Here is a 55,339-nt window from a genome sequence, read left to right as displayed (position 1 = left end):
TCCTACAAGGACGATCACTGTGAGTCCTTAAATGGACGGACATAAAATAAAGTCCACAAGGCCGACGGGCCATCCCACAGGGATGATGACATCCTACAGGGATGATAACTCAAGTCCACAAGGTGGACGGAAATAATGGAAGAACATGCAAGCGAAGTGGACGGACCACTGACTACGTTAAAAATTTTTTACAAGTCAATTTAATAGGCATTACATTTAAAAAAGTGATGTACAACGTCACAAAGTGGACGGTTCCTCATAATGAACCTCTAAAAATAGACGGAGAAGGAAAATCCTCACGGATGTAAATGCTCAATCAACACAAGATAACAAGTCTGCAATGTGGACGGAGTATCACAGATAAACAAAAATTCTCACAAAAATCCTTCCTCAAGAAGGAGGACAGACCTTTAAACAAAGCACCAAACAATGATAAAAAGCATATATGAACATTAAGCCAAAAGCCCCAAAGGCAAGTGTTTAATACAATTAAAGAGGACGGATTGTCCTGAAATGTCAATAAAAAAAAAAAAAAAAAAAAAGAGAAAGGACGGATTGTTCTCAAAATAAATTACATAGACATTAATCTTTCTTTTGTTCAGCGACTTGGACATCCTTCGACGGGACGGACTCTCCATCTCCTTGAGCAGCGCCTTCGCCAAAGAGGTCCTTCGTATTTTCTGAGGCGACGGGGAGGGCAGAAGTCTGGGCTTGGTCCTCAAGTTTGACCATTGACAAATCCAGCTCTGGATAGGCATTCTTGACTTGACGGAGAGAATCATCGAAGCCTTGAAGGAAAGAATCTGACAGCTCGCCCAAGCAGGACTCTGAGCATCGGTACTCCTCGACGGCTACCTCTTTCACATGACGGATCTCTTCCTTGAGTTCTTTGATCTCCGCCTCCTTTTTCTCTATGACCGTCAGCGCAGAGGCCGTCTTCTCCTCCAGCTCCTTCCTTGCCTTCTCAGAAAGCTCCAGCTTCTTCTCCATCTTGGACCTCCATTTATGGAGTTGTCCGAGCTCTTCCTCCGTCTGCTCCGCCTTCGCGCGCACCCGGTCCAAGGTACTCTCACGGTTGAGACACCGGTCCAGTAGTCCCTTCATCATGACCAAGGACTGCGAATAGAAAAGAGACCGTCACATAATGTAAATAACAACGAAAGAGAAAAATAAACTTATTTGACGGACATAACCAACCTGAGCGACGGCAAAGAGGCCCGTCTCCCCCATGGCCTCCGTCGAATGGTTTCCAAGATCTTCATAGTCTTCCGCCGTGATGATGGACGACAGCTTCTCTAATGCATACTTGGAGTCGTCGCGGAGAAGGGAAGGAGGTCTCTCTTGCTTACCTTCTGGGGCCGTCATCAATCCTTTACCCGTCCCCTGCTTAGCTGGGGTGACGGTCTTGTTACCCTCAGCCATTAAACCGACCACAGGTTCAAGAGAGACCTTTGGTTGCTTAAATGGACGGTCGGATTTTGATGTCGGTTTCCTCTTAGGGGCTGAAGCCGACACCTTAGGTACCACCTCGCCGGATTCCCTCTTCTTGACGGCTTGGGATTTGATCAAAGCTCTCCTTTTTGCGTCTTCCATCTCTGCAAATAATGACGGATGAAATTAAAACTAAGTAAGGTCAGTTAAATGGCAAAGTAAAGTTGACGGGCTTACGTCTATGAACTCGTTCGTCGTATCTAATTGCCTCTTGGGTGGGCTCAGGACCGTCGCAGTACCAATGTATGGTCCTCGGGTTCACCAACTTAGCCCAAGTCCTTTCCTCCGGCGTAGTTTTCCTGCAAATCTTTTCAAGGAAACTAAACTCCTTAAGGCTGACTTGTGGGCGCCGTCTACCTGCAGAGAGAGACGATCAAGATATACACATAAAAATGGACGGATATGAAAAGCTTTACAAAATTAAGACTGATGCATACACGATTGATTTATCACTGCCCAAGTTGTGTCGACGGGCATGTACTCCGTCTCCCCTGGATGGCTCATCCATCTGTCACCCTCCAGGAAGAAGTAGCGACTCTTCCAGTCTCTATTTGAGTCCGGGGTCTCAAAGATCACCTTCAACAAGGGGCTCCGACTAGTAAAACTATACATCCCCCTTGATCCAGAAATCTCGTCTGGACGGTAACAGTGAAGAAATTCACGGACCGTCAGTTTCCTTTCCCCATCTGACATTGTACCGTAAAGAATCTCCATGGCTATGAAGACCCTCCAGGCGTTAGGGGATATCTGGGTGACGGACAACCCCAGATACTGTAAAAGTTCCCTATGAAGTGTAGAAAGCGGGAATCGAAGTCCTGCCTTCAACGCCTGCTCGTACACTCCGACACCGTCTACCCCTTCATAGTAACACTTCTCCGACGCGTATGGTAGACGGATGGAAACATAGTCAGGGATTTGGAAGTTGGTTCTGAAGGTGCTAAAGTGTTTCTCCCTGATGACGGATGTAAACCTATGCACCGTCCACTCTGGCAACATGATGAACTGCCTTAGTCCATCAGCACCTACAACGGACTCCAGTGCTTGATCCCCGTCGTCATCAGAACCCTCTATTTCAACTATCTCCACATCCTCATTTGTTGAGGATGAAGAGGAGGCAGACGGACTCCTATCTTCGCCGGGGCTCTCTTGGTCTTTATGACCGGACGGGTATACATCCTCGTATTCCGTCCCATCACGAACCACCGACTGGTTACTTGACGCACTAGACATTTCCTACAATTGACAATGAAACCTAAGACCGACGGGTTTGAAAGTGTTGACGGGTATGGAAAGCCTAACAACAATGCATGGACGGAAATGTAACTTGACTATAGTATATTAGAAGCACTTACCAAACTTAGCAGAGGAGAGGTGACGGTTGGTGTAATCAGTAGATGCTCGTCCTTGACGGATTACTCTGACAAGGTTGACGGCTTCGCTCTGACAAATGATTTCTGAGTGAAAATTGAAAAATGAGAGAGTGAGGCGCCTTATATATATGGGAGGTGCACGGAAGACGAAGCGACGCTTCGATCCTATACAACGACCATTCAGAGAGTGACACGTGGCATGCTTAATAAATGCTGACAACCTGTCAGTACGTACCAACAGATTTGTACCCGTCATGTAACCGTCAACTTGAGGAATCTTCCTATGACGGGTTGATCCATCTGGAACCGTCGTCCTATCTTGCATGAATCCGTCATAAAATGACCGTCATACCCATACGTAAGGATCGTCACCCCATTGATCCTTTGACCTAAAAGGTGACGGACCATTGGGGTGAAGGGGGCAACTGAAGATGGTAAAATATAGAGTTGATGGGCCTACCTTAATGGGCCTGACGGATCGGAACTGGTGGGCCTGTATAAAGATGATCCCCTGCACTTTGAAGGCCCATTGCTGACAGACGTAGTAAGGGCCCATGATCCGAGGTCCATATCGCCTAGAAAAGCCTTAAGAGCCAAAAATGGAAATCCTTGCTCACCACGCTCAGAGGAATTTGTATTAGAGTCCCACATTGAAAAGATTTGGAAACCAAGAAGAAAAGTCAACCCTTTGCCACTATAAAAAGCCTGCCACCCTCAGAAATCGAGGTACGCTTTAATGGACTCTGTCTAACGCTCTAAGTAAACAGAAGAAATCTAACTTGACCGTCGGAGAGCTTTTGGCCGGCACCACACCGGTGCTCTCTGAAGGACTTCTTTCGATTGCTTCTGTCGTGCAGGTTCGCTTCGAGTCGCGAGTACGGTGTGACCCACTGGTGACAATTTTCGACGCCATCAAACCTGATAAAATAAATTACCGTCAATTCATGTATAATTTAGGTGACGTGGTTGAGGGACAGATCAGGTCACTATCTTGAGACAATATGCGTTATCTATGAATTTATCTTATCTAATAAATAAATAATTTCTACACGTTGTCTCCAAGATACAACAGTCTAGTCACCTTACTGATTATCCTAACAAACTCACATCACTTGTGTAATATGAAGCACTCAAAAAAGTATTTTCTTTACCCAAAATATAGCATATAAAAAAATATAGTAATACGTACCTGAAAGATAAGAATTAACTTTCAAAAACGTTCCTTCTCATCAAAAAAAAAAAAAAAAAAAAAAAAAAAAAAAAAAAAAAAAAAAAAACCGTTAAAGGCTCCATATAAAAATGAATTAGTCTTTCCATGGATTTATATATATATATATATATATATATATATATATAACTCACGGGTAGTCTTTCCATTTGATACCAGATAAGGTGAATTTCAAAACTTAATTACATGAACTGTAAAAATGGCATGGCTATCATAATGTGCATTTATTAAAACATTTGACCAAAAGACAATTATGTATGGTCATTGACTCATTGCATAGCACATAAAATCCATTAAGTTGCTAGCCGTTTGTACAATATATACTCACTAGAATTGAGCAGCTTCTAATATAATTTCACACAAGAAAGACCTGTATCTATCCTATAACAACATTTATAGTCATTCAAATGCTAACATTATTCTTTCTAAAAAATAAGATGCTAACATTATATACAAAATAACTAAAAACAAAAAAAAAAACTCACTAATGAATACAAACATAAAGGCTTTAAATTTGTTAAAAAAGTAAATTGATTTCATCAATTCACTTAAATAAGCATTTAAACAATATTTAAAATAAATGATTAAATACAAATTACCCACATGTGGTTTGACTTGAATTTAAAATGCCTATCTGTGATTTAAAAGTTGTCATTTTGTCCACCTAAGCTTAGTTCCGTTAAGCTTTTGTAACCTGTCTCTAATTTTTCCGTTAAAAAACAATTTTTAACACAAAAATATTACGTAAAAAAGATCAAAAAGTTAAGGTTTGAAATTTTTGCAAAATGGATGAACATTACATAGAGCAAATTCTTCTATCCAATCCGGATTATTGTATATATTTGGAGGTAGTTTAATTAGTAGTAAGCGACCAATGTGAGAGCAAAACCAATTGGAATGCCACACCGAGGACAGTAATAATTAAAAATTCGACATAGTTGATTCTTATAGGTTAGGCTGTATAATATTGGAATATGAATCTCTTGAATTACCTCTGGCAAAAATTTCACCCAAGTATGTTTCCATTGAATCAGATTACCGTTCTTCTTTGTGTTGCCTTTGCAAGGTTTGAACCCTTATGCAATCATCCAAGAAAGAAAATAATATTTAACTTTGCTAAGTCTAGAGGTTTTCAATATATGATAATGCTTTCAGGAATACTGACAAAATTGGTTGGACTGTAATTTAAACTCGTGCAATGAGGAAGAGTAATCAAAATCACAGGGCAAATTCGATCCATCTTTCGTCATCACAAATTCGAAGGTAAATCGATGCTTATTGATTGCCCAAAACCATGTGATAGGAAGTTGGAAACCGTGGGGGCGATGGACATATAGGAAAAATATATTTGTACATTTTGTTTTGGTCATACTCTATCTGTAGAACATAGAAATTTAGGGCAGAGGGAGAGAGAGAGTGTGTTACAAACTCATGAGTAGTATTCACCCTTAAAAACTGGCTTGCAAAGAGAGAATGCCTAAGTGATTATAAATACATGGTTAAACTTATACTTAATTCATATGGGGACACTAGGATCATAACAGAGCGCTCAAAGTCTAATTTCAATGCTTAGCTTTTTGTGCATGGTTTACCTTAATTGTTTATCCATTTTGCAAAAATTCCAAATCCTAGCCTTTTGATGTTAATGTTTTTGTGTTAAAAATTATTTTTTAATGGAAAAGTTAGGGATGGGTTACGAAAGTCTAACAGAACTAAGTTCAGGTGGGCAAAGTAACAGCATTTAAACTATAGATAGATAACTTAAATTTGGGTCATACCACCAATGGGTAATCAATAATTAACCCTAAAATAAATTACAATAATTTATATAAAAATAATCCAACACAAGATATGATGCTCTTGCCAAGTTGACCACACCCCTACAAAGCTACAAAGAGGTTCCATGCCTTATCATCAGGTTTTTTATCTTTAGTTTTGACAAATTTATATTTTTAACTCTAATTTTTTTTTTCTATAGGGCAGAAAAAGATCTAATCACCTACGTACCGTTTACAAGTCACATGGGTTAATCATTAACCCTCAGGACATTTTTGGTAATGAATAGACATATAAGAGTAAGACCCATAAAACAACACAGATCATTGCCCCTAACCTGAAAGGTGAGACTCGCTGTCTTGTTTCCCTTTTCATTTGCCTCTTGCCTGTAGGTACAATTGAGTCAGCATGTTTTTGTTTTTATCACTAACATCTTACAAGTTCTAAATTGATACTTAATATATAAAAAATTGCAATAAAAATACCTAAATGAAATTATTTCGAAATTGACAAATTTAGATCCTTTTTTTCTATCCTCGCTACAACGTTTTCAAACAGATGACATATCATGTTAGATAACTAATATGGGTGATAGTTTGGCAACGTTTTCAGTCTGGCTTCATTTTTTTTCTTTTTTCTTTTTTTTCTTTTCCTCTCTATCTTTCCTGCTGGCTCTTCCTCTTCCTTGCCAGGCTGCCCTTCTATATGTGAATTTCCAATTACCAAATCATACAATATGCAGGCCTCCACTTCCTTCCCATATATATGTCTAATTGGAGTTGGGGTAAGGACTCAACTACATCAACCTTCTACCACGTTTTAAATCATCCTACTTTAAAATGTTTCACTTTAATTCTTATACTTCCAAAATTATTTTAGATAAAAATCCTAATCATAATCTGATAGATGGGTATAAAAATAAAAGGAAAATAGTGAAATAGCAAATAAATTTCATGCAATATCATCATCATCAAAGTGACCTCGGTTTGATAAGGACCTTGCTGAAGCATTTTAAAGTTTTAAGAACGATTTTAAAACAAATGTCAAAGCCCCAATATACAATTTAACTTTAAATAAGGAGCAAATCAGTACTATAATAATTCGGGGGCCATACGTCTGCCATTGTCATTCCGTTTCTTTCACTAGCAACCAAGCAGGTTGGGCACCATGTGGCAATCAAGGAAGCTAGTATGAAATCGACTCCCATGTTTGGTAGGGTGTTTTGAGCAATGGTTTTTCGTATTTAAACAACATTACATGTATTTTTACATTTTTTCCTCCACATATATTTCCAAAAAACACAAACAACATTATTAGAACAATATTACCAAACAGTCCCTAAATTATTAATTTATTGATATTTATATAATATAAAATAACTTAATAAATTAGAGGGTGTGATGCAGTGCAATTTTTATATTATAAAACTGCAAACTACACTGCATCATGCGGTGCAGTGCACTGTTACTTGCAGTGCAGTTTGGTTATAAAATTTTGCGGGCAGTTTTAGTTTTAGTGTTGTTTGGTGAACACCCCTAATACATGGGGTTAACTCTGGACAAGATAACATTCCATTTCACCATGGTACCACCCAATCAATAGAAATCAGATCAAAACTAAATTGTAGCTTACGATGCAAGCAGTTAAATTAAATTTTCAGGTAATCAATTAAGAATAAGACGCAGCCTTTGGTTTTCATAACTTAAATAGATAACAATTCCAGACTGTGCACAAATCAAGAAATTTATATCCCAACAAAAACTGTGTTTATAAAACTAAATACTCTTTCTTGCAGCCCCTCATGCATAATGACCCGCAGCTTACACCAAGTAAATAAATAGTGTAGAAAAAAACCCTAGATAAACTCTGACAATACCCAAACCGCAAAAAAAACACAACCCTCAAATAAGGAACAGGAACAACCGGAGTTCGACCAAATGTTGAAAAAGACTCCAACGACCATAGACCCACACCATCCAACCCATTGAACACAATCCAATGAATTTCAGCTGCGAAAAATACAAGGACATGGGTGGAAAAGCCAGCCACCAACCTCATCATATTTCCAGGGATATTCCATATTAGAAACACACCCTCTTTAAGCTGAAGAAGCAGGCTCCTCATCTTTCTTCTCTGTTTTTTCAGCATCACTCTTAGTTTCCTTCTCTGATCCAACAGGCACCTCTTCTTTTTCCTCAATTTTCTTTTCTTCAACACTCAACTTCTCAAGAATCTCAGCAGTTGCAGATGCATCTTTGTTTTCCTCTTTGTTCTTTTGAGATTCAGCTACTTCTTGAAACGTCTCCATGAAGGTTTTGTTATCTGATAAGGAAACAAAATATTAATAATCTCTATAAGAGAATAATTGCTTCAAAACAGATATATACTTTACTTTTGGTACAATAGCAAAGGACATCAACAATCAGACTACATAAAATCAAATCAAAATAGAGTAGAGCAACTTTAGAGTAACCCATTTTAACACAATAAATTTTAATATGAGAATGTTGCAGGACATTATAATTCAATACATCAAGTGAACCTTACCAGTTGACTCAAGCAGTTTTCTAGCAACAACAAAGTGAACACAAATAAAACACACACCATATTTCATAATCAATCCTCAAGACACATATAACAACACTTTCTGGAAGCTAGTAGCCCTAGGAATCTAAAGAGAAATGACCTCTGTTTTGTCAATTCAATAGAGAATCGAACTCAACATTATTCCCCCTTAAGTCCAAGAGGTATCATTAACATGCAACCAATAAGAACAAAAAAAAAAAGTTCAAAGACGCAAAGAAGCTCAAATTCCCATCATCTTCATTAGGAGATCCATTTTTTTCAAGGATGCTAAGAATTTCAAATTTCCTCATTCATTAGGAGTTTTCTTTTTTTCTTTTTTTGACTGGTAATTTACACAAGCACTTAATGGTTCTTGAGGCCATGACCTCACCCTAGAACTAACAAGGGGAAGAAGTGCCAGTTGAGCTAAAGCTCATTGGCTTCAATAGGCATTTCCAATTGATATTCTGCAATTATAATAGTAAGAGCAGGATTCATTCCTGCACAAATGCACAACATTTAAGTGAATTCAATGAATTCATTGGGTTTCATTGTCTCTTATTTCTTCATATACTCACATGCTTAATGAATTCTCCAATAAAGTGGGACTTTACTTTCATGATTTACAATGAGATTTTAAGTGAATTCAATGAATTCATTGGGTTTCATTGTCTCTTATTTCTTCATATACTCACATGCTTAATGAATTCTCCAATAAAGTGGGACTTTACTTTCATGATTTACAATGAGATTCTCGTTTCACTAATCAGTAGCATAGCTTTACATCATTCAGTCCTTATTTGGTCATGTTTAGCCAATAATATTGCCCTCCAAACTCGCTTTTGCCACTTCACCAGCATTATTTAAGAACACAACTTTCTAAACCCAACAATTATAAGTGCACAACTCGGTAGCAGACTTAAGAAATATATGTTCTATTATTGTAAAAACAAAAGGTAGTTATTCAGGCTGGAATAAAATAAAAGCACTAGAAGTTGATAACAAATTGAAATCTTTTTTTTAAAGATTTTTAAGTTAAAATTTGGGCAATTAAGTTGATAATCCCTAGCTTCTTACTGATTTTCAAGATTATTGCAACAGATATTATAATCCATGCGAAAATTCATCTAGCAGATATATAATAAAGATTAAATAACCCACAATGCCCAAAATTAATAAATGTAGCATCTGAAAGTTCATCTAGAATTCTAGATTTAATAATTAAATTCAAAAACACTAGGAGTAAATTAACAAATCAAAGAGGATATCAATTCCAAATCAGAAGAACACTCACTCTCAATGGAAGCAAATCTAATGCAGAAGAGCTCGTCCTTCAATTCACCATCGGCAAAATCGGTAGCATGCCACACACACGATTTCTCGTTGCCGGCGTGTTCCTGCACCGTCATCGTCGGTAGCACTGCAAAAATTTTCACACAGATCAGATTCCAAAACAACAAAAATAAAAGAAGATGCAATACCAAAAAGTAAGAAAGAAAGAAAGTAACATACAGAGATGGTTGGCGCAGATCTTAAGGGTTTTAGATTGTCTCATAACGAGGCGAACCTTGCCGGACTCTTTGTGCTTGAGAAACCTGACAGAACCAGCGCCTCTCTCTTTCCATTGGTTCCCATCTTTATCGAATCGATAAAGTTTAGCTTTGCTGCAAAATCAAAAAACCCTAGATTCAATCAGATCGCGATGAAAAAGAAAGGAAAACCCTAGGAAGAGAGAGAGGAAAGAGAAACGTACAGATCGAGAATGGAAGTTTCATCCTCCTCACCGGTGGTGACGGCGATCTCCTCGAGCTTAACGATCGGAGCAACCTGAGCTCCGGTGTCCTCGTCGTCGTTGGCTGGGGCTTCCCCTTCTTCTCTGTGCTCGTGCTCGGGTTCGGTGCTGGCCATAGCCTTTGGTTTCTGGCTTTGATGTTGTAGAGAATGATTCAAAAACAGCGAGGATTCACAATAAAGCTAAAGAGATTGGGGAATTGAGCTGCTGCAACGGGAAATGAGGGTTTTATAGTGTGAGAGAGAGACAGAGTGTTTTGTGCGTGTAAAATAGTATTGTGTTAAAATTAAAGCGTGAGGTTTACGCTTATAGTGGAAGCTGAGCTGAGCCGAGCCGATCAGAATATTCTCGTCTAGCTTGTTGAAAATTATAGTATTTTTATGACTTATGAGATTCAGCTTGAATCGGCTCCACTGAACTTAATTTTGGGTTTTTATTTGTTTATTTTAAGTTTTCTTCTTTTTACCATTCAATTAAAAAAAGACAAAACGGTCCAAAATTTGCTGACTCAACTCGACCTAACCTCAAAAATATCCAACTTGAACTGGAATTTTTTTACTTGAAGGAAAAAGGGGTTGACCCATGACTTGACCATTTTTTGGAAGTCAATCCGACCCAACCTGGCTAACCCATGACCTAACATGTTTTATTTATTTATTTTTGGGTAAAAATAAATAAATTAAGACTATGACGGCTGTTTCCCAACAACCCTAAACTAATTTGGCTCAAACTTCCAATTTATTTGTATTCTGGGTTGAGTTTAGTCCATAATGGGAGATCCCTAAAGTGATTTTTCCTTGAGTAAACCACTCTCAGTCTCACTTTTCTATTAAGCTATGTCGAACTAAGCTCAACCAAGAAGGGTTTCAAATAGCCGAGCTCCCCTTGAATGTCCAAGCATGAATTCTGTCCCCAAAACTATGTTCTTGCCTTACTCTCATGTACCACTCTCCCAATTTTTGTTCCAACCCCTTTTTCCTATACTCCTCTATCTATTTATACCCTTTTTTGAATGGGGTAGTCATGATGAAGGAATCTCTCATGTGTCAATGGATCCCTTCACCCACAGGACATGAGTGGCTCCCTCAGTCTGGGCTATTGTTCCCCCGTATCAAGTCTCGTGTCAGAGAGGAGGGACCCTCCCTCTGCAATCGAGGTGACCCTCTAGTAACTTGCACTTGATGCTAGATCCCGTGTTTGGTTGGCGGATTCTCCCAAGGCACTATCCCTTTTCCTCGGCACATTCACTTGTGAATATGTATGCCAAGGCGTTCTATTCTCGGATCCTCCCTTTAACTTTCGATCATCATGGACCATTATCGAGTCGAGGTCATCACGGACAAGGCCTATATTAATCTGGATACGGGCCTATAATTCTCGACACCCTACAATATAGCCCTCACGATCCCAACTTCAAACCTTGGAGGTGGGATCGTGGTCACATCTTCGGCACATTAGAGAACGTGTTCACGTGATGTAACTATCACGTCTCAGGGACACCAAGCGTTAGGCCATAAATGTGCCGGATTTGACAACCCAATTTTCCAACACGTGCTTGGCCAACTGTTGCGATCAAAGGCCCTGGTCCTCTATCCATTAGGCTTCTGAGGCACGCAGAGATCAAGGGGCGACATGGGCAATAATTTTTCCCACCCACGCATTTAATTATCTCCCTATAAATACCTCCCATGGTTCTCAAATTTCATTTCTTCTGCTTTTTCTCAAATTTTAATTTAGAACTCTCCTTTTCCAAGCCTTCCTCTCAAACCTTCCTCTTCCCAACAATGCCCCCTCTTCCTATAAGTATCGTCTCCTTCACTCTAGTTTTTCCTCCACCTCTTACTACAATTTATTTCTCCTTTCCCTTTTTTTCGATGGGGTTCGCCAAGCTAGTAAAAAATGATGCCACCGTAGAGACTTTTAAGATCAAGTACCATATCCCTTAGGACAAACTCATTGAGTACTATACCTAGGGGAATATAGAGGACCAAAGGGTGTCTAGGGTGATCTTCATCCCTTTAATGGCCGTAATAGATGGGGGTGTTAGGTTTCCTTTAGATCCTCCCTTGCTTAGCACTCTTAGGTTCTATGGGCTTAGCCCCGACCAATGTCACCCAATTTTTTATAGGATAATCAATTGTGTCAGTAGGTTGAACATGCTATTCAGCTTAAGGCTTACCCAATATGACGTAAACTTTTTGTATAGTTACTGCGATAGCCTCAGCAAAGGCTATTACTTCAAGGTTAGGAATAGCTGAGTTAGGCTTATTTCTTACCTCCCTGATTCCAACAAGAATTCCCAAGGGGGAGTTATAAAAGTAGGAGGGAACTAGCTTGGTAATGAGCTTACATGTTCGACCTCCTCGAGGAAGGCAGGTCGGTGATCCGAGGAAGCTTTGCCATCTATACACAAGCATCTATTTACATATGTAGTCGTACACTTGTTACATTTAATAACTCTTTCTTCTCAGTTGTAATGCTTCAAATTCTCAGTATGCAAAGCCAAACATTGGCTTAGTCGAGGTTCATGACTTAAACAGACTTCTCCAGTCGGAGATCTTCATCCACTCTGACAGGCAACTCTGAGCATCCCACCTAATCCTCGAATATACTCCCTCCTATTCTGGCTTCTAAGATCCCAGGGACGTACTCCGAGACAAACACCCTTTGCTGACCTACATCAATGTTCGCCTAACGGGATTTTTGTTGAAATCATCACAAAATAAAGCTCGAAAAAAGGTCTCACATAGAAGAAAGGAGACATCTCTAGAACCCTTCTCAGATGGTTCGACTAATCTAGTTTTCTAGGCCAAGCTCTGACACTTAGTCGTGACCCCACAAGGAGAAGGAGAGAGAGAAAAGGAAGGAGAAGAAGAAGAAGCCGAAAAGAGAGGAGAGGAAGAAGAACACGAAGTTGAGATAATAGAGATGGTTCAACAATGCGATCTCTAGCTATCTGAATTTGTTCTTGCACCTCGTGTTCCTGTGGGGCAAACTTAGGTAACCCCTCTTTAACCTCCTATAACCACTGCATCTACCACTCACAGGCAGAAGTGGGCAAGGGTGTCTAAAGACTCAGGTGGCCAGTCAAAGATCTTAGCCTCTAGCCAAGCTCCCTTGGCCACAATTATTGCACCAAAGGCCACTCCCATTCGGCCAGTTTCACCTCATTGTGAGAGACCTCGAAAGTGCCTCTCAAAAAAAAGAGAGATTGATTTTGTGTGCTTTTTAGGGCACCTTTCTTTTTGGGTAAGTGGTGTGGAGTCGCCACTTTTTTTATACAAAAAAAATAAGAAAAACTAAATATAAAAATACATGTCTGAATTTTTCATTGAAAAAAAAATACATTTGATAAATTGAAAATTACATGGCTTTGAGTCCTAGTTACAATCTACCAAATAATTACATGGCTTTGAGTCCTAGATACAAACTACCCAAAATAAAAAGTAAAGACAAGGCTTAGATCTACTTATCCAAAGACCTAAATTCAGAGGTTAGGTTACGGAATGGGAAGGTGTTAGGCACCCATTCTGCTCAGACAGAGTCTGGTCTTCTAGACTCTTATAACCTGTATACTCCTTTTATGCATGAGATGAATGATATGGTATATATGACAAAAACTAAATCAAACAAGTTAATTTATGAATGGATCCTCTTTTTTTTTTTTTAAATGTAGATATTTTGTTGTGAGTAAAAATTTATTTTGATTTATAAAAAAATCAAAACTGTTTTTAAGAAATTAAAAAAAAAAAAATAGTTTTAACTTTGCAAAAGATCAAATTTGTGTTGTGATGATAAAAAAAAAAAAGTTTTTTTGATAACAAAAAAGAGTCAGATCTGTTTTATATGTTCAAAAATATGGAAAAGATTTTTTTATGAAGAGAATTTCATTCATAAATAAATTTATGCAACCTGGACTAAACAAAACAAACAACTAACACAACAATACATGATCTCTTTCTTTATTTCAAAATCTGCATGCATTAAAAAAAAAAATCAAATCTGTATCTAAGGAAGATACAAATCAGTTTTTTTGATAAAAAATGTTCAAATTTGCATCTAATGAAGACGCAAACCAGTTTTGATTAAGGAAAATTTAGATCTACATCTAAGGAAGATGCAGATCTGTTTTATTTTGAAGAAAAATTCATATCTACATTTAAGGAAGATGCAGATATGTTTTATTTTGAAGAAAAATTCAGATCTACCTCTAAGGAAGATGCAGATTTGTTTTATTTTGAAGAAAAATTCAGATCTACATTTAAGGAAGATGCATATCTGTTTTATATTAAAGACAAAGAGTTAATTATATGCAAATCTTTAAAACTAAGAAACATATTATAGCAACAATAAAGGAATCAAGAACATATTTTCATAAACAAAATTAACAAGGTAGAATATGAATATTTGAAACAATTAAACATGCATCATCATGATAAGAGAAGCATAAAAACGAAAGGGTTAGAAAGCAACCTCTTGCATGAGCACTCTTCTACTTGAGAGGATGTTTTACAGTTCAAAGAAATTTATGCAATTATTTTTGAAACCTAAAAACCCTAGCTTCCACAGAAAATCAAAGAGGGGATCAGAAAATATAAGCAATTTGATAGCCTAAAAGAGTGCCCCCCAGAGCGTAAAAGTATCTACTGAATTTTGAGATCCATTCCTTATTTATAGAGGCTAGGAGACTCTAAAAAATAGCTCAAACTATTAGGATACGAATCGGGACTCGTCCTTCTACGAAAAGGTCGAAAAGGATGTGCTTATCGTTACCCGAAGGGAGTTGGGCCTTAGCCCTTAAGGGTGTAATTCGGCCCTTTTAAAGTGCTGTTTGGCACTCCAAAAGTGCTGAATGGTACTCTTGGGCACCAAACATACTTTCGTGTTCCGATGCGTTTTAGACTCCCTTTTTAGGTTTTCTTGAGCCGGTCCTTGCACCTAGACGTGTTTTCACCTGTATTCTAAGATTTTTATCTCTTTTCTGGATAATTCAGGCTTTTTTCAAGAATAATTATCTTGTAGGTAAATACCCTAAAATAAATCTTGATAAGGTTCATATTATCCACAATTTTATTGTTATATAATTATCCCTTTATTCCTATACATGCAATCCTATTTTAAACAATAATTATCAACCAATCACAAAATTATTTAATTAATTTTAATTGTTTAACCAGTCAGAATTAATTTAAATTAATCATGCGTAGTCGAATCTACAGACACAATGCATGTTAACCATGCAAACTTGATCATGCGATATCTTTCGATCTGATGGTCCGATTTGGAAACTGGACACACCATTGTGACCGTTAGATTTGAAGATAATTTTTATGATATGCAATGAATGAATTGATGCATGTAATGCAACCATGATTTTTGGTGTACATGGATGGTCATTTCAGCCATCTTCCTTGATTAAATTATGGGTGCAAAATCGAGTGTCTACACTCATCCCAGCACAGGGGTGGCTTTAACTGGCCAAGGGACAGGGGGTTTCCTCTTCTACCCCTCCACTTCATGAGTACCACCACATCTTTACCCTGTGCGACCTACCCCTTCTAGCCGACAAGTCCGTTCGGCGTTGGAGGAAGAAGCTCAACAATATGCGATTCTGGAAGGAGATGGACGATATGGACATCGTCCTTGCATTGAAGTGGCACTCCATAGTGGTAAATGTCCCCTCGACAGCATTTACATGTTTTTGGTTCGTGATTCTGTAATTAACACATTTTTCTCAGATTTTTAGGCCAATTAGGGGGTCCATGTGTTGGAAGAGAGACTTAACAAAACCACCAAAGAGAATCACAAAGAAAAAACTCTTCGGCAAGTTCTAGAGTCCAACATCCAGGACAAGAACCGTGAACTCCACAGCTCTAAGAAAAGATTGGCTACCACAAAGAAGGAGAGAACTTCGGCTGACAGGAAGGTGGAGTGTTTGGAGAAAAAAACTTGAGGAGTTTGACACTAGTTTGGCCTAGGCTCTAAGTGTCACTTCAGCTAAAACCTAGGAGATAGAGGCCATGAAGAAAGAAAAAGAGCAAGAGAGCCAAAAGGACTATGACCTCAACTTCGGGGATGCTAAAAGCTCATTTGACAATGTGATACGGGAAGCTCGGGCGGCGAGTTTCCTAGATGGGTGGGTTTCTTCTTTGAACATCCCCAACATTCCCCTTGATTCTTCGCATAGGGTTCTAGAGAATGTCTCATTGCCCAAGGATATTTTTCCAAAGGAGCAAGCCCTAAAGGGATAGGTCAGCACGGATCAAAATAGTCTCAACTTCGACAAACTTTTCGCCGAGGTGGATGCCCACATAACTGTAGCGGAGAACTTAGTCGTAGTGGAGGATAACCCTCAACCTCTTCTGGCATCTCAGCCTCTTGCTCCCTCGATCCATTCAACCACTGTTGAGGCCAACCCTGTCGTTATCTCTCCTATAGTTAAAGAGAGGCCTAATGTTTAAGTGGCCCCTCGGGAACATTCTTCCTTTTGTTGTGTACCCCCTCCCCCCTTTTATTTTGCTTATGAAAAAAAACAATTTACTGATTTATTCATCAAGTTTTTTACTCGGCACAATCTATTATTTATTTAGTAATTTCCTTTGCTGGTTTATTTATCAAGTCTTTTTAACAAACAAAAATTCTTAGCCGAACACAAATAATATAAGATGGAAGGAGGGCCAAGTCATGGATACATGGATTTTGGGTAAATGAGTAAAACTTTTACCTTTAACATGGTTGATGATCGAAACTGCATTGAACGACATTCCTATACTTAGGCAGTTATTATTTTAAGGTACCCATCCACAATAAGTTATCAAAACTAGGTTTCCACCCGGTCAGTGATTGAGGTCAGGTCAAGGCTAGATTTCTATCCTTGGATGATTTGTCAAAAGATTTCCACCAAGTTGATGATCGGGGTCAGACCAAGGCTAGGTTTCTATTCTTAGTGATTTGCCATCAGGTTTCCACCTAGTCGGTGACCAGGGTTAGGCCGAGGCTAGGTTTCAGTTCTTAGTAAATTTGTCGTAAGGTTTCCACCTAGTCGGTGACTAGGGTCAGGCTAAGGTTAGGTTTCTGTACTTAGATAATTTTTTGCCCAGAGGTTGGAAAGCCTATCTAATTAAAAGAGATAACAATAACATAAAACAAATCTTTACTACATTCACATGCCCAAGAATTAATTTACATAACTTAATTATACCAAGGCTAATAAAAGTATTTCTTAAGATTATTGACATTCCACGGTTGGGGAAGCGGCCTTTCCTCCAAGTCTTCCAAGTAGTAAGCCTTAGTGCCTGCCATTGAAGTTATTCTGTATGGACCCTCCCAATTCGAGGTGAGTTTTCCCCAGCTTGGATCTTTTGTATTCCCCAGTACATTTTGCAAGACTAGATCGCCGGCAACGAATTCTCGTGGTCTGACATTCCAATTCTATCCTCGTGATAACTTCTGCTGATAATCCGCCAGTCAAATAGACATTATCTCTCTAGTCTCTTCCACAAAATCTAATCACTCAGTCATTAACCATTTATTCTCCTTTGGCAAGAAATTCACGATCATCATGGTCGGCAAACTGACTTCCAAAGGTATTACGGCCTCAGTCCCATAGGCCATGGAAAACGGGATCTCAGTCTGGATCTTCTTGGAGTAGTTCGGTAAGCCCACAATACATTGGCTAGTTCCTCTACCTATCTCCCCTTGGACTTTTCTAACCTCTTCTTCAACCCGCTAACAATGGTCTTGTTAGTTGCTTTGGCCTGCCCATTGCCCTAAGGGTAAGCCGGTATGTAGTATCTAATCTTAAACCCGAGTTAGCTGCAATATTTTCTGAAAGCTTTACTATCGAACTACAAGCCATTATCAGATATAAGTGCTTCCGACACACTAAATCGAGTTACAATGTTCTTCCACACAAACTTCTTTACGTCAACATCTCAGATGTTCACTAATGCTTTAACCTCCACCTATTTGGTAAAACAATCCTTTACAACTATTATAAACCTTCTATTTCCAATGGCTCTCAAGAAGGGACCCACAATATCTAACCTCCACTGCGCAAATGGCCAAGGACTGGATATTGGGTTCAGAACTCCTCCTAGTTGATGGATGTTACTTTTGAAATTGATTGCATCTTTTGACAAACTCTGTGGCATTCCTCTACATGTACAGCCACCAATACCCCCGGGTCATGGCATGGTGAGCCAAGGACCAACCTCTCGTATGACTCCCACAAATCCTTTCATGCAGCTCGCTGAGGAGTTCATCAACGGTCTTTTCGGCCGATAACCAATACCTAGAGTACTTCTTTCTAATATTCTAGGCATCCTTCTTGTCTTCGAGATGAGTTCCATTGGAGATGAATGAAACAATAAGGTCCATCCAATTGGGGGAAACGGCCATGGCCGAGATGCGGCTATCCTCTCGGTGACCAATGCTGGGGAATTCTATGGACTTTACTGAAATGATCAGAGGCATAGACATACTAAAGGATGAAGCCAAGGTTGCCAAAAAGACCGCGTGGCTGTTTTCTCCCCAAGAAATATGGATGACAATCACCAAATCGAATTGGGCTTATGTGGGCACAAGCAGTTTTTGGAGTCACCACCTAGTTTTTGCAATGATCTAGGAATCATATATATAGCGTCCTCTTGAGGAAGGAACATTGATCTTATTACTTGAGATATGGGTTCGGAGTTTAGGTATGCTCTTGGGAAGGTGTTAGGCACCCAAGATCTCCCAATCCTAAGGTTAGCCTCCCATCATTGTGTCTTATGTTTTAACCTCATTAAAAACATTTTCAATATTTATATCTATACTCACACACACTAGCATACATCTAAGCATACAACATGGCATCATCATCCCAAAACGACATATCATATCTATCCATAAAGCAATAAGGAGCCAAACCCACACCCAAATAAATAAACCCTAGCATACATCTAACATGTGAAACCCTATCATACATGTTAAACAAAGTAGCAACCAATCATGGTAGCAAGCAACATCACATTATTAAATAAGAGCATGACATACTCATCAAGAAAAGAGTAAATCAACCAAACGCATGTTCAGATGAATGCATGACTTACCTTGCAGCACCTCAGCACCTATGGCTTCATGAATGGGCATGTGAATGCATGTTCATGGCATCAAAGCAAGAAACAAGCATAAAACTCTAATCTAGGCATGTTAAAGACGAACAAGCATGTGAAAAAAGGCTTAAGCGGCATAAACATGTGAAAAAAGGCTTAAGTGGCACAAACATGTGAAAACAGAAGCAACAAACAAATAAAATTAAGGTTTCTGACAGTGGCTTGCGCACGCAAGAACAAGCCTACGTGCGCATAATCAAGCCTGCATACACAGGAAAGATTATGCGTACACAATCTCTTACCCAGAAAACCTAAAAACAGAGCAGAACTTTAAAATGAAAATCAAACAACCTAACATGCATAAAACATGAAAAGAACTATAAAACTAACCTAAACAGGCATACACAAACATAAGCTACGCAGAAAACAAGATTAAAACACAAAAAGAAAAGTAGAAAAGAAAAAGAAATAAAAAGAAAGGGTTGGCCTCAATACCTCAAATAAGAAACTTTACAAGCTTGATTTTGATCGTTCCCCTCAATCAAATCGATCACAAATCATTAAACAAGCAATTAGAAATCTTAAACTTAAAGGATTGGGGCCAAAAAATGTCTCAATCAAATAAAATTGACTTGAAGGTGTTTTGTGAAAAACTCCCTTTTGATTCACTATATTCTAATGAATCTTTCGTTTTTCCCGTGGAATTTCTGTGTGTTTTGAAAATGTACCATGTAAGGCTTTTTATAGTGGAAAAAATGGGGTTTGGAACAGCTCTCAGACAATGTGAGATTCACTCCAAACCTCAGTCATTATTGCAGAAAACTTGCATTTTTTAGGCTTCTGAAACCCTAGCTGCGTACACATGCTTTGGCTTGCGTAACGGCGCATGCAAGCTACTGCCCACGTACGTGGGCCGAGAGCCACCTTGGTCTTTTTATTTCCAAAAATAGATTTTTGCTCATTTAGAAGTTATATTTTCCATTTTAATACTCCTCAAGTCAATTTGATATCTGATTGGTTCTAAACTGGCCTTGGGCTTTAGAGTTTGAGCATCATTGGGGAACGGGGGCTTAAGTCGTAAGGGGTACAAAATGCGGTGTTTACAGCTTGCATTAATCTGACTAACATCAAATATTCTGACATTCTCAGGTCTTTCACCCCAAAATCCCCTCGGAATTGGTTAACCACCAAATGTGAATCCAAATAAACCTCTACTTCGATGGCTTCCATCTTCATGGCTGCTGAAATCCCACCACTAAGGGTTCGTTGTTTGAGGCTTAGAAAGCCAACCTTAAGGAGTGCTCCACCCTGATGCCTTCAGGTGACTCTAACACTACTTCGACACTAAAGCACCGGACATTCTAAGCTCCATCCACATATATCTTCCATGGCCGAGTCAGTATCTGATGTACACCACATGCACCTCTACTCGCCGGTGTAAACTCAACAACGAAGTCAGCTAGAACCTACCCTTTAATCACGCTTCTCGACCTGTATCTGATACCAAAGGACCCTAAGTTTGTCCCCCACTTAGCTATTCTTCTTGTAAAGTATGATCTTATTAACAGGGCCTTTATAGGGTGTTCAGTCAAAACATACATTGTGTGGGCCTAGAAATAGTGTGGAAGTCCTTGTAGCATGAATCAAGGCTAGAGCTATTTTCTCCAAAGGTAGGTGCCGAGTTTCTGAATCGACCAATGTTTTGTTTATGTAATACATCAACTTTTGCATGCTGTCGTGGACACCGCCAACTACATAAATAGGTCTTCACCAGGCTCGAGGCTGGATAAGATCAAGGGGCTAGCCAGGTAGAGCTTCAAACTTTGGAAAGCATTGTTACATTCCTCGGTCCAATGGAAACCCTTCCACTTTTTCAATATTTGGAAAAAAGGTTGGCATCTATCGACCAACTTGGATACAAACAGGTTTAGAGTTGCAATCATTCCTACAAGTTTTTGCACTTCTTTTGGGTTCCTCGGAAAACTGAGGTGTTGGATTGCACTAATCTGTTCGGGGTTAACTTCTATTTATTGGCAAGTGATCATGTACCCCAAGAATTTCTTGGAACCTACCCCGAACACACCCTTCGACGCGTTAAGGTGTAATCTGTGATGCCTCATAATCTCAAATACCTTAGTTAAGTTCAGGAGATGGTCCTCTGCCTTTTTACTCTTGCTCACCATGTCATCAATGGACACCTCCACCGTTTTTCCAATCTGAAGCCTAAACATCTAGGTAACCATTTGCTGATAGGTAGCCTCGGCGTTTTTCAAGCCAAAAGGCGTGATCGTGTAATGGTAGTTCCCTTCAAGAGAAATGAAAGATGTCTTTTCTTGATCCTCTAGGGCCAAAACAATTTGGTGATATCCCTAGAAGGCATCCAAAAAACTCATTCTCGAATTGCCATATGTGACATCTACCAATTGATCTATCTTGGGGATAGGGAAGAACATGTTGGCCAACCAGTTTGGGAAGAACACTTCTTTTATAGCCCCGACCTGCTTCAATTTCTCCACCTCCTCTTTCATGACTGTGAAAGACTAGGAAAATTAGGCCTCTCAAAAAAGATAGATTTTTGTGTGCTTTTTAGGGTCCCTCTTTTTTTGGGCAAGTGGTGTGGAGTCACCACTTATTTTTTATACCAAAAATAAGAAAACTAAATACAACATGACTAAATAGCATCCTTTCATTGATTGAATAAAAAATTACATAATTTAAAATTTGAAAATTACATGGCTTTGGGTCCTAGTTACAATCTACCAAAAATACATGGCTTTTGGTCCTACTTACATTCTACCCTAAATAAATAAATAAAACAAAGACAAGGCTTAGAGCTACCTATCCAAAAGAACTAGATTCAGAGGCTAGGTTACAAAATGGGAAGGTGTTAGGCACCCATTCCACCCAGACAGAGTCCGGTCTTCTAGACTCTTGTGACCTATGTACCCTTTATGCATGCTATGAATGATATGTTGAACATGTGAAATAAAAATTAAATCACATAAATCTATTTATGAATTCATTCTTTTCTTTGTTTTAAAAAAATTTAGATCTGTTTTAGTGATAAAAAAAATTGATTTTAATTTGTCAAAAGTGCTAGATCTGTTTTGTAATATGTTGAAAAAATGGTTTTTGGAGATAAAAATTCAAATCTATTTTTCATTACATAAAACAAAGTCTTTTGATTTGAAAAATATCAAATCTATTTTTAAGAACTTAGAAAAAATGGTTTTTGATTTATAAAAGATCAGATTTGTTTTTGAGAATTAAAAAGATGGTTTTTTTTTTTTTTATGACAGAAAATCTAGATCTGTTTTTATATGTTTAAAAAATGAAAAATGATTTTTATATGAAGAGAATTTTACTCACAACATAAATTTATGCATTATGAACTATGAAACAACCAAAACAAAAATAACCATAAACACAATCATACATAATCTTTTTCTTTGTTTCAAAATCTACATATGTTTTAAAAAATCAGATCTACATCTATAATAAATATAGATCAGTCTTTGATTTGAGAAAAATTCAAATCTACATCTAAGAAAGATGCAGATCCATTTTTTATTAAGAAAAATTCATATCTACATCTAAGAAAGATGTAGATCTGTTTTTTGATTAAGAAAAATTTAGATCTACATCTAAGAAAGATGCAGATCCGTTTTTATTTTAAGAAAAATTCAAATCTACATCTAGGAAAGATGTAGATCTGTTTTTGATTTCAACATAAAAAAGATAATTGAAATTAAGAAAGAGATTGTAACAATTATATACAAGAAATTCAAGATCATGCTTTAAACAAAACAATAGTTAATCAATCATGTTATGAAAAAAAAACATGCATCATCATAAACAAGAAGCATAAAAAAGAATAGGGTGATTGAAAACAACATCTTGCATGAGCACTCCTTGTTCTTGAGAGGATGTTTTAGGGTTCAAAGAAACTTATTCAATTATCTTTGAAACCTAAAAACCCTAATTTTAGTAGCAAATATCAGAGAAGATCAGCAAATATCAACAATTTGAGAGTCTCAAAATGTATTTCTCTCATAGCGTAACAAAAAAAAAAGGTGCTGAATTATGAGATTCAGTCTTTATTTATAGAGACCAAAAGACTCTAAAAAATAGGCACGGACGATTAGGATGTGAATTCGGACACATCCTTCCGCAAAAAGGTCGAAAAGGGTGTTCCTTATTGTCACCCGAAGGGAGTTGGGCCAAAGCCCAAAAGGGGACCATTCGGCCCTTTTAAAGTGCCGAATGGTGCTCTTGGATGCCGAACGTTCTTCTGTGTTTAGTTGCGTTTTGGGCTCTCTTTTAGGGTTTTTTTATCCGGTCCTTGTACCTAGATGTGTTTTCATGCTTAGTCTATGATTTTTATCTCTTTTCTGGATAATTCAGGCTTTTTCAAGAATAATTATCTTATAGACAAATACCCTAAAATAAATATTGATAAAGTTCAGATTATCCACAATTTTATTGTTAACCAATCATTCCTTTTATTCCTATGCATGCAATCCTATTTTAAACACTAATTATCAACCAATCACAAAATTATTTAATTAATTTTAATTATTTAACCAATTAGAATTAATTTAAATTAATCGTGCGGTCGACTCTACCTAAACACAATGCATGCTGACCGTGCAAACTTGATTATGCGATATCTTTTGATCTGATGGTCCAATTTGAAACCAAACATACCATTGTGATCACTAAAATCTCAAGATCATTTTTATGATATGCCATGAATGAATTGATGCATGTAATGCAAGAACAAATTGATGTATGTAATGCAAGAACAAATCAATGCATGTAATGCGATCATGATTTTTGGGGTACATGAATGATCATTCAAGTCATTCTCCTTGATTAAATCATGGGTACAAAATCGAGTGTCTACACCGACTTCCATGTGGGGTTTGGCCAACTTCCTCGACTTCTATTTCTTGGGCGGATACAACGGATCCATGTTTAACCTGTGTACTATAAAATTTAGGTCTACTCCTGGGACCTTGTATGGACTCCATACAAAAATGTCTAAATTCCGAACCGGTACTAAAAAAAGCTCCACTCTATCTCTTGTTGGAAGGCTCTTACCTACCTAGAAATATCTGTCAAGTTCGAGGAGAATGTGGATTTTATCCAACTCTTCGGCCCTGTCAGCCAGTGTAATGCTTGGGGCCCTGTAATTTCTATAAGGGGGCTAACTCGATCTACTCCCTCTGCTTGCCCTTATGAGTGATCCCGACTACCAAGCATTGCCGAGCTACGTTCTAATCCCTTCTCACCATTATTATCCCCTATTCGGTAAGGAATTTCACTTTCAAGTGCAACGTGGATGGCACAGCCCCCATTGCATGAATCCACAGCTGCGCCAAAATTTCTATGTATGGAGAGAAAACATGGACTACAATGAAGTTTACCATCACCTCCTTTCCTTTTGTGATTATGTGGAGCTTGATCTAACCCGTAAGTATTACCATCTTCTTGTCGAACCCTAGCAAAGGCATATCATACTTGGTGAGGTCTTCACTTTTCAGCCCTAGTCCTTTATACAAGTCGGGATACATGATCTCTGCCCTGCTCCCTTGGTCGATCATAACTCTTTTCAAAAGAAAACCTCCAATCTTGAGGGTTACGACTAATATTTCATCATGCATTTGGATCGTTCCCTCAAGCTCATTGTCATCAAATGCTATTTTTTTCTTACTCATCCTTAGTTTCTTCTCGGGACAGTCGGTCGGTTGGCTCTGACTCATGTCAAGGTGTAATGCTGAGTACCTCCCTTCGTTGGCTAATGTTAACTCCTACGTTCGGGGCAATGTGTATGACCTCAATTATACCAAGGGGAGGAGGCATTACTCCTCCTCGGCTACTTGATGCTTATCCTAATGCTCCAGCCCCTATGCTAACCACATACTCCCTCAACTGGTAGCCTTGACCAACTGTTCTAAATAATCTTTGAATGTTTTACATTGCTCAGTTGTGTGCCCCTTGTCTCGGTGGTAAGTTCAGTACAAACACCGATTCCTCCTAGTTGAATCTCCGTTCATTTTCCCGACCAATGGAAAAAGGATTCTTTCTTAATCTTCTCCAAGATTCTATGCACAAGTTCCTTAAATGCAACATTTACACCCACTGTTCTGCTGATGGGAAGTTTGCCCCCCTGTCTCCCTTATGGGCCTTTGTTAAAAACCTCCCACCTGAGCCTCTCTTTGGTCATGAAATGTGGTTAGAGCTTTCCCTCTATTTTGTAGCCTTTCATCTTCAAACCTCTTATGTTCCTCTATGCGCCTCATTAGCTGGTGCATGTTCTCGGAGGATTGCATGGTCAAAGATTCCCTAAGCTTGAAGTCATAAGGAAGCCCTAATTTAAAAGTGCTTGTGGGCACCTGTTCGTTACTTCCTTCAATTTCATTTTACAGTTTCCAGTACCTATCAAAATAAGATCGGAGAGTTTCCCCACTCCCCATTGTCATGGACAACAACATGTCAATAAGCTGTGGTACTCGACTGTATGTCACGAACCTTGCTCTAAAGGCTTGGATTAGTTCTCCAAAGTTGTGGATGGAGCCCTTCTCTAACCCATTGAACCATCTTATTGCCATGGGGTTGAGATTGCATGGGAACACCTTACATAACAGCCCATCATTTTAGGAATAAAAGGCTATAAGCTAGGTGAAATGACTTACGTGCTCCACCGGATCCGTCTTCCCGCTATAGTTGGTAAACGTGGGAGGAATGAAGTGCCGGGGCAACTCGGTTTATTCAAACTCTTCGAAAAACAGGGATTGGGATATCTTTCGTAGCGCTTGGCTCATCACGTCCAGGGCCGCGTTAGGGTGGCCTTCCCTATCCCTTCTCGGCAATCTTGGGTTTCGGTCCCTTGTTGCAACCGATCTTTCCTGAGATAGCCTAAAAGGGCCTCGGTGTTATGATCTTCCCATATAGCTACTTCCCAAGCTACAGTCGTGAGGAGGCCTTTCATTGGGTCTTCCTTAGCATCTCCTCTTGGCTTCCAATTCTAGTTCTCTGACTTGATAACGTAGATCTTCCAATTCACAGTCCCTATCACTTTAGTACGATTCTTCTGGCATGTACAAGACAACTTGCTCTCCTTTAGACGACATTGCATGTGAGTCATCTCAAACCTCACGACTATCATGACTATGGCATTCCCTTCTACACTCCTGTTACACCAACCTAAGGGCTTAAGACGACTCCCTGGATCGGTTGTCTCTGGTTCCTACAAAACCTTCGCTTGTATGTTGTTCCCCCATGGAGCTGTTACTTTAAACACTCCTAGACCTTCTGCTTGGTAGGCTTTCCCCACAGATGGCACTAATTGTGGCGACTATTTCCCAACAACCCTGGATTGATTGGGCTTAGGCCTCCAATTTATTTGTATTCTGGGTTGGGTATAGCCCACAATGGGAGATACCTGAAGTGATTTTTCCTTGAGTAAACCACCCCTAGTCCCACTTTTATATTAACCTACGTCAAACTAAGCTTAACCAAGAAGGGTTTCAAATAGCCAAGCTCCCCTCGAATGCCCGAGTATAACTTCTATCCCTAAAACTTTGTTCTCGCCTTACTCTCGTGTATCACTCTCCTGATTTTTGTTTCAATCCATTTTTCCTAGACTTTTCTCTCTATTTATACCCTTCTTTAAGTAGGGTAGTCATGATGAAGGAATCTCTCGTGTGTCAGTGGGTCCCTCCACTCATAGGACGTGATGGCTCCTTCAATCTAGGCTACTGCTCTCCTGTATCAAATCTCATGTCAAAGAGGGGGGACCCTCCCTTTGTAGTCAAGGTGACCCTCTAGTAAGTTGCACCTAACACCGGATCCCATGTTCGGTTGGCAGATTCTCCTAAGGCACTATCCCAGTTCCTCGGTACATTCACTTGTGAATACATAGGCCAAGGTGTTCTATTCTTAGTTCCTCCCTTTAACTCTTGGTAGGGATGAGTAGACTGATACCAGAGCCGACCCAGCCAACCCAACCGTACCACCTCTAGCACCGACTGACTGAGCCAAGGCAGGCAATCGGATGGAGAATCCCGCTCTGACATCAATGCGGTGCTGCCATCGGAACAGCAACTCTAAACCGAGACTGTGGCCAAATCGAACCGATACAGGATCTGTCGTTCTTTTATTTTTATTTTTTTATGAAGCTAATAAAATGACGTTGTATGTATGGGTGTTATTAAAAAAAAAAAACAAAAACAAAAACAAAACAAAACAAAAAAACAAAAAACAAAAAAACAAAAAAACAAAACAGTGCGTTTTATGCTAGGTTTTTAGATTCTCAGGGGTATATAAGTTCATATTTTGCTCTCCGTATCTTTTAACTCTCTCTCGCTCTCGCCTCTCGAGTCTCGCCTGACGTAAAACAACAGTAAGCTTCTTCGTGTTTTCAGTTTTGTTTGTCTTCGTGTTCTACTGTTTTTTTCCTTTTCATTTGTTTAGGAAAGCTGAAAGCATGAATGATCGTATTTAAGTTGGTTTGAAACTTTGAATGTTTGATTAAGTTTGGCTGTTTGGGAAAGCATGATTTATATGTTAAGTGTTAACCTCGAGACTCACTGAGTCATTGTACCAAAACTTCCTTTGCCTACACAATTCCCTTTAACTCAAGAAAGTAGAAACCATGGTTATTTGTTTGAGTAAGCTTGTGTGACTGTGTCTGTGTCTTTCTATTTTGTGGGGGGTCCAACTCCGAGTAGCTGCTTACATATATAAATATAATATTATATTAAGGTTGGATGCTTACATATATAATATTAAGTATTAACTATTAAGGTTAGCTGTTTGTAGCTGCTTACATATATAATAATATAATATTAACTATTAAGGTTGGCTGTTTGTATTGTAGCTGCTTACATATATAATATTATATATACACCGATGCTTACATATATAATATTAAGGTTGTGATTTACTGATTTTTATATAAAACTTTAATAGTGGACTGTAAACTGCTGGAAAGACTATTATAGTATATAGTCTAATAAGTATCCGGTTAGCCCCCAAAAAAAATAATATAATATAAAATAACTATGTCATTAGTCTATGTTGTTACTTTAGTAAGTTTATAGTAACAGTGTAAACTATGTCTTAACTATGTCAATAGTCTTAGTTGTTACTTTAGTAAGTTTATAGTAACTATTAGTCTACTAAGTACTAACCTTTTTTTTTACCCTTTCAGCATTTTAATTTTTGAGGGAGACAGAGATTGAGAGAGTTCACGCTTTCAATCATTCACGGAGAGGTAATCACTAATCACTCACTATATTCAGCATTTTGATTTTAAATTTTTAGTACTTAGTAACAACTGCTTTAAGTTTATATATATATAATTAGCTTTTATTTTATATTTATATTGGGAACAATATAATAAATCCCTTGTTAATATTAATGACATGAATTGTTGAGTAATGACTAATGATTGTTAATTTGTTAGTTTGTTATTGTTGTAACTAAACTGATTAATTATATTTTGATATTGTTGTGAAACTTTGTTTTTTTGTTGGTTGAAAATTTTTTTATTAGATGGATGTCGATGCTCCATTTGGATTTGATGCACTTGGGGACCCTAACCCACCTCCTCCTAGTCCTGGTAGTGCTAAACCTAACCCACCTAAACCTGCAGCACCAATTGGACTTGGTGCATCACTTCCCTCACTATCACCTAAACAAGGTGGTAAGGACCCATCTATAGTATGACAACACTTCATTAAGATGGCGGGTTTTGATCCCAATAATCCTAGGTCTCAGTGCAAGTATTGTAAAAATCAATATAAATGTCATGGTAAGAAAAATGGTACTTCGGGCATGTTGCAACACATGAAGGTATGTAAGAAGTGGCCTTTTCCTCGTGATGATAAGCAAAAAACTTTGTCTTTCCAAGCTAATAGAGAAGGGGAAAGTGGTTCAAATGTGTTAGTGGTTGCTAATTATAGTGAAGAGAGGATAAGGTTGGCATTGGCAAGGATGATTGTCATTGATGAATTGCCTTTTAAATTTGTGGAGCATCAAGGCTTTCAAGAATTTATGGAAATAGTTGAGCCTAGGTTTCCTATTCCCCATCGCACTACCATTGCAAGGGCTTGTATGAAGATTTAGTCTAGTGAGGTGGATGTTTTGAGAAGGGCTTTTGTTGGGCAACGGGTTTGTGTGACAATGGATACTTGGACATCCATACAAAACTTGAACTACATGGTAGTCACCGCACACTTCATTGATGGGGATTGGACTTACCAAAAGAAAATCTTGAACTTTTGCCCTATAACTAATCACAAAGGGGACACCATAGGTAGAGCGGTTGAGTCATGTTTGTTGAAGTGGGGTATAGACCGGTTGTTTACAATTACCACGAACAATGCTAATTCTAATGATGTGGCAATTGATTATGTGAAGAAGAATACAAAAGAAAGAGATAGTAGTATATTGGGTGGTGAGTTCATGCATATGCGTTATTGTACGCATATCTTGAATTTGATAGTGCAAAGTGGGTTGAAGTTCATTTATGAATCAATTGCCAAAGTTCGGAATGCGGTGCGATGTGTGAGAGCCTCTCCCGCAAGGTTTGAGAAGTTTCAAGAATGTGTTGAAAATGAGAAAATCAAAGCCTTATGTGCACTCTAATATGCACAATTGCACACTTTGTAATTATTTATTTCTTCTCAATAAAAATAGTATTCCTACCACCAATATAATTCCACCACGTTCAGTATTTGATCTCATCCTCTTAAAATTCCACGTTCAGTATTCCTACCACCAACAAAATTTGAGTATAAATTTATTTACTAGTTATACAATTATTTAATTTGTTTTTAGAGAACTATCAAATGACTCAAATCTAAAATGAAGGAGTAGACTAATCTCAAAGCTTAATAGAGAAGATGGTCTGAAGCACAACTAAGAAGCTTTAAAGACAAAATCATTTTCCATCATTTTTTTTAGAGAGACAAAGAGAGGGAGTGATCTTTCAGCATTTGAGTGTGAGAAATTAATGAGTTCTATACTCTTAAACTGAGAAAAAAATGAACAATCATTATCACATCCAATTAAAAGATTTTTCTTCTGGTTTTTCTTTGATAAAAAATTTATTTTTTAATTTATTGGCTAATATTTGGGGTTTTTTTAATTAATACTCTCATTGCTACATGAATATATCTATTAGATAAAATTTAGGGTTCTTTTGTTTTTTTTTTTTTTTAAATTTGGATCCAATTTGCCTCATACCTTCAGCGGCGCATTCCTCATAAAATCCCACTCAATCCCGAGTTTCATGGAATGCTCCAAACACAATCCAAAATCTTAACCTTGCTCCTCAAGTAGTCCCCCCCTCTTATAAAAAGTCTAGACTAGAAATTTGTTTCTCATAACAATCACAAATTCACTGCACAATCAGAATCAAACCAGATCTCTATCTCTCTTCTCCTCAAATCTCAACCAAAAGCAGTCTCACTCATGCTTCCTAAACCCTATTAATGGTCGCCTCTGATTCCCTACTTCTTGGTCCACCAAATATCTACACAGCCATGGACGCCGTCCAATCCTTTGTAAAAACCGTAAATCTCTCAAACGAACAAGAACAACCCACCCTCGACTTCACAGAAAATTGTTCCTTGACCTACACAGCAACTAAAAACCCTTGCCTCGACTTCTTTTTCCATGTAGTCACGTCCACATCATCTAAAGAAACCGTCGAACGTGTCCACAAAGCCTGGTCCCACGACCCCCTCACCACACTCAAACTCATCTCTAACCTCCGTAGCATACGTGGTACCGAAAAATCCGATAAGGAACGATTCTATACGACGGTGCTTTGGCTCCATAAACACCACCCCAAAACCCTAGCCCTCAATGCCAGAACTTTCACCGAGTTTGGTTACTTCAAAGACCTCCTCGAAATTCTATACCACATTTTAAAGGGCGAGTCGGTACGCGAAACTGCAAAGAGGGAATGGAACACAAGAAAAGGATCCAAAGGCAAGGGCGTAATGCGAGCGATGCATTTTCACGAGAGAAAACGCACCGCAAAGCAACCGATAAGAAGAATAATAATAAGGATAAGATTGCGAAGTTGCCCAAGGAGTTGAGGGTTCAAAAACATTTCGCTAAACACAATCATGAAAGAGAGCAAGCGAGGTCATTGAGGAATCATAAAGTATTGGATAAGGTGAAGAAAGCCTTCGAGAGGTACAACCGAGACCCAGTTTATCGGTTCTTACACGACACCGTTTCAGACGTTTTTACTAAGATGTTGAAGGCGGATATGCAAGCTTTGAATGCCAGAAAGCTTAAAGAAATCAGTCTCGCAGCCAAATGGTGCCCTACGATAGACTCAACATACGACAAGTAATTGTTGATATGTGAGAGCATTGCACGCCGAGTTTTTCCCTAAAGAGTCTAACCCAGAATATTAAACCCTAGAAGAAGCTCATTATGCTTATAGGATTCGATACCGGTTGAGGAAGCAAGTTCTGGTACCACTACATAAGGTTCTAGAAATCCCAGAGGTGTACATGAGTGCTAATATGTGGGAAACCCTACCTTACAATCGTGTACCCTCATTGGCAATGAAGAACTACAAGTCTCACTTTCTCAGGCACGACAACAATCGGTTCCACGAGTACCTCAATGACGTGAAGCGTGGGGATTTGACAATCGCGGCAGGCGCGTTGCTCCCACACGAGATTATCGAGTCATTAAAGGATAGCGATGGAGGAGAGGTGGCTGAGCTTCAGTGGAAGAGAATGGTGGACGACTTGTCGAAGAAGGGCAAGCTAAGTAATTGCATTGCGATTTGCGACGTGTCAGGGAGTATGTCTGGTAAGCCTATGGAGGTCTGTGTGGCTCTAGGGTTGATGATCTCGAAGCTTAGTGAGGACCCGTGGAAAGGCCAAGTCATAACATTTGATGATAACCCTAAAATTCAAAGGATTCAAGGAGAAAGTCTCTATGAGAAGACTAGTTTTATAAGAGAAATGGAATGGGGTGGGAGTACAAACTTTCAGAGAGTGTTTGATGAGATTCTCCAAGTGGCAGTTAAAGCAAACTTGAGCGAGGACCAACTTATACAGAAAGTGTTTGTTTTCAGTGATATGGAGTTTAATGAAGCATCTGGGCAATATTATGGTTATGATTCTGAGTCGGAGTCGGAGTCGAAGAGCGGAGAGGAAAGGCAGGAAGAGAGAGAGGCTAGGCTAAGAAGGTCGAGGTGGGAAACAGACTATGAGGTTATACAGAGAAAGTTTAGGGAGAAGGGGTACAATAAGGTGCCTGAGATTGTGTTTTGGAACCTTAGGGACTCCGAGGCCACGCCCATTCCTTTCGATCAGGGTAGGGTGGCCCTTGTGAGTGGGTTCTCTAAAAATTTGGTGAAGTTGTTCTTGGAAAATGATGGGATTATCAACCCTATGACTGTTATGCACCAAGCCATCACTAGAAAGATGTACGAGAAGCTCGTTGTCTATGATTGATGAATGTCCAAATTTAATGTTTGTTTTAATTTTGACTACTTCAGTACCTCCTTTTTCTGATCTTCCTTATGATATGTGATTGTTGAAATGCCCCCGTGTCCCTCTGTCTGTTCCTTTTAAATATGAGGTAGCTTCATTACTTGATTTACTTGTTAGATGTTTTACTTGATTTTCATTTAAGCATTTCTGTTGTAGACATTTATGTACTATTTAGTTATGTTTATGCAATAGACTCTTTATTTAGTGTGCTAACAATTAACTACAGTTTTACTAGATCTTCGGTGATGTTCTTTCTTGAAATCGTGATGAGATGAAATCATGTCTTCATCTCATCACGATTTCATTTCAACAAAATAAAAAAGTGTGTAACAGCTTTTATCTTTTCATTATGTGGCTGTTTTGGTTTCTTGAAATACTTAAAAACTATGAGCTCGTTTGGTAAGAGGTTTCTAGTAACGTTGTTTAAATGTTGTGAAAATACGTGTGAGTGAAAAAGTATTGTGAAAATACGTATATTATTGTTTAAACAACAATACCAAACATACCCTATGTTTTCTAACGCTATTTTAAAGCTAGGCTAAGAAACCCTTATGATTTTGGGCCATATGTTGATTTGGTTTTGGAGAATTACTATGGAGATACTATGTTGATTACTTACAACAGGTCACAACTGATACAAGTGGCCTTGTAATTAAGAATTAATTGCTTTTTTGTCTTAATTCTTAAAGTGGATTGGTTTGATTCTTAAGTTGTAGTTCTTATACTTAAGCTAGGTTATCTTTTTCTTTTTCTTTTTCTTTTTCTTTTTTAATTGCTCCTATTTTACGCTCTGTTTATTTTGAAGTAAAAGAAAATATTTTACACACTTTACTATGTTTTTTTATGTAAAATATGGTTAATTGTAAAATATTTTCTAGTCAAAGTGTAAAATCAGGCCAACCAAGTGTAAAATATTTTACAAAAGTCACTCACTTGTCTCTTCCTACTGTTTCGATATGGTGTCCTTTCTCAATATTAGAGCAGAGTTTATCTACCACAAACTAGACCACCAACCACCGATCCACTTCCAGATGCCACTCATCACCGGCCATCAATCCACTCGTCAGTGCCACTCATCACTGACTGCATCTCCACCGCCGTCAACACCACCCACCGATTCACCTCCTTGAGTTTTCTTTTTTCGTTATCCTCCATCGTCGTTTTCAACCCCACTATTTCTTGGCCACCTCCATCGTCACCGATTCATGCTTCTAATCTCAGTTTTGGTTTCCCCCCCCCCCCCCCCTTTTACTGCTGCGTGGCTTTACCGATTTGGGTTTTTGGATGGTTTATGGGTCATGGGTGGCTGGGTTTGTGGGTTGTGGTGGATGGCTGGGATGTTTTGTGGGTCTTGGTGGTGGCTGGGTTATGGGTTTTGGTGGGTAGCTGATATGGTTTGTGGTGGTGACCGTTGTGGGTTGTAGTGGGTGGTTGGCCATCATCTTCTTCTTCTTCTTCTTCTTCTTCTTCTTTTTTTTTCAATAGGTGGATTTAAGTGGTCAGTGTGCTAGGTTTAAACCACTACAATGGTTGTTTGGGTGGCTGGTGTATTGATGGTGGGTTGGTTTTTACTTTTTACTGATTTGGTGGTGGTTACTTGGATTTGGTGGGTTGTGAGATTAGGAAACTTTTTTCATTTTATGTTTCTTGTCATTTTCATGTAAACAATCAAACACTACCTAATGAAAATATTTTCAGTAAAATATTTTTTATATAAAATATTTTACATTTGAAAATATTTTTCTTCGAAACAAACAAAACTTAATTATCATCCAGAGAAAATGTGTTACTGTGTACAACAACTAAATATAAATATCGTGACTAAACGATTTTAAACTCTATGCAACAATCATTACTCTTATGAAAATTGAAAATATGCCACCAAAAGTTGTTACGTTTGATTACTTTGCGCATAACAGCCACATGGTTATGAGAACGATCTTGAATAAGCATATGGATATGGAGAATTAGAATGTTGCAGTCTACTTTCTAATTGCGTTGTAAAATTTATGTTTTTGTATAAAGAGAATTAAAATATCAAAGGTGCCACATTTTCAATAAGCCAACCACCTATGGAGTCATCAAAGAATAAAACACTTGAGAAAGCTCCTTCAGCTTCCCTTCTTTCTCTTGGACAGGTCAGTAGAGAGAACGACGACACTGACACACAATTAAAGTCATGACTCATGGGGACCATATTGTGTGCGGCTCTCCTCCCATTTTAAATCTTTCCATTCTCTCATGTTTTTAATAGAAAGTTCGTTAGTCATTAAAAATCACAAAATCAAATGAGTGAAAATCCATGTCTGTGGGATAAAGCCAGATCCGATAGAAAAGTTGGCTTGCTAGAGCCGCACAAATCGATGGTGGCATTCAACTTGCCCACTAGAGATCAAGAGAGATAAAGGCATTCAATGCCAGATCTTGCAATCAAAGTAGCTGATCTGGTGGTAAAACTGAGCTTGATGCAGACAAAGAAGCCTATGGCGATGGTGCCACAGGAAGAGAAGCATCTGAAAAGGAAGTCAAGGACAGCTAGTACCCCAACCTCTTCACCACCACCACCACCACCACCCTTACATCCGCCAAGCTAAGAAGCCAATGTTGTTGGAGGCAACCAGGTCCTGATAACTGGTAAGAGTCCGCTTTTCTACTACCGCAAGTGTAACAATGAAACTGTCAATGAAATGAGAGAGAATAGGGGATTTTCGGGCAGTAGGGAACCTACCCATTACTGGAAGACCCCTACCAAACCCTCACAGAGCACCATTTCATTTTTTGAGGTTAGACCTCAAAATAGATTAAACAAAATCTTCACGTGTTTGTTTGGTTAAGCTCATTTTCACCAATAATATGGAACATTTAGAGTCCGTTTGATAATGTTGTTCTAATAACATTATTTGCATTTTTGGAAAATACATGTGGGTGAAAAAATATATGAAAATACGTGTAATGTTTAAAAACTGAAAATTGTTGTTTAAGTGCATGTACCAAACAGACCCTTAGCTTTTTAAAGTATCACATTTTTCAAGGTTCAATGTACTTTACACCGTAAACACTGAATCTAAACGCCCATATAACAAGAACAAAGAATTTGGCCAAAAAAGAACATAATCGAGATTCAGAATTAATCATAAAACTTAGAGATTAAAACTGTAATACAAGGGCATTAGTGTGTACAAAATTTCTAAACCCTCAGTGAGACCCAAATATGTAAGAGTCTCGGTGCTAAAAAGATAAAGATACAATGATCTTAAAAAAAAAAAACCTATACACGTGACAGCTTGCCCACCCACAGCCAGGTTTGGTCATCCCAAGGTCTCAGAAAGATCAGTCCAACACCGCCTGCTCAGTTCAGCCTTGACCGCCAAGGAAATGAAGCTTTGTTATGCAAACCAATTAATTCAAAACAACTAACCCTACAAAAGATGTAAGTACTGACAAGAGATGAGAATATTCGGCACAAATGGTTCAATTTGCACCAATCATAAATGTAAACGGTTTAACAAGAAATCCGGACTAGCTACACAATGTAAAAGTTTTCTCTTGTATGTTCAACAAACCAGAGATCAGTATGAGCCCATGGATGGCATGCCATAAGGTGGCATTGGAGGCATCCCCATCCCACCCATAGGTGGTGGTGGAGCAAAACCTCCACCCATTCCTGGCATTGGTGGCGCAGGCAATGCGAGAGGCAACAACTGAGCATACATATTCTGCAGAAAATGAAAACATAAAAATCAGTTATTATTATTGTTATCTTATTATTAAAGAAACAAATTTTTTTTATGAACACTTTAGTAAATGGGCAAGTTCAAGTGGCTCATAATGATAGTAAAATGAATTCTTATATCTCTTAAAAACTTCTAAACTCTGATAACGTTTATAAGATTTTGTTAATAGTGCCTCATAAGTATAACTTTAAATTTTCAATATATGACTAATTCCTACATCATTTTTTATATTATGATGATAAGACCCATAGGGTGGCCTACAATCAAATCCAAGGCAGGCAGGCCCGCCAACTAAAGAAACCCCCAGACTGACTGAAACTAATGAAAACCATCGGACTGCATAGACTAACTTCTTTCCTAGGGAAACTTGTTGAGGGGCCCCTACACCAGGGAAGGAAGTGCCGGTTGACCCATAGGCCATTGGCCTGAATACAGTATCTTCTTCTGACAAAGTGTCCAACACTATAAAGAACTGAAAATTAGGATGCGTTGTTGGCCAAGATATTGCAAAAAAAAAGCCCCGGAACCACAATTTTCAGGTGGAGAAAAGGAATCCTACTGAATGACACAAAAAGAGAATGGACATACCTGCTGAGCAACCATGTCCTTCTCCTCTGACTCTTTAGCTTTGACCTCCTTTTGAGCCTCAAGTTTGCCCTTGACAAGTTCATCTACCTTGCTTGTGTACTCTCGAACAAACTATAAAAAAAATAAAAAAAAATGAAAAAAAGTAAACTATGTTAAGAATAAATAAACAAGAATTAAATAAGATGAAGAAAAAGAAGAGTGATATCAAACATAAAAAGGTTACCTGCAATAGGTAGGGGAAGGAAAAGTCAATCATATTGTTCATCCACGCTAGCTCAAGAGCAACATCTGGCCGAATTAAATCATAACAAACAAAGAGGCATGATGCAAAACACTCTTTCTTTCCCTGCACATATGTTGAGCACAAATCATTAGAGAAGAACATGAAGCAGCTTTCACAAGTGAATCTAAACTTCATGTGAACACATCTAAAACAATACAACAGTAAGGAAATGGAGAAGACCCTAGCCCCTGCCCAAAAATAAGATGTGATTTATCCAAGAAAAACGATAACAAGAACAAAGGGTACACACATGGAGGTGCTATATAAAAATGACTAGTGACTACAGCAGCACTGTAGTTTATAGTTTGGAAAACTTATAAACCAAAAAGATAAATTTAGAAAGGAAAGGCGAGAGGATATGGGTAGGAAGAAGAGAACAGGTATGAGTATGATATTTACATGTCATTGACTCCTTGCTTTATTCTAGAATATGTTTATCTTAAAGATATATAAGAACACAAACCTGCTCAATGAAATAGACAAGCAACTCCTCTGAAAGTTCACGGTCACCAGACTGTGAACATGTCTCCATCGCATCCTTGTAAAGATTATCTTTCTTTGACAATGCAATGGACTGCTTCCATCTTCCTGCTTTCTTATAAATATAAGCAGCAACACGCCTCATCTCAAGAAGCTCATGTTTCTCAATCTGCACATTTGTATCATTAACACAGGTTAGTATGAGTTCCACCATCAGAAATTTCCAGTACCTAGAAGATTTTAACCTCACCTTCTGTGCAAGGCCTATCTGATCAAAGTTATCATGCAGATCAATTGATTCACGAAGTCTGTCATAGTCCTCTTCCTCTATGTAGATCTCATTTAAAGCTTCGTTTACGGCAGAAACATTGTTACTCTGAACTGCAACCATGTATGGCTTCACAAGACGGAGGTGACCAGCCTAGAAGCCAAGAAGATAGGAAATGAAAGATATTAAAGACAGATCTTTTGCCAAAAAAAAAAAACTTAATCATCTTCTTCCCAGAATATTAATGGCATCATAAGTGACATTCATACCTTTCGCATTATATCCACCACACGGGCATGGTCAACACGTAAGGCAATCACATTAAGAAGATCATTGATAAGATCAGGATGTTCTTGCAAGTAGAAATGCACAGCCTTATAGTAGAGCTCAACACTTGCAACTTTGACTATCACATCCTTGAATTGCATATGATCCCATGCTTCTGGGGAGTGGTTCATTACGGTGGTTGCGGCATTGTCAAACTCATCATATTGGATGTATAAGTAAGTTAATTCCTGCCAGTGCTGCTGTTCATCACAAGCTCGTATGAGCTTTGGAATATTCAGACGTGTTGAGAACAATTTAATGTGCTCCATAAGTTTCTCAGGACGATATCTTGCATATAGAACTCCCAACTCAGTAAAGATTCCCATATGAGCACGTTCCAAGCCTAGTCCACTCTCCATGAGAGATATGAGCTCATTAAAGCATCCCCTGTTCTGGTAATACTCACTAACCTCTTCCAAATCATCCACCTTAAAATGACAAAATATACAGAATTATGGAGTAGCCAAACAGCAACAGGATTCTAAATAAAGCAATCAACTAAATATGCTATAAAAAAATGGATCAAAGTATAGGTACAAGTCCATAAGTCTAGCAACTCGAGTCCAAAATGACCCAAGTACCTGTATTCAATCACAGTTCTACCAATTGGATAATTTTGAAAACCCAACAAAGAAAAGGGGAAAGATAAAAGAATTAAGGAACTGGTGTGAAAATCCATGACATGTGGAAGTATACAACAGGGACATTTATTACAGATTTCCCTCTATTTACACCATTGAAGCCCAACATGTATATAAAACAGTAATAACAACTTTCATAAGCAAGATGACAAAAAAATTAAAATAGACTTTAAACAATAATGGTACCTGTATGATGATGTTAAGACCACATATCTGAGCCAAGCGGAATTCCTCAGCATCAACACACGCAAAGCAAACTTCCTTCCATGTTTTTGAGCTATTGGCTTTCCGAGCTGCATCAACGGCACCTTGGAACTGTTTAAGCTTTACCAAGGTAACGGCGAGCTTAGCCCAGTTAGAAATGAATGCATATATAATCTTTGCCGCCTCATATAGGGCTTCATCATATAAACGATCTCCAACATTCTGGAGATTAGCAACATTTGGCATGAGAATGAACTCTTCAATGTCACTGAGCCGATCAATCTTAGCATATGCATAAATGAGTTCACTGTCCACTTTGGGTTCTTTGGTCTTCTGCCTAACCATCAGAAGGTATTTCACCAAGTCATGGTATACATTCGCATCCTCAGCAGCCCGTATGACATCTAAAAATTGGGTGGCATCATCCGCACGGATAAATGACTCAATAGCATCACTCACTAGCCCCTCTCGCAGTTGGGCCTTGGCCACTTGACTCCAAACAGCATCTTCCTCAACCCGAAAAGCAAACTCCACAGCTCGTTCAATGCTACGAATGTTATCCAACAGGACACTCACAGCCTGAACGTTCAAATTGAACTTTTTAAAGATGGCAAATGCTTCTTCATACAGTTGAGCTTCCACAGCCACCTCCCCAACAGCAGGTCCATCAAAATTATCTAACCTATTAATGTAATCCATAACTCTTGATGGATCAGCCTTGATGGCAGTAAGGATCAGCAGATTCTGCAGATTAAAGTTTCCACTAAATGCAGAATTTTGAAGCACAATCTTCTCAAGAAGCTCAATTAGTTCATGCGGAAGATCTGCTGTCATAAAAGCTTTAACAGCTGCTGACACTTGCTCAGGACTCTTGCTTTCAGGCAAAGCAGTCGACACAACTTGATCAATTAGCTGCCTTCTATACTCATTTTCAGGAATAAGAACTTTATCCCAGAGGTCAGAATCCATCCTTTCCACCACATATCTGATAAAGAAACAAGAATAAATAAATAAACAAACTGTGTGCACCAAATAGATAAGGATGTATATTCAAATCTAAAAGCAAGCAACAATACACAAACCTGGCCTGCAGTTTGAATAACGAGTTTTTATTTGTAACATTTATAAGTTCTTCATCACATTGCCCTCTGCGGTAAGCAACAACAGCAAGAGTAGGATCCCTTTTCTCACAATATTTTCCCACAACACGAGAATCATAGTATGGATTGGTTGTGAGAAAATGCTCTGGATTATTATTGCTGTCAATGATGATTTTACCCAGAGCATTGTGAACATGCACATCCTGGCTTCCCTCACTCACAAGATGCTCTAAGAACTGAGTGAGCAAGCGGAGACGATTCCTGCCAAAAAGAGAAGCAAGAATTAGATAGAAATCAGAATGATGAAACAGGGCATAGTGAGAAAACAACGCACCTCTTCTCACATTCCTCCACTAGGGGCTCAACAGGAAGAAGAGAACGAACTGAAAGAATAAGACCTTTGATGAAATCTTCAGGGCACTCGTCATCTAAGAGCTGCCCTACAACTAAAGGAGCATTTCCTGGATTGACCTATCAAACAACCAAGAATTATAATAGGGTCCGTTTGGATACAGCTTATTTTGTTGAAAACTGAAAACTAAAAACACTGTAGCAAAATAATTTTTAAATGTGTAAATAATACCATGGGACCCATTTTTAATTTTTTTTATGAATAAAGTGGTTGTGGGTCCTGTAAACAGTGCACTTTGTCTCCTAACAACTGAAACGCATGCATCAAAAAAAAAAAAAAAAAAAAAAAAAAAAAAAAAAGAAAAAGGGAAAACGCAAAACGCCAGACGTAGGAAAATAATTCCCATCCAAATGTATACTTAATGTCCACTTGATACAGACCAAGTTTCACAAGAATAGAACAAAAATAAAAATCACCATAAACATACATACACACGTATGTGAATATATGTATGCATATATAAGCAGAACTCATGAAATATTTACCTTTTGAACATAACCTTCAATATATCGAAGCATGTTACTTGTGTAAAGGTAATGGGTGAGATCCGGAACAAAACCAAAACGATCACAAACATTAATCAGAGGACGTGCATCTGGAAGCTTGGCTTCCATCAGAAAGTTCTTTGTCTTTTCAGGGTCATAAAAGTTTGATTCCCGAGTCACGCGTTCTACCTCCTTAATTTGGCCAGTTTTAGCAGCAGCTTCAATGTACTTGAAGTGGATATCAGGATCCTCACTATATAAAGGGAAATAAAAAGTAATGAAAAGTTTCCCACGGCATGCATATGGTCAAATAATGTCATAATTTCCTTTTCTTTCACCATAAAGAGTACCTGGAGCTCAAAGATGACCCTAAGAAAAAGTATAATCCTTCGTAGGACTTGAACTGTTCAAATAGTTTTATGCATGCATCAACACCCAACTGCTCAGAGTATTCTTTGGCAGCCTGTATAAAAATATCCTAGTAAGCCTCATGTTTAAGAACACAACTGATAGCAACACAGGCTGAAAGAAACAGTAGTTGACCTGCACAATTATCTGAAGATTTCCTCTAAGATTGACCAGTAGAAGATCCTTCATGCACTCAAGTGCCCATTCTTTGGAAAGGGTTCCAAAGAACTCAACAAGAGACTGGAAAGCACCAAACAATTAGAAAATTTACCATATTCACATTTGACAAGTAATGTATAAGCATTCCAGTACCAAACCTGTGGTTCAATAGCATGCGTATTCACAATGACACGCTTAATATCAGACAACTCTGTATAGTGCTGCACAATAAAAATAGATAATTCAGACCAGGAGATAATTAATTATCCCATCAAAGAAATCTGTTATCAAAGTTCAGGAGGCCATTGTACCTGAAGGGCCCGCAAATATAAGCCACCCTTTTCACAAAGCTGTGCAATACGTGGGCGGTCATAATGACTGAACATACCATTGGCTAATATAGCATCAGCAACATTTGGAAATGTCACAAGATTAATTTCCAAAACCTGAACAGAGCAGAAAATAAATATGATAGAAGTTAAAACGTTGAAACAAAATCATAAAATCACATTAAGACAACAAAACGTTATTTAAAAAGGAGGGGGAAAAATATGAAAAACTGGACCTTTGTTTGAAGGAATCCATGTTCAGGGAGATTAGGCTTCAGCACATCCAACAAAAACGCTGTTGCCTCACGGATTAAGTTCCTCTGAATAAGAGAAATTACTTATAAATGGAAGACAAAGTTGAAATCAACAATAAGAATTCAATAATGTTGTCCTGGTAGAAAATTTGAAAATGATAAATGATAACTTAAAAAGTGTAAAATGTATTTAACTTCATCTAAGAATAAATTTTATTATCTTACAAAGAAAATGAAGACTAGGTGGAATCTGAAACTATTAAATGACATGTAAAGGAAATTTTCAATTGAACCTGAAGAAACAGATCTGTTATGGTGTTGTAGTCAACTGGGCAGCCTCCTTCCATTTGAGACATCATTAATGCAAAATTAACAGCCCCCTGCATCAAGAAAGTTACAAATTATCTTAAATCATCATTTTTAACTCCAAAGATCAGAGAAAAAGGAAAGGGCTTTTGAAAATGCACTAGAAGTTGAACCCAACATAGTCAATTGTGTTTAACATGGTTAAGAGAATAGATGCATTTCCACAACAGCAATAGATTCTAGTGAATACAATTTAACACTTGAATCATAGTATATGAACCTTCAAATAGTGCAGCTAACTTAATTATAACATCCTAGTATGGAAAACAAAACTTCCTCAAAAATTCTATTACAAAAGAGTTCACAGACCTGGGGATCAGACCGCAAAATCGTTTGCAGAAGGAACAAATAATCAGGTGTGTAGCCAACCTGCATTGGTAGAGAAAATCTTGAGTATGATGAGCATCAACAAGCATGTATTGCATATTATACTACAATGATATGACACATGTCCACTTGGGATAGCTTATTTTGAGCAGCTTATTTTTAGGAGTGGACCCCATTTAATAAACTGTATCTAGAGGGAAACAAACAAAAAAAAAAGGATAAAGAAAAAAAGCGAGGCTTTAAAACATTGTACCTAAATAACAATACACCATAACAAACAGGAACTTGATGCAATTTACAAATAATGACTATTGGCTGAAATAGTAGAATTTGACTAAGTGTACAATGAAGACTCAGGTAATAGAAGGAAAGCATATCTCAGTCACCTGCTTTGAGTAAATCAAAATCTTGTCAAACTCCCTCCTCTCAGCAAATGCTGCAACAACTTTCGGAGTTGCCCTAGCTTTGATATATATTTTCAATGCAAGGTCGTTATCCACCGTCTGCAAATTGGAACCATTCAAAATATTAGAAAGAGAAGGGGAAATGTAAATAGATTACTAAAATGAAAGCACCATAAACACACAACTATAAAGATCCAGGGAGGCCATTGTCAATTACAAGTCAAAACTATATGGCAGTTAAATTTGAACAAAGTTGGCCTTTTCCCAAGAAGTACAACTTAACCCACCCCACCCAATGAGCTAACAATTCGAGCTTTGCCAGCTTGAACTATTCTCAAAAACTTCCCAACAAATCCCAACACACATAGGGTGTTACTAAAGAGTTCAATAAAAACTTCCACACAGACCTTCACAAGATCTCCAAGCTCCTCACTACATTCAAGTTTGTCCTCTGCCAACCAATTCTCCAGAAGATTCTTTTTATTCTGATTTACAACAAGGCGTGACAGTTCCAAAGACTCAAAAGCATTGAGTTTTCCTCTTGTCAACAGAGTTCCAAAGTACTGCAACAACGGTGGTGTTTGCCCTGCTTGCACAGGAACACTCTGCAACATATGAGCAACACAAGTATATTAGAATCAAGCCCCAAAGATCACAAAAGCATCTTATAGATGAAGCATCTTGTTCCCAGGATCACTTAACCAAAATGGAATGCACAAGAAATAATCAGAAGTGAGGAATATGCAAAAGCAAACTGAAACATATACCTGAAATTTAGCAACAGTATCAGGAGTACGGAGTATTCCATTAGGAGATTCTGCAGCGAGCTCTGCAGCCTCCTTATACTTTGTCTGAGCAAACAACTCTTGAAACCGCTGGATAATCTGAGCATAATGAACAATACAGAGACCAGTTAAACATGGCTCAGAGTTCACTAAATATCACCAATAACAGCTCAAACGCAAAGCCATTATTATAAATGGAATCAAAATCAATGTAAACTTACCAGCTCATCTGCACCAGGAAGGTTTCCTCTTTTGGCGAGATTAACAGCAAGTTCCAAATTCTTCAACTGCCAAATCACAAAAAATAATAATTTTAAAAACATCATTTATTTTGCCCCGGCAGCCAAAAATAGGGAAATCTTTATATGCATACCTGGTCACTAACAAATTTTACAATTGTGTCTTCATTTACAGTGGCAAGCAACACCTGGCCACGTCTATTAACAGCATAAAAGCCCCCAACCGATGCAGCTTCTGATGTCAGAAATATAGGATCTGGACTGATTCGGTTTCTATAAACCGCAGTAGCTGTCTCTAGGTCATACACAAAAAGAAGTCCAAGCTTTGTGATCACATATATTAAACCGTATTTTTGCGATACCTGCCATGTAAAGAATTGCAGTTTAATTTATAGTGAATATATATGGGACTAACCAAAACACAAAGAGACTAAACTGATACCTGCATTGACACTGGAAAGTCATCAGCAAAGTCTGGGGGAAAGAATAGATCTGCTTGTTTCTTGGTAAATGATGGTTTGCCTGAAAACAAAAATACATAATCAGTACAAGAAGACATTACAGAAAGCAAAAGACCAGAAGCATTCAACTTAAAACTGTGACAAAATAAATTGCTTGTAGTTTCGGATAGCATGAAATCATACATTTGACAAACCAATAATAATAAAGCTAGCTGCATGCATTCAATTCTATGTTAAAAGAGATGTCAATGGAAGAAAAATTGGACCTGGCTGGGCACCAAGTTCAATAATATGCAGCTTTGATGTAATTTGTCCAGCATTCAAGGTCTTTGAGGCAAAACAAATTAGAATTGAAGGATTTTCATTCCCTGCAACCTATACATAACATTAAATTAATATTACACGGAACAAATTAGCACCACAAAATAACTGCACATTAACATTAATCCCATAAGAAACAAAACAAAATAGACGGAAAGAGTCATACTTTAAAAGTGGCAAATGATGCAGCATGTGCTTCTAGAGCTTGACTACGTTGCTGATCCATAGAGAAGAGCTGCATATTTCCTTTGACCAGTTGTGGCCTCTATAACCGAAATTTTGTAAACAGAAAATACATCATTAGTAAATAAATATTACATGAACTGCTAAATTTCATAACGGTTCTGCTCTATTAAAGGAAGATGTGATTTCAATCATTCAAAAGCCATATATCCAGTGCAATTTTTATCACTTTTTTAAGAGAAAAAAAAAAGTATAAAACAACTGTTTAGTGCAAAAAGATACCCTACTGGTCATAGGATTGCACAATCCCACAATCCAAATCACGATTTTTAACAACCATTATAATAAGAAAATAGAACGCAATGACACGACAATATTTAAGCAATTGAGTGGCAACTTATAATAAGCTTGGTTTGTGAACATTCACCACAGCATTACAATTATCTCACATATACAGGTAAACAACACAATTCATCAAAGTGATGAGCATGTAGGAGTATTTGTGCATGTCAAACAGATGAATCCATTTTATGCACTTCATGTCTAATGTCTGTAGCATTATGAAATGACTAAGAGACACCCCCAATCACTAAAAATGTGAATACATATATACATAATCAAGAGTGAAAGATACACAAAGATAAGAACAAGCATAGAAAACATAGCAACATTGGCAAAGCCAAAGACTACAGATAGGGATGGAACCAATTACCTCAGGCGAACCAGGGGCAATACCAATCAAAACCAACCACTTTTCAGTAGGATCACAACGATAGTTGATTATTTGATTATTTGCCAAATTAGCAGTTCGGTCAAACATCTTCACAGGCTCAGAATCACCTAATATAGGAAACGCCTTAAACATGTTAAATAAAACCAACGACCACACACGCACACAGAGAACAAAAGGACACTCCAAGAAAAGGGAAACAAAATAATCAGGAAAAGTTTTTTTTTTTTTAAGTCTTACTCTTACCTTCAATTGACCAATGATATACTGAGCTTTGTGTGACAAGGCCTAGCAACTTTGGGGTGATCCATTTCCAAAAGACAACCTATCCAAAGAGAGAAGTTTAACAATGAACACCATTTAATGAAGCTAAACTCATAACACGACAAACTGAAGGTTCAAAAATGACATTAAACACTTTTTTTAATATGATTGAACAGGAAAAATTGTCACCTGTTCTGGCATCTGATGAGACTTGATCTTTGCTTTCAGTTCAATGTTAAATATTTGTAAGTGATCCTGGGTAGTTCCCGCAACTTGAGCTTTAGAACGAATGAAACCATTCATTAGGCAGACAGTAACCAAAATAACTAAAAACATCAACGAGAAATGTAAAAAACTCTTGCTACTATTTCTTAATAATAAATACTAGTATTGCTTCAAATATGTAATGTAAGAAAAAATATACACCAACTATTTAAAAAAAAAAAAAAAACAAACAAACTAAAACTAAAAAAAACTAAAAAAGGAAGCATTGAACTTGAGAATTGCAATCAATGTCTAACCCCTCTGAAAACAAGGAACGCTAAATTGCTAGCCCCCACAACAACATCAATAATCAAACTTCTAAAAATAAGTTTTACAAAAAGCTTCTACTATATAACAATAAGTCTTACAAAACAAATTTGTAAATTAATTTAACTAACAATAGGTTTTATAACATGCCTTTTGAAATTAATAATCTAAAAATAGGTTTCACAACAAACTTCTATAAAAAAAAAAAAAAATTAAAATAATAATAATAATAAATTCAAAATTTATAAATTATAAAAAAATAAAAGCAAACAAAAAAACTTGAGGCTCTCGCCTTAGCGCCTTTTTCATGGCTTAAGGCAGTCGCCTTGCTCGTCTAGGCTCTAAAGGCGAGCGCCTTGCCTTTAGAGCCTTTAAGCCACCTTAGTGGCACCTCGGCCGGCTCACCTTTGACTACACTGAATCAAACACCTATAATTTTATTAGGGGAAGAAAACAAAGAAAAATTCCAAGTGTACCATAATCTTAATTTGGCACTCACAGTAAACAAGAACTGATTGAGTCAACAGCCTATGAACTAGAGGGTGTTATTTCAACACTCAAAGTACAAGATAAGCTTATTACAACGAAATCATATGACATTAGCACACAATTTTTTTTTTTGGATTGGTAATAAGAGTTTTATTGATGATAAAAGAACAATGTGTTTACAATTGTAAACCCACTGCCCTTGAAACAAAAATTAGCCCACAAATTAGGTTAATTTCCTTCAATAAAACCACCATACAATCATAAAAGTACAAACCTAATATCCACCCACTCTCTTCGGTCTCATCAAATATACAAACTCACATTAAATCAATTCATATCGAACGAATTCTAAAAATTCTAAGCAAGTTCTTAACAAATTTTATTTGACAAGTTTTACACCATTCGCAAAATCCAATAAATTTCACTAGAATTATATGCCAAAACAACCTCAACAACAAAGCCTTAACCCCAACATTTTTAGGGTCGGTTATGAATACTCAACAAATTAGTTAAAGACGGCCACATGCATTATTTTCCTCCATTATATTCTATTCAAAATCATAGTCTCTATTACTTCCTTGATTAACATGTCCTTAACTACTTCTACTAGAGTTATGTTTAGGTCTTCCTCTACCTACCTTCTTTTTCATTCCCTCAATTTGAATCAACTTGCTCTTTCTTACTGATTAAATTAATCGCTCTCCTCTAAACATGACCAAACCATCTCGAGCGACTTTCCCATTTTGAATCCTATCTTTCGGTGTATTTCCACTTAACATCAGCAGTTAAACAAACTTTTGAAATCCTATCATTTTAACTACACTCATTTCCCAATTAAACAATAAAAAATTTCGATCCCACCTTAACATAAGATAATAAAAAATAAAAAATAAAAAATCGGATAATTTAGCGTAAAACTAGCCCTGCCCTACTATTTTCATTATTAATTTGGAAATAAAAAAATGGAATTGGGAATAGTGGTAAACCTTTGAGAGCGAGAATTCTGGAATTGGGGTTCATGAGGGCGGAATCGGCTGTGATAGGGCGCCTGAGAGGCTGCATGGGCATGTTCATGTCAATGATCACAACGCTGTTCTGAGGCGCCGTTTCTCTCACGCATATGTACTTGTCCGATTCCATTGTCACGTGCGTGAACGTTATGAACTGCTGGTTAATCCCGATGCTTGGTAACTACAACAACAACAACAACAACAATTTCATTCAAATCGTACAATTGAAACAAACACAGAGAGAAGCTCGATCTGGATGAAATTGAATGGGGATTTTTTACCGTTAGGGTCTCTTTCATGGTGATGGGAGGCTTGGGAGCCGAAACGGAATCCCTGGTTGGAGACATGGAGGAAGACATGGTGGTGTAGATCGGAGGGTACAACAACCCTCTGCGAGAGAGAAAGAGAAATGGTTATGGTGCACAGATCTGGGAGAGTAAAGAGAGAGTCTCCTCCTTGTACTTGTACAGGTACTCGTCGGGCTATTCTGCTTCTTTGGGTTGTACCTTCGCGATTATTATTAGTCAATGCAAAAATGATGTATAGCTCTCAACTGCGAGTATAAGTAATTTAACTTGCGCTTCCACGTGGAAATTGGAATTACATTTTTTTTCTGAATAAAAAATATTTTAAAATTTTACCTGCAATGACTTATCAGTTAAGTTTTTTAATCAACGCTTATCAATTAAGCTATAGAGAACTGTGGTTTTTTGAGCTAGCCCTGTGAGTTGTGACAATTCTAGTCCTAGCTGTATCTTTAGTTTGAAAATACATAATATCATTAGATAAATGCGTAAAAATCTTAAATTTAGATGAATGAAAAGTTACAATACTTAATTCAAAAACAAAAAACCATCAAAGCACATTGTCAATTTATTAATTATTAAAACTTTAATGTAATCATAAGTAGAATTTGTAAAACATAAGTCAAACTAGATGGTTTTACTCCACATGTGTGCTCAAATTTTTTTTTTTTTAGAGGTGTAGCACGGCTCTTTTTCCTCCTCCTTTTTCATTTTTCTTTTTCTTCTATATAAAGTCACTATTTTTCATTTATCTCAATTTGGAGTTGATTTGTTTTCCAGTTATTCAAAAAACTTAGGGGTGTGATGTGAATACATTTGTTAATATTTTTGGGCTACATCTCATCACACTCCTTGGTTTTTTGATAATTGGAAAACATACTGATGATGGAAAAGAAAATCAGTAGATTAAATGCTCCGGGCTTCAATGGGTTAGTGATTACTTGAGAGGCCTGAAAAGAAAAGGACAATATCAAAGGTGACCGGAATGAACCGACCAAGAACCCTCCAATACTTAAGTTAGTTTTTTCCTTTGGAACGTTAGAATTCCAATTTTTGGGAGTCATGAGAACTTACTTTCATTAGATGTGGATGAGTGTTTTTATAGTGTGTTTTGGAGCGGTTATTTGTCTCGTAACTTCTCTAATATTTGTGGAAATTAGAAGGTTCAGACTTAATTTCTACAAACCACTATAGAAGTTGGAATGTTCAATCCTATCTTCTATAACTGTTATTGGAAGTTAAGTATTTAGTAGGAGGTTAAAACGATAAATCAGGATCTCGCTCATGTTTCAAAATAGTAACACGTGATACGATTCACTAGTCTTTTGTAAGTACATATTTCTGAAAATTTCCCAAATGCTGGGGCTAGTCCAGGCGCTCAACTGATGGACAACCTTATGCCCATGGACAACCATCCCACGAGGGATGGTCATTCCTGTCTTCTTGACTTTGACGACACTCATGTACGAATTAAAGTTTATTGAATCTTTAGTTCAACGTCACATATCAATCCCAAATTGGGATAAATGAAAATTACTAACAATAACTTAAAAAAATAGGTGGAAATATCATTTTTGTCCCTTCATTTTCACCATATTCTCACTTTGGTCCTTACTTTTTATTTTTACTATTTTTAGTCCTTATTTTGAAAAACAAGTTTCGTTTTAGTCTTTATCATTATCTCTTTAACGGAAATATCCTACATGGCTAACGGATTGCACTGTTGGCATTCAGAACACTTACATTGCCATTAAAATAATAATAAAATATTTTAGTTAACATTAAAAAAGTTCATGTCAGCACTTAAATAAATAAATAAACACAGCAGAAAAAAAAACAATGACAAAATTCTCAATTTCTATTTTAAAAAAATAAGATAATTAAATTAATTTTTATATTCCTTTCATTCATTTTTTTGGAAGAACATCGTCATGTTCTTTGTATTCTTCCCCAAAATATGACTCAAATTCTTAGCAAATTAAACCTTATTTTCTTCCCTTTTCTTTTCATGTATTTTCTTGGCAACCAAACTTGAAAAAATCTCATTCACAAACCCAGAAAATTTTCACACACTCAAAAAACTTCAAACCCCAACACTATCTTATCAAACTAGTTCACTGCCTTCTAAAATATTCTTAAACCTTCCTCTCTCTCTTCCAAAACTCTCACAACTTTTTCTAAGTCCATGGCCAGCCTCCTCTGCTCATCACTACTGTCGCCGCCACCACAACCGGTGATGGTTCTTTCTTTTCTTTCTCTTCTTTCTCTTCTCTGACCGACCCACTCTTTTTATCTCACGATTTGCTCATACTTAGAGCCAAATAGCTCAAACTCTCTCTATCTCTCGATTCTCTCTCTCACTAATCGTTCTCTGTCTCCCAGATCAGTAAGTCTCTTTCTTTCCTCTCTCTATCTATCAACTCAGTGGTGTAGGTTGATTTATGGGTTTATGGGTTTGTGGTGTATGTTGATCTGGGTTTGTGGGTTTATGGGGTATGTTGTATTCCGATCTGGGTTTCTAGGTTTGTGGTGTATCTAGGTTTCTAGGTTTGCGATGTATGTTGTATTCCGATTTGGGTTTGTGGAGTTGTGGGTTTGTGGCGTATCAAGGTTTCTGGATTTGGATTTTGTGTTTGATGCTTTGGTGTTGTGGGGGTTTGATTTTTTGGATTTGTTCATGTTTAATTTTGTGTTGATGTGGATTTGATGTTATTTTTTGGGTTTTAAATTTTCTGGGTTTTAACAAAAAGATGATGTAGACCTTTTATGAACACTGGATGAGCAGTTGTATTCAAAACTCGGTCTTTGCTGTACAAACTCTATGGCCAATGGCTGAAATTCAGGCCGGGTTTGCCTATGAGATGAACTATTGAACAATTCTGCTGCATTTAACAAATGGTAGCTATTGTTTGAGTTTTATGAGTGGCTTCTATTATATTTGTTGTGAGGCTTCGGCTTCTTGATGGCTTGGAGAAGAAATGAATTAAACCTTCCATGATTTCTTCTTCTTGATGGCTGGGTTTCAATTTCTTGTTCAATTTTTTTGGGTTTTAAATTTTGTGTTCATGTATAATTTGATGTGGATTTGAAGTTTAATTTTGTGTTATTATTTTTTGGGTTGTGATTTTGGTTTTTTTTTTTTTTTTTTTTTTTGGTTCAAGATACAATTAGATCTTACTTCATGTAATTTTTTGTTTTTAATTTTTTTTATTTGGTTAAAATTGATAAATTTATTTATTAAATTTAAATGCTGATGTGGTATTTTTTTAATACAATATTTTTTTAATGGTTATGTCAGCATTTAGTGTGTTAATAGTACACTCCATCGGCCACGTAAACAATTTTAGTTAGTAAGATAACAGTAGAAATAAAATAAAACGCTTTTTTCAGTTTAGGGACTAAAAGAGGTAAAATAAAAAAGTAAGGACCAAAGTAGGAATGAGTAAAAATGTAAGAAAAAGTTTATGAAAGTTTCCTTTTAACCAAAAAAAAAAAAAAAAATGTAAGAAAAATAGTATTTCCGCCAAAAAATAAAATAGAAGAGCTTTTAATATTAGAAATTTTCATTTGTATAATACTTGAAAATTTCAACTACGCCAATTTTGGATTTATACTAATCTATATATATATATATATATATATATATAACCGAAATCTTTGCTGGCATCATAATTTTTCACGTCAGCACAATATTTAAAAAATAAAAATAAAAACATTATAACAGTAGAACTAAAATAAAACGCTTTTTTCAGTTTAGGGACTAAAAGAGATAAAATAAAAAAGTAAGGACCAAAGTAGGAATGAGTGAAAATGTAAGAAAAATAGTATTTCCGCCAAAAAAAAAAATAGAAGAGCTTTTAATATTAGAAATTTTCATTTGTATAATACTTGAAAATTTCAACTACGCCAATTTTGGATTTATACTAATCTATATATATATATATTTATATATATATAACCGAAACCTCTGCTGACACTACAATTTTTCACGTCAGCACAATATTTAAAAAATAAAAACATTATAATACCTTAAAACCCTAGTAACCTTACCCCTCTCTCAAGTTAAGAAATATAAAGCCACAATTTCTGCAAACTCTCTCTCTCCAAACGTAAATATCAAATTCAACCCCTTTAATTTCTCTTTATATTTTTGAGGCTTCTATAGAGTTATAGTGAGTTATGCTGATTTTGTTTTTTGTGTGTGTGTGTGTGTATAGATAGTCATAATACTCCAGTATTCCAAGAGAAATTTGTGTTTTCGTTAATTGAAGGCCTTAGAGAGATAAGTGTTGCAGTTTCAAACAGCAATACAAAAGACGACCGCACTTAGTGTCTGTATACTAATAGTGGGGGGTAAGTGCTATAAATTACTAACCCTTTTAAGTGTATAATCTGTTTCTAAAATTATCTATAATATTTTGTCCTCCGTAAATTTTATCTCTTTAATTTTAGTATATTGTGTTTCTTAAGCTATAGACAAATTTTCTTTGTTTCTTATTTTTAATAATAAATCATTTTATTGCAATACAGGTAATTGTTTGAGAAATCCAATATGTTCATATGTCTATAGAATAGAGAATAGTAGAAGCCAATTTTATTATAACTACTTAAATTGAGTTGACTTAATTCCGTACAATTACAAAGTATAGCATAAAAGATAATTGAATTAATTGTTGTAATTTTTATTTTCTTTTCATGTTTTGAATTTCCATGTTTTTATTGTTGACGAGAAATTAAGACTCAGTTGCACAATATGTGTAAATTCTTCAGAAGGCTACTTTAAATAGTAAGTCAATGTGTCTCTTACATTTGGGTATTAGTTAGAATTATTTTCAAATGATTGTACCAATAAAAGTGAATGTGTATAAATTTTGTTTAACTATCCCGTGCATCGCACGTGTTAGCGACTAGTATTAGAAAAGTTTAGTACCATGTGATGAGGCTAGTAATAACCAAAGATATTTTTCTAACATGTCATAGATTTCAACAAAACCTATCTTTTTTTTTTTTTTTTTCCAAATCAAAATGAAGTATCCAATTCTAAACCTACCAAATGGAAAGAAAAAATAAGTACTATAGGAAGAACTTTATACGCTATTTTTTCCCTAATATATTAAAAATAAATGGCATGTTCCTCCTATCCCAAATTACGTTGACTTACCTTTACTGGAGGTAAGGATACTTGACCAATTTTGGTGGTAGAGTGCTTTGGGGATTTTGATATTTGGGAATCCTCTATATTTTTTTGAAAATTGGCTATTTTCTAGGAGGCTTAATAATTCTAATTAAAATTTATAGAATAAAAACACACAAATATGTCTTGACATATCTTTGCCATGCAATAAAAAGTTGAATGATTTTCGAGTTCAACTTTGTAGAAGTGAAAAACTAAGTTGACAAAAAAAGAGGAAAATTATTACTCTTTTTTATGAAGAAATTATTATATTGCATCTTTCTCTTGAGAAAATGTGGGTTTTTATATGTGGGACACTCATATGAAGGATCTACTTTTATGTAAGAAGACGGTATAATATACTGAAAGTACACCAAACAAATTAACTTGATTTTGAAGTATTATAACAATATTAGTTTAGGGCCAATGTCAATTAATATTACTTGTTGGCTTATTAAAACCATTGGATTTGAATAAACTTTGGTTACTTACATTTTGTAGTCATGTTAACATTTTTTTTCTAAGTACTCAAAAAAGCATTATCACACAAAGGAATAATTATAATACTTAATCGGTTACTAAAGTTCTTAACTTCTTATACATTATTTTAAAATTTTCAAAAACGAAAACTTATACCCCAATTTGTCATTCTACCTAGTAATCCCGTTTGAATCCAAACATGTTAGAGTTAGAAAATGTGAACCAAAATCACTTCTACATCTACTAACAATTCCAAAAAATATATTAACGGGGGTATTAGGAGTGAATAACAATGTAACTTCCTACTTTGACTAATGACCTTGTTTTCACGGTAATTTCATCATACTTTATCTCTTCTATTTCTATGTTCTTCCATTATAGAACCTATCATCATGGGCAAACCAATTGCAATAAAATAAAGTAAATAATTACACTTTTTTACTTGAAATTCTATAGTTCACAGATACAAAATTACAAAAATAATGCCAAAGAAAATGAAAAAAAAAAAAAAATTTACGCATGTAACTCACTCATTTACAATAAATAATAACTTTAGAGGAGAATTGAAAGGGAAAAAAAGGGGAAACAAACAAACAAAAAAGTAGGGTAAGAAAATGATGCCATCCCTTGAACAGTTTTTATTGTTTGACTTTGATCTCATTTAATCCTTAGTTCATTACTTTTGCCCCATAAAATCAAATACATAATAACTGCAATTGCTCCAATAACCCTAAAAATAGTTAT

The 55,339-nt window shown here is 37.0% G+C and overlaps 3 protein-coding genes and 1 pseudogene across 3 annotated transcripts; 1 reads left to right on the top strand and 3 right to left on the bottom strand.

Moving 5' to 3' along the window:
- Positions 1 to 555: 555 nt before the first annotated feature.
- On the bottom strand, positions 556 to 1,841 carry LOC126714191 (uncharacterized). The gene is made up of 3 exons (XM_050414227.1): positions 1,669 to 1,841; positions 1,198 to 1,595; positions 556 to 1,116 (listed from the first exon to the last, which is right to left on the bottom strand). The coding sequence occupies exons 2-3, from the start codon at positions 1,591 to 1,593 to the stop codon at positions 583 to 585; spliced, it is 930 nt and encodes a 309-aa protein (XP_050270184.1). The 5' UTR covers positions 1,594 to 1,595; positions 1,669 to 1,841; the 3' UTR covers positions 556 to 582.
- Positions 1,842 to 7,533: 5,692 nt separating this feature from the next.
- LOC126689143 (ran-binding protein 1 homolog a-like) lies at positions 7,534 to 10,490 on the bottom strand. The gene is made up of 4 exons (XM_050384198.1): positions 10,184 to 10,490; positions 9,943 to 10,094; positions 9,725 to 9,850; positions 7,534 to 8,187 (listed from the first exon to the last, which is right to left on the bottom strand). The coding sequence occupies exons 1-4, from the start codon at positions 10,336 to 10,338 to the stop codon at positions 7,964 to 7,966; spliced, it is 657 nt and encodes a 218-aa protein (XP_050240155.1). The 5' UTR covers positions 10,339 to 10,490; the 3' UTR covers positions 7,534 to 7,963.
- Positions 10,491 to 30,821: 20,331 nt separating this feature from the next.
- LOC126707653 (uncharacterized) lies at positions 30,822 to 32,816 on the top strand (annotated as a pseudogene).
- A 3,145-nt stretch (positions 32,817 to 35,961) lies between these two features.
- Positions 35,962 to 49,176, bottom strand: LOC126689131 (clathrin heavy chain 1-like). The gene is made up of 30 exons (XM_050384190.1): positions 48,919 to 49,176; positions 48,614 to 48,818; positions 46,797 to 46,885; positions 46,590 to 46,668; positions 46,326 to 46,453; positions 45,597 to 45,695; positions 45,376 to 45,484; positions 45,091 to 45,170; positions 44,783 to 45,010; positions 44,631 to 44,696; positions 44,392 to 44,508; positions 44,032 to 44,229; positions 43,607 to 43,723; positions 43,203 to 43,262; positions 42,821 to 42,907; positions 42,510 to 42,593; positions 42,256 to 42,390; positions 42,103 to 42,165; positions 41,921 to 42,025; positions 41,728 to 41,840; positions 41,378 to 41,630; positions 40,815 to 40,951; positions 40,463 to 40,741; positions 39,363 to 40,365; positions 38,478 to 38,963; positions 38,191 to 38,361; positions 37,924 to 38,109; positions 37,401 to 37,523; positions 37,178 to 37,288; positions 35,962 to 36,571 (listed from the first exon to the last, which is right to left on the bottom strand). The coding sequence occupies exons 1-30, from the start codon at positions 48,994 to 48,996 to the stop codon at positions 36,425 to 36,427; spliced, it is 5,136 nt and encodes a 1,711-aa protein (XP_050240147.1). The 5' UTR covers positions 48,997 to 49,176; the 3' UTR covers positions 35,962 to 36,424.
- Between the last annotated feature and the right edge of the window lie 6,163 nt (positions 49,177 to 55,339).

The sequence above is a fragment of the Quercus robur genome, chromosome 1, assembly GCF_932294415.1.
Source record: "Quercus robur chromosome 1, dhQueRobu3.1, whole genome shotgun sequence".
Classification (NCBI taxonomy): domain Eukaryota; kingdom Viridiplantae; phylum Streptophyta; class Magnoliopsida; order Fagales; family Fagaceae; genus Quercus; species Quercus robur.
The sequence above is the reverse complement of the archived record's forward strand: the minus strand, read 5'-3'. Positions and strand labels throughout refer to the sequence as shown.

Excerpts from the sequence above, each read along its gene's own strand:
- LOC126714191 (XM_050414227.1), bottom strand. The coding sequence starts at position 1,593 with ATGGAAGACGCAAAAAGGAGAGCTTTGATCAAATCCCAAGCCGTCAAG. Across the intron at positions 1,117-1,197 it reads GCCTCTTTGCCGTCGCTCAG|TCCTTGGTCATGATGAAGGG; the intron begins GTTGGTTATGTC and ends TTCTATTCGCAG.
- LOC126689143 (XM_050384198.1), bottom strand. The coding sequence starts at position 10,338 with ATGGCCAGCACCGAACCCGAGCACGAGCACAGAGAAGAAGGGGAAGCC. Across the intron at positions 10,095-10,183 it reads GAAACTTCCATTCTCGATCT|CAAAGCTAAACTTTATCGAT; the intron begins GTACGTTTCTCT and ends TTGATTTTGCAG. Across the intron at positions 9,851-9,942 it reads GATCTGCGCCAACCATCTCT|TGCTACCGACGATGACGGTG; the intron begins GTATGTTACTTT and ends AAATTTTTGCAG.
- LOC126689131 (XM_050384190.1), bottom strand. The coding sequence starts at position 48,996 with ATGTCTTCCTCCATGTCTCCAACCAGGGATTCCGTTTCGGCTCCCAAG. Across the intron at positions 45,485-45,596 it reads CATCATTTGCCACTTTTAAA|GTTGCAGGGAATGAAAATCC; the intron begins GTATGACTCTTT and ends TGTTATGTATAG. Across the intron at positions 42,908-43,202 it reads TTTTGCGGTCTGATCCCCAG|GGGGCTGTTAATTTTGCATT; the intron begins GTCTGTGAACTC and ends TTCTTGATGCAG.